This window comes from Crocodylus siamensis, chromosome 3 (assembly GCF_052110815.1).
Source record: "Crocodylus siamensis isolate JL-2025a chromosome 3, ASM5211081v1, whole genome shotgun sequence".
Taxonomy (NCBI): Eukaryota; Metazoa; Chordata; order Crocodylia; family Crocodylidae; genus Crocodylus; species Crocodylus siamensis.
The window spans coordinates 206,791,460-206,863,548 of NC_143397.1; positions in this window are offsets into that span (position 1 = coordinate 206,791,460).

The window sequence follows — 72,089 nt, forward strand, 5'->3', positions numbered from 1 at the left end:
GCACCTGTCTTGTGTAGAGAAGGGGACCCACGCTCGCTGCCTCATGCAGCCACAGTGTCCCATCAGCTACCGCTCTACTCTCCAGCCCCTGTGGACTGCCTGTACACCGCAGGGGTGCCTGCTACATGCAGGGTTGGGGACCCATGCTGCCACATGCAGCCACCAAGGTCCCTTCAGCTCTACTCAGGCCTTTACCCCATGCACCACCTGTGCATCAAAGGGGGTGCCTGCCTCATGCAGGGATGGGGATTTATGCTGCCTGATGCAGCTTTGGTGTCCCATCAGTTCTGCTCAGCTCTCCACCCTGTGCACCACCCGTGCATGGAAGGGGCACCTGCCTTCCGCAGGGATAGTATCTGTGCTGCCTCATGCAGCTGATGCGGTCCTGTCTGCTCCCGGACCCTCAGCAGCCCTGTGCGCCAATCTGTGCACTGAGGGCTCCTGCTGCATGCACAGTTGGGGACCCACACTGCCTCATGCAGTCACCAAAGTCCCACCAACCCTCCAGACTCTCCATGCCCCAACTCATGCACTGTCACCACACTCTTCCCACAGGAGCTGGGATGCAGCTGCCCACCATTTCTCCCTCATCGGAGGTATCTTCCAAGTGCTTCTGGGGCAATAGCTCTGCCCGCACTGGTCACCTCTACCAGCTCCTCAACAGCCCTCGTCTTCATCATCCCACATCAAAGCTGCCCATGTGGTTTGCACATGAGCTTTTATTCCCTCTGGAGGGTTCACCCCCAGATTGGAAACTGACCAATGAGAAAGCCCAAGGGGTTACTTCCCTCTCAGGTCCTCTCTTTCACCTTGCCCCTGGGTCAGGGCAGGGCTGCCTTTCTTCTGCCTTCTCCTGATTGATGGGGAAGGAAAAACTGTCTCCACCAATGGAACCTGAGCCCTTTGAGCTCAAGCTAACAATCTAGGTTGCCAGTGAGCCCACTGGCCAGTCTGCCACTCAAACTTTCCCCCCCCCCTTTGTTTTTGGATCAAGTAAGTCATCTTTGCTTTTCTAATAGACATAATCAAAACTTAAATGCTCATATAGGTTCTGAGATAGAAAGGCAATAAATGTGTGATTTTTTTAAAACAGTTGAGTCTACTGTCCATAATGCCCTTTTGGCAAGAACATAAGAATACAGCTAGCTCTATGTAATATAGCAAAAAAAAAAAGGAAAAAATGCTAGCATTTCAGTTTATGGCTGGAACATATTTGCTTTTTATATTATTTCATATAATTTCATTTTTTCCCAGAGATGATGGCTTAACAGAACAGGAGTTTGGTTTGTCACAAACCATTGCATTGAACAAAGAGTGATAAAATGGGAGGTCACCTAGAGAATTACAAAAGAATCAGTACTAAATATCATGAACATGATCCTCCTCTTGACTACAATGGTATTGATAGAGTACCTTTGATAAATACAAATAAGTGAGAAAATGTCTCCATGTCCAAGTTGAATTGCTTTGTATGAGAAGTTAGAAGTTCTTAAACATGCACATTTTGAAAGCATAGGGACAAATTCTCTGGCTGTAAAATGTCTCCTTGAACTAGAGGCAATTTAGATCAGTAGAGAACTTGATTTCTTAACAACAAAATCATCTTGGCTTCTTAATTCTGAAATATGTGGGCACGGTGGCCAGGTATACATGAAAAATTTTCTGGGGAGCTGACTAATTATCTCTGCAGTAAAATCTCACTGTGTACTGTTACTCTAGTAACTATTAAGTTACAATAGACTAATAAATACTGCCACAGAGTAGTTACTCTAGTAACTATTAAGTTACAATAGACTAATAAATACTGCCACAGAGTAGTCTGGCTAAACACAAGTACTGCCCTGAAGCACCATTGTTTCATGCACTGGCACACAGCCCCCATGCTGAAACAACCTTGTGCCCCAGGTAACACCCTTTCCCCCCAGCACACATGGAGCCCTATCAGAGCAGCCCTGGGCTGGCTGCTCCAATGGGACTCCATGTGCTGCAGGAGGGGCTGGCTGAGGCACGAGGGTGCTTCAGTGAAGGGTTTGCTTGCCAACTAGCCACACACTAAAGCACTCTCATGTCCCAGCCAGCCCCCCACAGCACATGGAGCCCAGATGGAGCAGCCCTGGGCTGGCAGACTGACTCCCTGGGTTTCCCTGCCTGCCAGAACTTCTCCCACCAGGCTCTACATGCTGCACATGAATAAAATCCAGAGCAATATGCTCCAGAATTTATTCTTGTGCAATAGCTGTATGTGTAGATGCACCCAGTATCTACAAAGGCAATCCTGTAAAAATTAGACCCTCCCTCTCAGCTCGTCTCCTCAGGAACAGCTATCATAAACCAAGAAATTCCGTAACGGTCTTCAGATCTGCACAACAGCTATTGGAAAACTCAGTCCTGACTCCAGTCCTTAGATGTGGAAAAGTGGGAAATATATAAATGTGTGTATCCCAACTGTCAGATAAGCTGGATTCCATAGGTTAAAATGAATATCTTGAAATGCACCAGTAATGCATTCAGTCTATAGGTCTGCATCACACAAGAAGCATCAATAATTCATTTTACATTTAACCACTTTTGTTGGAATACTTTATAGTTATTGCATCTACTATACTAGCCCAGACACAGTACTTAACAGAAATACATTTCCTAAGAATGCTTAATTGTACATTTTTGGAGACATAATAGGACGTTTCTGGAGTGCTCAATAAATAATATCTTTAAATAACAACATATTTGAATAGTGACTTATTCATACAGATATCTGTGGAATTATATAGATAAATAAACAAGCTGTTAATATTTAATTAATCTTTATTTGGCTAATCTTTTTTTCCCTTATTTGCTCTTTATTTGTGAGCAAATATAAAGTACAGTGGGAAGAGCTCATCAGATAATATCTATAAAATAGACCATTTAAGGCATTTCATTATATTTTAAAATAAATTATATATATTTATAAAAACTTTTCTTCTAGCTCTAATATTTCAGAATTCATACAAAATCAGTTAAAAATTCTTTTTCCAAAACTGACTTTATTTATAACCACACAAATTTCTATGCACTTGCGCACCCATCTAGTCAATATATATGCACATAAATTCAGAGGTCCTTTTATAGTTTGGCCTTGACTTTTCCTTTCTGCACTGTATATGAGTTAATATGGTATTCTAGCATTGTGCCCTGTACATGTCACAAGATGTCAATCATTTAAAACTCTTATTGAACTGATAAGAGTCAATTTTGACTCAATATCAATTCAATTCAATATCTTTATTAGTGATTTGGATGAGGGAGTAGAAAACACTCTGTCCAAGTTTGCAGATGACACCAAACTATGGGGGGAGGTGAACAAATTAGAGGTTAGGGAGAGAATCCAGACAGATTTGGACAGGCTGGGGAAGTGGGTAGAACAGAATAGGAGTTTAACAAAGATAAGTGCCATGTGTTGCACCTAGGGAGGAAGAATCATCAACACACCTATAGCATGGGAGCTACCATTCTAAGTAGCACAACTGCAGAAAGGGATCTCAGAGTCATAGTCTACTCCAAAATGAACGAGTCACCAATGTGATGTGGTAATAAGTAAAGCTAACCGCACCCTTTCTTCCATAAGTAGGTGCATCACAAACAGATCTAGGGAGGTGATCCTTCCCCTCTATGTGGTATTGGTCAGGCTGCAGCTGAAATACTGTGTCCAGTTTTGGGTGCTGCACTCCAGGAGGGATGTAGATAACCTGTAAAGAGTTCAGAGGAGGGCCACCTATCTGGTTAAAGGTCTACAGGAAAAACCCTACAAGGACCAATTGAAAGACTTGAATCTCTTCAGTTTTCACAAGAGAAGGCTGAGAAGGCTGATCCTGTGGCCATCTACAGACTCACTGGGGGGAACAGCAGGAAATAGGAGATATGATGTTTACAAGGGCACCCTTAGGGGTAACTAGAAACAATGGCCACAAACTGAAGGAAAGCAAAGTTAGATTGGACATCAGAAAAAAATTCTTTACAGTGTTACCAAAATATGGACTATGCTTCCAAGGTAGGTGATGCTGTCCCCTTCTTTGGAGGTATTTACAATGAGATTGGACAAACGCCTGACTGGGTTCATCTGACCCTCAGCACTCTTTCCTGTCCAGGGCAAGGAGTCGGGCTTGATGATCTATTAGTTCCCTTCCAACCCTAAAATCTATGAATCTATGAAGAAGTGTTCAGGCAAGAACAGAGCAGAACCTTGTGTTTGAATGGAAGCTCAGTACCATGCAGGAAGATATTTGTCAGGGCTTTGCAGACCATTAGATCCTCCCCAGCCATGTGGTACTGCTGTATCTGCCTGTGCTAACTATAATGGCTGCTCATCTTGAAGATAGGCAGAGTCGTGTGTCCCTGGGCAGTCTGCGGCAGTGTGGCTCAGAAAGGAGAGCAGTGTGGCTGGGATAGAGCTGCAGGAAATGACTACTGCATCTTACTTCCGCAGTGATTGGCAATGTTGATGTTTCAATGTACAGTCACAAATGGGAGGATGCTGAGGATGGTTAAAATAATTCTTAGTTGTAATTCTTAAGTGTGTGTATTTTTGTACTTTGTACTTCCTTGCTGTAACCCTCCTAATGTTATGTAGGTTTAGCTATGGTTATATTTCACTATGGTAATGGTGTATTCCTTCTTTGCAATCCTTTATTAGTATGCAAGTTAAGAGATTTGGACATACTCATGTATGTTTTACTGTTTATGGGCCTATGTCTTACTGTTTGGGGACACTTTTGGCTGGTGTAGGTGGTAGAGCCTCTAGATGACAGCCCTAGGTGAGTCTCCCTTCCCAACAGACTGAGCTTGGTGGTAGCTCCCCTGGGTTGGTTTGGGTTTCCCTTATTGTTTAATGGTTAAGTGTTTCTCTAAGGTTGTATGTTTTCCCCCTTTTTTTCTTGTAATATACTCTGTTTCTGCTTGCCAACTAGCCACACACTAAAGCACTCTCATGTCCCAGCCAGCCCCCCACAGCACATGGAGCCCAGTTGGACCATTTCAGTTGAACATTAGTTGTTAGTGCAGAAATTTGCTCATTTTAGAACACCCAGTAATTTTTTTCCTGCAGGTTTTGTGGTGGGGGTTCAAGCACGATTTAGAAAATTAGTGTTAAAGTCCTAAATGGGAATGTTGCCCTTGTTATTGCTGTCCAGAACCTTGTTAGAAGGGTTATGTTTAAATTATGTAAAATGTGTGTCAATAAAAATGAATGTCAGTGAAAAAAGTTTGATTGTCAGTAAAAACTTTGCAGATTGTCAGTAAAAAAATGCATTGGGTCACCAACCCTATTGCTTATCTGTGCACATTGAGTTCTATGTCTTACAATATCCAGCTGATTCCCATGAGGATCCCAGTGAACACTGGAATCCAGTTCACAATATCTTACTGATGTCCCTGGGGCTTCATACAAGTGTAGCAGACCATATATATGGATCATCCTGTAGTATCAGGTCCATAATTTGTAGTGACAAATAACTCTGTTAAATATTTTTAAAAACTTTGTAATGGTAATTGTTTACTAATTAAAATTTTACAGCACCATTCGAAAGTATATGCTATTTCTTCAAATTTAACTTTATAATTCATAACATTCACTCTCATACTTTTTAATATAATTGTTAAATTTTAATAAATATGCATTAAACAATCAAGTTAAATTCCTGCATTCACAGAGGATTAGAAAAAATCAGTTAATGGGTCACTTAATCTTTCGTATTTAGGATATAATTCCACAGTCAGTATTGCCTAAATTAATTTTTTATTACATCTGCATAGTTGTCATCCCTCTACTGTATTCCTGTAAAAATGAATTGTTCCTCAGAACTCCTTGCCATCTTTACATTTAAAATTTCTTGTGGCTCACATCTCAAAATTTTTGTTAAAATTCAGTTTTGCTTGAATGACAACAAAAGTCAGTGAAAGCTTTACTTGAGTATGGGTTGACTGAATATAAAAACTAAATGTAGACATCAGGAGATAACTCAGTAATTACACTATTCAAAATTTTAGGGGATACGGTATCCAGATAAGATCTTTTCCAGTTGAAATGGTTCCCTATGTAAATGTCAAAGAATAAGGGAACCAGGAGGGAGGATTCCCCACTCACCCCCTTTCCCTCAGCTCCCAAGAGCTAGTTCTCCTTGTCAGTGCCAGGATGAGTGGCAGAGATGCCTGGTGTGGGGCAGTAAGCAAGACAGCCAGAACTCTGTGTTGCAAAGGTACCCTGGGGTATAGCCAGGAAATGAGGTGAAAAGATCCTCCACTTTACCATTTCTGCATGGGTCAGGGGACAAAGATGAGATCGTCTTTCCTTAATAAACTTCAAGGTGCTAGAGAATGATACCAACCCTCCTGGCCCTATACCTATTCTATCTGGCCTTTCTTCTTCACAATACAAGGATCTCTGGACCTACAGAGAGATCTGAGAGTACTCAGCAGATGTGAGTATCTTCCCTTTCTGCTCTGGAATGATAGAACTGTAGCTGGAGAATCCTCCATAGGCACAGAGCTTGTGGAACCAGATTCCTTTCTGTGATTATATTGTAGTCCAATTTTAAATCCATCATTTAAATGTCTTGCAACTCTGCGACTTCTAGCTGTAAAAAAAAACTTCCAGGGAAGAACAGTGATATTTGCTCTCTGAATATCTGAGTTCATGGTGTCTATTCCCACTTCTTTGCTTACTTCTGCAATAAAACCTTTAAAAATGAGACTTGAGGTCATCACAGCTCCTTAGTTATAAATACATGGGTCCCATGTGCACAGATCCAAATTTTAACTTGAGCAGGAGAAACAGAATAGTCAAAGCCAGGTGCCCAAATGCTTTTCTCTGGGCAGGTCTATACATACAATTAATGCTATTTGGCTTTACTGCACAGTAGACTGACTGTAGATCTCGTGCAGATACAGCCTCTGGGAAGTAGCACTTCACATATAAAACCTGTGCCCACTGAGGGAAGCAAAAGCTGGTGGGAATCAAGGTGGCAACATGTAGTACAGGAATATACTGCCTCAATTTCCAGTCTGAAGGAGCATCTCCACAAACATACTGTGGGGTCATTGAATCTAGGGATGAGGTTAGAGACTGATAGCAGATACAACATGAGCCTTTTCTCAGCCCAACAGATTTCCAATAAGAAACAGATATGTAAACTGTTGTTGTTGTTGATCCAGGCAGGGAGAGGGTCAATAGAACCATTTTTCCTGATGAAGTATGACAGGCTAGCTGGCAGTGATTTAGCCCAGGGATTTTGAAAGGGTAAAAGATGATTGGAGGGCTTGGAATTCCCTTTCCTCACCAATCAGGCTCCAGAGACTCACCCTCTGTGTCCCCTGATTGGCCCCTTGGGTCACCTGGAGGGGGATAAAAGGGGCAGTGCAGCTGACTCAGGGGAGACCAGTGAGGGACCACAAGGAAGGAGATTCAAAGAGCTGGCAAGAGCTGGGCCAGCAGGGTGGGAGCAGCTGCCCCAGAAGAGCCTGAAGGAGTGGGACCTGCAGGCAGCAGTTGGACCCTCAGCAGCACAGCATGCGATGAGCAGGAGAGGCTCCCCACTGGGCTCCAGGATCTCCTCCGAGAGGCTGCAGCCAGAAGAAGAGGCTCTCCTGCTCCAGCAAGGATCTGAGCAGCGACCTGAGAGGTTTCCAGCTCTGCTTCCAGCTCCTCCAATAAGAGGCCAGGAAGCTCAACATGAGGTCAGGTCTCTGGGAAGGTCAAGACCCCTAGCAGCTTGGAGCAGGACCAGCACTGGTGGCTGCGTGGTAGAGTTTCTACTTAACAAATGGGAAAGCTAAGTTTAAGTCCCAGCTGGGGTGACTGAAGTGACAGGGACAAATTCTTGTTGCAGTGAAAAGAGGTCATTGTGTTTTCCCTCTTCCCCACCCCCAGGTACCTAGGCCCTATATTCCCTGTTATTTAATGTTTTGTTTTTCATGCCTTTTATATTTCACCAACCAGTATTGTTTGTTCTGCTGTTTGTTTTGCTAACCCTGTCTTTTGACAACTGGATGAATACGTCTATGATTGTAAGTGTCTAACCTTTATTGAATCCTGCTCCCTTGGGGCATTGTAGTGTCCCCTATACCCCCTGATTTATACTGGTTATGTTCCCACTGCTGTTCTCTCATTACAAGGTATATGGTTAAGTCCCCATTAGTGATCTGGCTCTGCTCTATAGGGAGGAGCGTCTCTACATCTCGTGCAGCACTTGTGTACCTGCTCTGATCCCTTCAGTTGAAGAGGGGGTACGTCTTGGAGTACCACTCACATTACAGAAGCATTGCCAAGGAGAAGGGAAGAAGAGTGATATGAGGATGGCAGCTCCATCCACTGCTTCCCTGAAATGAAGATGAAGCAGCTTGATTTCCTCCTAGTTTTTGCAGGAGATCTAGCATGCAAACCTTTCCCACGGAGCACTCCCCTTATTGTGATAGGGAGAAAGAGAATGACAAGGCTAGATTAGCAGGATAGTTTATGTGAGTTTTTCCCACTTGTGTTGGCCAGAAGCGTCAGGGATGAATGGGTTCACATTCCATTTTCAGACCTGGGTACCTAAAATAAAAGTGGCAGAGCACCTGCAAGTCCTACTGAAGTTCTGAACAATGTCTTGTAATGAAGGTTAAATAAACCTGCCAATGATTTGTTACTGTATGTGCATTTTCATCCATAATGGCATTATGCTAACCACCTACCAGTCTCCAGAAATCCTTCCGATATTAAGTGAACTGTGGCACACATCTCTCCAATGTCCTTCCCTGCTTGGATTTATGTTGTCTGATCATCGTCCTTTATTAAATGTTTCCTATGACTTTTCCAGCTACTTTTTTCTACCTTACAGGTCTATAAATCTGAGTTAGTACCTATGCAAATTCAGACCATTTGCATTTGTAAAACTGCTGGTTTAAATAATTCTGTCATTTCTTTACCACTTTTGTAACTTCACATTCAACTACTACGACTACCCATCTTGAAACAATGCCATTTTTTCCTTTTTATATTTACTAAATACATACCTAAAAACACCTTTACAACATGGACTGTGGGCAGAGCACAAGATTAAATCCCATGATATGAACCTATTGCCAGCCATGACAAAGTCACTAAAACAGATTCCCCATTTGTAGAATTGAGATAATAAGCCACCTCTTAAAACAGTCTTATCTTTCTCTACGTATACAGAGACTTAGGCATCTAAAATGGGACTTAAGTGCCTAAACTGAATTGCTCTAGCAGACTGATCTTTCTTCAGTTTTTAAAGGGTGGGTTTAGGTGCCAGCCATCCAGACAGCACTGAGGGGTATGAATCCGAGGGGGAGGAAGACGCATTCCAATAGTGCTGAGAAAAATGTACAAGTCCCTGAGAAGGATAATGTATCAAACACACTCCTGTGTTAAGTGTTTCCTAGGGTTAGTTTAGGCAACTTCCCACTCAGTAGGCTGGGTTTTACTGGCCACATTTAGAGATGCCTAGTTCTTCCCCTGCATGATATAGGGAGCCTAGGCATCTCCCTCAGACTTGTCAATTCTGCTAAAAAAAGAATAAGCACGTATGTCCTTGTGTATGTCAGTAGTTGAGCCAAATATGTGTATTTCTACTTCTTCTAAGCTCTTTGAGGAACCACGGGTGACAGCAATAGAGATCTCCATCTTTCTGCAAGGTAATGGAGCTGGAATATCATCCTTGTGGATTTATTTAATATTTCACTGAATTTACTGAAGAACGCCTCCAGTACAAGTGTACTCAGCAATGCTACCCACTGCCTAATTAATCCTACAATGACAATATTTTTACCTAAATTTCACCTTGTTCCTTGCAGGCCCTTATTGTTTGCCATATCACTCTTAACCACGTTAAACAATTCCTCCCCTTCGTTGGTAATCCTGACGCTCAACTATTTATGGATGACTACCATAATTCTATCTTTACTGTCTGTGTTACAAGATACCTTTGTCATTTCTTCTTTGGACTATATATTAAGATCTTTTAATGGCTTTTCTAGGTTATACCCTTGAATCCTTTTATCATCTTTGTTCCAGCTGTGTACCTAGCACTATACATCATCACACGCATCAAAAATCCTGACAACTCTCTACTCTTCTTGATGGTTTTTATCTTTCTGGTGCTACGTCATCTTTTGTTGTCTTTGTCTTAATGGTCCTATTCATTTTGGTATTATTAAGCACTATTTTTTCTTCATATACCTCAGATATCAAACTTAAATTCAGATTGTTTATAAAGGTACTCTATCTAAGACCCAATACAGTATTTATAGTAACTGTGTTGTCATATCAGTGAATATTCAACTACAGTATATTTTTTCCAGAAAGAGCGTTGGAAAGACAGGGGCACTTTCAATACTAGTGATGTCCATCCAAGATGTCCATATGTACAGAGTTAAATAATAAGGACTAAATAGTATATTACATTTCTATTATAGTGCTTTTAAAAATATTTTCAGATCACTGAGCAAATATCCTCATGAAGTACATTAGGTAAATATTATCACTCATTTTATCGAAAGAGAATATATAGTTGCTCAAATATGTCCAGCAAATTAGTGTCAAAGACAAACACCCTAATAAAAAAAGTCTAATTTACTATAGTAATGATCCAAATCATTATACATGTCAAATGGCTCTGCACTGTTTTGTACTACTGTTGTAGTACATTGCTTTGTTGGTTTGGGGGGCTTTTTTTAAAGACAGTACCTTAGCCACTAGTTGTTACAGTAACATCAATAAAATAAAATAAAATAAAATAATGAATAAAGATCTGGAATTCCTGAACCGATTAGAAGCTGGAATCTTAGACTGGGTCATTACTCCAATTTGCGTTAATTTTGATGTAATAATGAAACCCAGACAGTCCAAAATGTTAACATGACTTTGTCACTATACAAAATCAAACAAGCTGCAGGTCCACTGAACTTCAGGGGATGGATCCCCCTGAGGATATAAAAGGAGTGGGGGAAGCTGCACAAGGTGATTCAGTAAGGGATGTTGGAGAGGAAAGAGCTTGAAGAAGGCCTCCACCAGCATACCTTCTTCACCCCAGCAGTGCACAGATTGGTGCACAGGGCTCAGGGAGCCACGTCAAGGCAACTCAAGCCTACATCCCCAGCAGGGGGCCAGACACAGCTGTGTGCATACTGGCACATGCTTAGCTGGCCCTGGGAGCAGCTCAAGGCTGCTTGGGCCCCACCCAGTGTGCAGACAGGCACACGGAGAGCTAGCCCTGGGAGCAGCTCAAGGCTACTCAGGTTAGCCAGAGCCCCACAGTGTGGCCTGGCCAAGAAACTAAAAGAGACCAGGAGACTAGACAAGGACCCAGGAAAGGGAAGGCCCAGGTTTAAGACTGTGTAAACCCAGTGTGACTGCCAGAACCAGAGGGATTAATAACCAATAGATATGTGCTTCTTGGAGGCATTTGGTATTTTGCTTAACAGGTAATGTTAGCTAATATAAAGCTTGTAAGTTTGTAACCCGCAGATGTAACTTATCTGTCATAAGTTTAACCAAAATGATAAAAACGAACTGTTTGTATTAATTGTGGAACTGACTGTAGCTGCAAGATTAGTTGACCTAACGGTTTTTGCTCAGGGTTCAGCCTTGACGATAAAAACTGGATCCAACCACCTGGTACACCCAACACATTCCAGGAAAGCACGTCCCAAGAAAGCATATTCAGAGAAACGTAAAAGGGGTTGGGCTTAGGCGGAGTAATGTCAATTTCAAACCTAAAGGTGCTGCATTGTAATTTGCTTAATGGATAAACCCAAGTCTAGGTAGTAACCTTTTATGATAATGGTTAACATCTTTCAATCCCATCGGTTTTGAATTGTGAGTGGCTCTAAAGCCAACAGCTTAGCATAAGACTAGGTATAAAAAAGAGCATGCATCTGGTGACCAGCAGGAAGGAGGGAACAGAATTGCTGTTCCAGCTCGGACTCTGGACTCCCGGTGTGGGTGAGGGTCGGATCCTGATGAAGGGACCTTCCCCAGTAATCCCTCTGACAGTGTCGATCGGGAATGCCTGACTTCACTGGAATCACTTGGCGTGTACCTGGCATCAAGGGAATATTGATAAGTTGCCAACCCATGTCTGTCTGTTGTTTTGAACAACCCAGTTGCTAATACCCTCGTGGTACCCAGTTCGCCTGCGACAGAATTGATCCATCTAGAATAGAATTGATACTCACAGTGTCTAGCTGGTCTGTGACAACCCACCCAGCAGCGACTTGATTCACCCCAGGAGGTGGAAGGACCCTCAGTGTGCAAAGTGGAGCACAGGGCCAGGAGGGGAGGTCTTGGTGTGATACAGACAGTGCCAAGGCTCCTTGGAGAGGACTGTGAGTTGCTGGTGGAATCAGGTCCTGTAAGAGAGGCATTCCTGATATAAAGCCTGCTCCCCCCACTCCCCATCCCCCTAAAGGGAAGCCCTGAGTGAAAGTTTCCTTCCTGACTAAACCCATAAGAGGAGACATATTACTTGCTAACTGGAATCCAGAAGTAGAAGCACCTTATACTGTGTAAAGCTGTGCCTTACATTTTGTAAGACTGTTATCCTGATTGTGTATATGTTTCATAGTTTCATAGTTTCTAGGGTCAGAAGGGACCTGAGCAGATCCTCGAGTCCGACCCCCTGCCATGGCAGGAAAGAGTACTGGGGTCAAACGACCCCAGCAAGGTGCACATCTAGCCTCCTCTTAAAGACCTCCAGGGTAGGAGCCAGCACCACTTCTCTTGGAAGTTGGTTCCAGATCCTAGCTGCCCTGACCGTGAAGTAGCGCCTCCTGATATCTAACCTAAAACTACCCTCTGCCAGCTTGTAACCGTTATTCCTGGTCACTCCTGGTAGTGCACAGGAGAACAGGGACTTCCCCAGTGCCTGCTGGTCCCCTCTGACTAGTTTGTAACAGGCAACTATATCCCCCATCAGCCTTCTCTTATGGAGACTGAACAGGTTCAGGTTCCGTAGCCTCTCCTCTTAGGGCCTGCCCTGCTGTCCCCTGATCATGCAAGTGGCCCTCCTCTGGACCCTCTCCATATTGTCCACACCCCCCTTGAAGCGTGGCACCCAGAACTGGACGCAGTACACCAGCTGTGGCTTGACCAGTGCCGCATAGAGGGGGAGTGCCACCTCCTTAGACCTGCTTGAAAATGCATCTGTGAATGCATGAAAAGGTGCGGTTGGCCTTCCTGACTGCATCCCCACACTGCCGGCCCATGTTTGTCTTGGCATCAATTATGACTCCAAGATCCTTTTCTGCCTCTGTACTGACAAGAAGGGAGTTCTCCAGCCTGCAGGTATGGTGCCAGTTGTTCCTCCCCGGGTGCATCACCTTGCACTTGTCAGTGTTGAATACCATCCTATTCTCATCTGCCCACCCCAGTAACCTGTCTAGGTCTAATTGCAGCCTATTCCTCCCTTCTAGCGTGGGAGGTGAGTGCGGCAGATCTGCAGGGGCCATGGGAATCCTGTGTACCCTCCACTTACTTGTTGTACAATATGTGATGGGATTGTTTTAGTTTTGTATAATTGGTTCCTCATCAGTGTGCTGCCTGCTCACACCTCCCCGCCCCCCTTCTTGTTTTATACGGTTGTACTCTGCCAATGTTTCTTCTGGGTTTCCTGTAAACTACCTGTTGACCCTAAGTTGCCTGGTTCACCCATCTGGCTATCTCCCCCCCTCCTCACATGGGCATCCTGAGGACTCACTAGTTGCACCAGGCCCCGGTAGGGAGCAGGGTTGAGAAGGCCATCTCTGAGATGCATTGTCCATTAAGACAAGCATTCCCAGAAGATGGTTCCTGGCTTACCATATTTTAAATATTTATCTGTATACCCTTAGTGCTGTTGAATGATATCACTGGAAATACTTACCAGAAATTTTCCCTTTTTTGTTGGGTAATACCTACCGTAAATATTTACCTGTACATATTGGATAAGGATAGTATGTATACTGTAATTTAATAAACTGTAAATAGTTAAAAGCATTGGTGTAGAGCTGACTCTATAGAGGAAGGAGGGACCCAAGCTCAAATCACAGATGTCCCTCTCACAGCACTGTTGCCTGCCTTACATATCCCTTCCAATTGAGGATGGGCACACCCTTGGGTGTTCATAGGTTACACTTGGTTACCATAGCAGTGAGAAACATATGCCAAATTCTACAAATGCACTGGAAACAAAAGAAAAATAATCAAAACAAGACTGAAACAAATTGAATAATTATGAAAGAGCTGATCCAAACTAAAGTGATTTTCAGGGGGAGGATATTAGTTAAAGTGTCTTAGCCCATGAAACAAACCAGAGGCCATGGAATGGGGTGGGCCATGGCCTGACCAATGTTTAGCACAGCGATTCAAACACAGCCCCACTCCCTGCCTGCCTCCTTCCCTCCCTCACATGCACAGCGGTACCTGCGCTCCGCCACCCACAGCCCTGCCAGGAGGGAAGAGTGACAGCCCCCTGCAGCCAATGCACCGGGCCCTGCGCCAGTGCATTAGTCCACTGGCTGCAGGGGGCTGTCACTCTTCCCTCCTGGTGGGGCTGCAGGCAGTGCAGCCCAGCTGCCGCTGCACATGGGAGGAAGGGAGGGAGGCAGGCAGGAAGCAGGGCTTTGTTTGAATCATCATGGTAAATGTTGGTTGGGCCATGGCTCAGGTGGCCCACCCCATTCCGCAGCCTCTGAAGCAAACCCTCTTAGTTGGGGAGAATTATGTAAAAGTGCTAATGTTCAAGTTTGAGTTATAATTTGTGGTTAATTTCTTTGCCTTTGTAAATAAATAGGCAAAAAAGGGGAGAAATAAGAAAGAATGCTAAAGATTGGGAGCTTTTTGTTTACATTCTTAGAAGTCAAGATGGCCGATTAGTCATGTTCAGATGCTCTTGACTGGCAGGTTAGTCATAATTACTGTAACCCCAAACTCTGCAAGTCCCAGGGAGGGATAAGATTTCACACACACTCCTGTTTTCAGGTGAACTCTGATTATCTTTCCAGTGCAGAAAGCCATCTGCTTGGTCTGTTTAAGTTTCTCTCATTTACTAGTATTTATCAGACAAGACAGAGCTGGATGAACCATATTATCTCATCAAATACCTGCCATTAATTTTGAAACTCATGTTGAAAAACGTAACCCTTATTTATTAGATTCACTTTATATAATTATGCCTTTTATGACATGCAATAAATAATCACAAAATTACGTGCATGCTACATAGTTGGGTAAGTTAATCTCCATTGATTCAGTGGAAACTTGCCTTTATTTTTGTCTAGCTACTGCAGAATTTTTAAGTCTTATTATTAGTGCAGTAAAATCTCATTAATTTACACTAAGGACTTGGAGAGGTACTGAAAATGACTAAATTTGAGTCACTAAGTTGTTAGTAAAGATTATAAATTGTCCTGTGGGAGAAATAACACCTACCCATTTTGGTGCAATCTCACAACTACTTCTTCTTTCTGTCTTTGTGTTTTTTCCTTTCCTTGCTATCATTTATCCACTTTTTTCCCTGGCTTTGGAGATGGTTGATATGTAGAATGTAGCCCCTGCAACTTTGGCCGATGTCTACCACATAGATGCCTTGCCTCTTTAGAGGTAAAGAGAATGACACAGACAGGATTTCATATTAGAAAGACACTATTTTAAAATGGACTCCTATTGGCAGAATACAGTCTTAAAATGGAACACACATTGCCCAGAGAGAAAGGTTCTTTGAGTAAATCTGATATCTTTTATTAGACCAACTCAAAGAATTGGAAAAAAATCTTCTTTGAAAGCTTTCAGGCACAAACCAACTGCAGATGATTCCTCAGCCTGACAAAGGGTGTTTGTGCCCAAAAGTTTGCAAAGAACAGTTTTTTCCAACTATTTGAGTTGGTCTAATAAAAGATATCAGATTTATCCACAGAACCTTGTCTGCCTATGTCCTCAGACCAGCACAGCTACAACCTATACCCACAAGACAATAACAGTCATCTTACTTGGACTTGTGTCATGTTCCCTTCAAGCGTACTTGGCAAAATATTTTATGCTATTCTCTACTGAGCAGGCTCTTAGTAACATCTTGTATCTGACTTCCAGCACAGTCACTTAAATACTCACTGATGACAGCAACTCCTTATTTTGCAGACTTGCTTCATTCCCTGGGATCCAGTTCAGTTCTGCAGTTTAGGTTTCTGGCAAAGTCAGAGTGATTGTAATTCCCCTGATCAGTGTTTTCAAACCTTTTTACAGGCCTCTTTTATCTTCACAAATATTTCCTGATGTACCCTTTTTCTCCCAGGAGGCCAATAACAATTTCCAATAAACCTTTCTTTTAAAAAATTAATGATTTTGTCCAAATTACCCAGCTGTTATAGAGCTATTAAGCAAATATTTTTAATTTTGGTAAATCAGCTATTCTTTTAGCTGACCCTTCTCCCAATCATTTCATTTCACTACAGTGCACTACAGTTTACTCTGGGAACTGGTTTAGTTGAAAGTTGGTTCCTACACTCCCCCTGCTTGAGTCTTCATTTCTGTTAGGATCCTTTCTAAATATGACAACAGTACTCAGAAAAAGTATGTTCTACTGTTTTCTGATAGCATGAAACTTTAAAAGAAATAATCCACCTGAAATCTGTTGTAATCTGTTTTGCTTGAGAACTAATCTAGTGCCCTACAAGGTGTCTAATTTAGCGTGCAAAAAGGTCTGTTTGGATTATTTGGAAGAAATCAATTGAGGGCAAGACAGGTAGGAAGAACTAAAAAAAAAAAAAAATTCTAGAAGGATCAACTCATCTGAATCAAGCCCAGACTTTGAACCTCATGGAATCTGTACACCGTGGCCATGTCCAGGTGAGCAGAGCCATGTGCTTGCAGTGGCACAAATAGTAGTGGCACAAATTTGTGCTACTACATTCTGCCACAGCACATGTCCCTGCATATGTCCTTTGTCAAGGGCCATGCCCAGCTAATTCCTGTGTGCTATTGGTGAGGGGTGGCGGGAGGAGTGTGCTGCGGAGCCTCAGTGCTGAAGCATGCAGACACAGGGGAGCACCAGCCCAGGGCTGCCTGCTCCCCCAGCTCGAGGCACACTGGTGAGCAGCTGGCTTTGGGACACAGTGTGCCTCAAAGCAGAAGCTCCACAGTATGCAGCCCTGGGCTTCCTGCTTCCACATCTCCCTGTTGGTCCCAGCACATGGTATTTTCACCTGCTTTGTGCTTCTTTTTTTTCCAGGGTATTTTTGCTGCTGGGAAATCCTGGTAGCAAATTTTGCCTCTGCACTGTAAATTAGCAGCACTACACATGATTTAACATGCAAGATATGAGGTTTGTGGCACCACAAACTACACATGCCTGCATGTTTGGATATGCCCCATGAGTTTACTTGACATCCATAGAAGAACCATTTATTTACCTAATGTTATTTCATAATGGAAGAATTTAACAGCCTATCATTAGGAATTAAATAAATCACAGTCCCCAGGTTTTTTTGGTTTTTTATAAAAGTACACCCACAGATGGTATATTTTCCTGCTTCCTTTAAGATTCATAAGCCTTTTAAAGCACTTGCCAATTAAACTCAAAAAAATGGCATAGAGTATAAAAGATGCAATTCCTAGTTATCCTGCCAGTCTTTCTCATATATCGCTTGTAATGCTAATTTTTCATTCAAAGAAACCTAAATTAAAATGAAACACTTTAGAAATCAAAGCCTAAGTATCTTTAGTGTTCACCGGCTGCTAAGCATACATATATAAAAAACCCTAAGCAGTTAATATCCAAGATATTAGCTACAATCAGACCTAGACAGGTTACAAGGGTGGGCGGACGAGAATAGGATGGGTTTCAACACAGACAAGTGCAAGGTGATGCACCTGGGGAGGAACAACTGGCACCATACCTACAGGTTAGGGAACTCCCCTCTTGTCAGCACGGAGGCGGAAAGGGATCTGGGGGTCATCATTGACTCCAAGATGAACATGGGCCGGCAGTGTGGAGAGGCAGTAGGGAAGGCCACCCGCACCTTGGCATGCATCCACAGATGCATCTCGAGCAGGTCCAAGAAGGTGATCCTCCCCCTCTATGCGGCACTGGTCAGGCCGCAGCTGGAGTATTGCATCCAGTTCTGGGCGCCGCACTTCAAGAGGGATGTCGACAGCATGGAGAGGGTCAAGAGGAGGGCCACTCGTATGATATGGGGACAGCAGGGCAGGCCCTATGAGGAGAGGCTGCGGGAGCTGAACCTGTTCAGCCTCCAAAAGAGAAGGCTGAGGGGGGATCTTGTGGCCTGTTATAAACTAGTCAGGGGGGGTCAGCAGGCATTGGGGGAGTCACTGTTCCCCTGAGCACCGCCAGGAGCAACCAGGAATAATGGTCACAAGCTGGCAGAGGGTAGGTTTAGGTTAGAAATCAGGAGGCGCTACTTCACAGTCAGGCCGGCTAGGGTCTGGAACCAGCTTCCAAGAGAAGTGGTGCTGGCTCCTACCCTGGGGGTGTTTAAGAGGAGGTTAGACGAACATCTTGCTGGGGTCGTTTGACCCCAGTACTCTTTCCTGCCATGGCAGGGGGTCAGACTAGATGATCTGCTCAGGTCCCTTCCTACCCTACAAACTATGAAACTATGAAGATACCACACCAGATATAGTCATTAGGGCTGTGCAAAATTTCGCCAGCCGTTTTGTTCTGATACTTTTTCAACTCATTTCGAGCCCAAAACAGTGAAATCAAAATGAAATCAAGGGCTTCAAAACAGCCTTAAAACAAAATGAGTCTAGTCAAAACATTTCAAAACTTTCGAAACATTTTGAGTTTCAAAGCAGCCAGCAGCCAGATGGTGGGAGACATGGGAGAACCAGGGCTATGCTCCCAGTGGCTCCAGGCTGGCCTGAGTTCCCAACCCCAGCCCAATGATCAGAGCAATGGTTGGGTGATGGTCAGTCAAAATGTTGAAACAGCATTGAAACAGCCTCACTGGTTCATTGAAGCAAAATGGAACAGCTGTTTCAACTCAAAATGAAATTAAAAACAAAACAATGTTCTGTCCAAGCCTCAAAACTCAAGTTGAAATGGAACAGTGCCATTTCACACAGCCTAATAATTATTTTGTGACCGAAAGCCTCTATTTATTTTATGTATATAACATTAACATTCCATAAATTATACGCAAATATGAATATTTTGTAAATGATATGTTAGGTATGACATTAAAAGCCTTCCCACTATTTTGTTTGGAAACTAATGGTCCTTAATTAAAAACCAGCAGATATAAAAGTCTTCCCAATGGTACAGATGTAGTGTATCATTCAAAGTTTCAGCACAGTCATTCACCCTTTATATATGTATTTAGTTATAATTTTTACCTATAATTTTTCTTTAAGCAATTTCACAGCAAAACAAGATACTGTTTGCTGTTCAAAGGGGCCAGACTTGACGTGGTCCATACAGATGTAGTAACTTCATAAAATTCTTGTATTAGAGATAGAAAAGACCAAAAAGCTGCTTTGGGTCCTTGGTTCTACTGTGTGCTATTGCAAAGAATGGGGCATCCGCTGTTTCCCTTGAGAGACTTTTCCATGCAGTCTAATAAATATCATTCACTTCCAAACCTGAGGAAGAACATTTCTCCCAACTATAAAGTTGCTTCAATAAAAGATATTACTCCATCTCACTAATCTTGCATGTCACACTCCCTGAACCATCACAGCTCCAATACCACGACAAGGTTATTATTATACCACCACTAGGCTGTCTTGACTGAAATGTTAAGGATTTTTTTCTCTTTCTTGTTTCCTTTCATTTATGCTATTCCTGATGTTCTCTATCACCTCTGATACTCTGAGACATGGGAGATGTGAGTTTGAATCCACTTAGAGGCAGAAAATAAGTCTGCATCAATTGTACTACATAAGAGAAAACAGTAGTGGCTGCACCATGACAATGGTATTTTAAAAGAAAAGAGTATTTCCTGTCTGACTTCTGAAAGATTGCCAATGCCTGTCTTCAAGACAGGGTTCAAAGGATCCCAAGTGGATGTTAGCACCTCCATGCAGCCCTTAATTAAAGCTCATAAACCCTAGCCAGGGGAAAGATATAACTCATATTCTTGTCCCCAGTATTCTCTATTGGATAATTGTAAGCAGCTTTCCACGGAGCATGCTGATTCATTTGGGATCCCATTCTGAGGTGTCTAACTCTATTAATTTTACAGGTTTCCCTCACCAACCATGGGGGTTAGGTTCTGGAAAGTTCCCATGGGTGGCAAAAACATGGTTGGGGAAACAAAAGGCTTATGAAAAAATGGGATTAGGGACTTGAATATGAATACTAAAGGAACACATAATGTATTAAATAAATGCATTTACCCCGAGGTCTGGACGATGTGGTCATAAATTCACTTTGCCTTCACTTGACTGCTCAATTCACTTGGCTACTCAAATGCACTTTCTTGTGTGTCTGGTCTTCAATCCAGATGCTGAGCACTTTTTCCATTTTTCCTAAGCTATGATCCCACAGCATAAAGGTCACTTTAGCACTTCCCAGTGTACCACTCACACCACCAGCCCTAATAGTAGCCTCACTTTTCTTAATGGTTCTTACAGTGGATTCATTCACACCAAAATGCCTTCCTACATTACCCATACTCTCTCCATATGCTAGATGATCCAGCAAGTCCAATTTTGTTTCCAAGGACATCACTTCCCTTGCCCTCTTCACAAATTGCTCCCCTTCACCACTCACTTGCTTAGAGGCCATGATTAAGGGCAAAATGCAAAAATCACAAAGAAATCGTGAGAAAAATGCAGAGCACCTATGACTGGATGTTAACAGCATAAAACACAATGTGAGACTGAGTGTGTGTGAGGAGATGGGAATGCCACGGGTGGCTAGCAAGAGCAGGGGCAATTTGAAATGGCAGGTGGTGGGCTATTGCACAGCCGTGGAAAACCGTGGTTACTCAAAACTGTATATCATGGTAACCAAAATGGTATATAAAATATTAAGCATGGATACTCAAAACCATAGTTGGCTAAACCATGGTTGGTGAGAGAAACCTGTATAAGCCGGAGGGGGGGAGGAGGGAAGGGGTCGATCCCAGGGTTGTGGGTTCCACTCCAGGGACCAAGTACTTAAAAGTCAGGTATTGCAGTTTGAAGAGTTGTGATGCCCACATTCCTTTCCAAATATTGTGCTTCTGAATAAGGGATAAGATGCCACATACCTACCCTCATAGGTACCTGAATCAGCTTTCAGCTAGCCCTAGGGGCACCTAATGTTTATAGTCATCTAAGTTTTTGCCACTAAAGTTCCTTGGGTATTAAAGGTCTGTTTCTGCAAATGCACAGAACTCCCCCAGACTTGACAGCAACTACATGCATAGGTAAACTCCATCTAAACCCCATTTGGATCTACAAATCAGGCATTCTATTATCTGTCCTGCCTGTAGAGGCCCTCATCTGGTAGGCATGCCCAGTTTGGGCAGGTCTATAAGACAGCAATCCCCTTGTATCCAGTAGCCCAGTGGTTAGAGAATTCATCCAGGATGGGAGCAAATCTAGATTTAATTCCCTCCTCTGCTTGAGGAAATTAGAATCTCTCTCTCTCTCTTTCTCACCCTGCATGCGAATATTGTAAACAAGGCTAGAAGATATTTTAGAGTGGAGCTTTAAATTTACTCTGCACTGAGGCAGAGAGAAAGCAAGATTCTCTGTGACTTAGTACGTAGGGCGCTAACCTACAAAGGGAGAGACTCATCCAGTCTCCATTCTAATGATTTTTTCTATAAAACACTCATATCCATCGTGATCCCTAAAGTCAAGTAAAAGCCATGTCTTGCAAATCTCATATGTGAACCAATTTTACTCAGCAAAAATATAGGGGAGATTGATGGTTGAACTTGGTAGTTGTTCCTCAACTTCAGAACTCCCTCCCTCTTGAAGCTAGCTAGAGCCCATAGCTGGACATCTTCTTGAAACAGTGTAAAACCTCTTTATTTGGGGAAGTTTTTAATAGGTGGATGTGCAGGTTGGGCTTAGAATGCCTCCTCTTACCCCTCTATAGCCACTCAATTAACCATCGATATCTCAATCATAGAATCATAGAAGTAGGGCCAGAAGGGACCGTGTAGATCTTCAAGTCCAACCCCCTGCTGGGGGAGGAGAAAAACTGGGCTCAAATGACTCCAGTCAGGTAGGCATCAAGCCTCTTCTTAAAGACCCCCAGGGTAGGAGCCAGCACCACTTCTCTTGGAAGTTGGTTCCAGATCCTAGCCGCCCTAACTGTGAAGTAGTTCTTATGGATGTCTAATCTAAACCTACTCTCCAACAACTTATGGCCGTTATTCCTTGTTATGCCAGGGGGCGCTAGGGGAAACAAGGTCTCTCCCAAACCTTTCTGGTCCCCCCTAGTGAGTTTATAGACAGTCACCAGGTCCCCCCTCAGCCTTCTCTTGTGAAGGCTGAACAGGTTCAGGTTCCGCAGTCTCTCATTGTAGGGTCTGCCCTGTAGTCTCCGGATCATGTGGGTGGCCCTCCTTGGGACCCTCTCAATGTTGTCTACATCCCTCCTGAAATGGGGCTCACAGAACTAGACACAGTACTCCAGCTGTGGCCTGACCAGTGTCGCGTAGAGGGGGAGGATCACCTCCTTGGTCCTACTTGAGATTCACCTGTGGATGCACGACAAGGTCCAGTTAGCCCTGCTGACCGTGACCTCGCATTGTTGGCCCATGTTCATCTTGGAGTCATTATTGACTCCAAGATCCCTTTCTGCCTCTGTGCTCTCAAGAACGGAGTTTCCCATCTTATAAGTGTGCTGCTGGTTTCTACTGCCCAAGTGCAGCACCCTATACTTGTCAGTATTGAAACGCATCCTGTTTTTGTTAGCCCACCCCTGTAACCCATCCAGGTCTTGCTACAGTCTTTCCCTCCCTACTAGCGTGCTCACCTCACCCCAAATTTTGGTATCATCAGCGAATTTAAACAGGTTGCTTTTCACCCCCATCGTCCAAATCACTGATAAAGAAATCGAATAGCATGGGCCCAAGGACTGAGCCCTGGGGGACTTCACTGCCCAGTTCCCCCCCAGGTCAAATATGACCCATCCACCACCACCATCTGAGTATGATCCTTCAGTCAATCTGCAATCCATGTGACTGTGTAGGCATCAATGCCACAGTCGCCTAGTTTTTTAATGAGGATGGGGTGGGAGACGGTGTCAAAAGCCTTGCTGAAGTCCAGAAAGGCTATGTCCGTGGCGACACCTGCATCCAGTGCTTTTGTGACCTGATCATGAAAGGCAATCAGGTTGGTCTGACATGACCTGCCCCTAATGAAACTGTGCTGGTTGCCCTTGAGCATCATCCCTGAAGCCGGCCCATCACAGATGTGCTCCTTGATGATCTTCGCAAAGAATTTCCCTAGGATTGAGGTAAGACTGACAGGCCTTTAGTTGCCCTGGTCCTCCCTCCTCCTTTTTTTAAAGATGGGGACCACGCTGGCTATCTTCCAATCATCCAGCACCAGGCCCAAGTACCATGAGCGCTCATAAAGCCATGCCAAGGGCCCTGAAATAACCCCTGCTAGCTCCCTCAACACCCTGGGGTGGAGAGCATCTGGACCTGCTGATTTGAACACATTCAGCCCCTCCAGAAGCTCTCTAACCCAGTCCTCCCCAACCTGAGGTCTGGAGGCATTCCCCACGGTGGGGAAGTCTCAGTCCCTGCTCAAGAAAATGGAGGTGAAGAATTGGTTAAAGAGGTCTGCTTTCTCCCCTGGTGCAACCACCAGATTGCCCAGAGAATCTTGCAGGGGCCCCACATTTCCCGGTGCTTTCTTCATCTTCCCTATATATTTGAAAAAGGACTTTTTACTATCCTTGATCTTGGATGATAGTCCCAGCTCTACATCCACCTTAGCTTTCCTGACAGCCCCCCTACAGGCCCCAGCAGAGGAGGCATACTTCTCCCTGGAGATAGCCCCACTGGTTGTACACCGCCTTTTTGGCAATCAGGCATTCCCAGACACGCTTGAAGAGCCAGGGGGGCTTTCGGGCACTCTTGACCCCCTTGCTTCTTGTTGGGATGGTCACCCCTTAGGCCCTGAGTATCGACCCCTTAAGGAACGACCACTCATCTTGGGCACTGAGTTCCCCTGCTCTCAAGAACCTCAGTGCCTCTCCCACTAATCTCCTCAACTCATTGAAGTTGGCCCTCTTGAAGTCTAGGCCTACCGCCTTGCTGCAGGCCCTTGACACCCTGCGCTAGATGGTGAATTCCAGCAAGCGATGATAGCTATCACCCAGGTGGTCAAGAACCTGGAGGCCCCTTACCGGGTCATCGCCCGTGGCCAGGACCAGGTCCAACAGGGCATTGCCTCTGGTGGGACTGTGCACCTCCTGAATTAAGTGGAGGTCCTGTATCTCAGCCAGGAACCTCTTGGAACGGTCTGACCTGGCTGACTGTTCCTCCCAGCAGATGTCTGGGTAATTTAAATCACCCATGACAACTATATCCCTTGCCTTAAGTGCCTCAGCAATCTGGCCTGAAAATTCCCGGTCCAGCTCTTCCCCTTGGTTGGGGGGTCTGTAGACCCCCACCGTTAGATCCCTCTCCCCATGGCCACCTTGTATCTTGACCCAGAGCACTTCAGCTTGCCCCTTTGACCCCATTCTCCTGGCAGAGGTTGTGTATTGCTCATTGACGTAGAGCTCCACACCCCCACCTTTCCTTCCTTCTCTATCCCGCCTGTAAAGCCTATAGCCCCTAATGCTAACTTCCCAGTCGTGGGATGAATCCCACCATGTTTCTGTAAGCCTTATTATGTCTGAGTCTGAACTGGCTTCTGAGGGTGAGTTCCTCCTGTTTGATCCCCATACTATGATCATTGGTATATGGGCATTTAAGGCCTTGCCTAGCTGCATGTGCCACCCCCCAATTTGGGAGACTGTCTGGACCCCTGTTTCTTATCTGGGCACTCCTTGCATTTGTCAGCTGTCTTGCTCGGGTGGTGTCTCCTCATCTTCCTGTGGCCCCTTCCCCTGGTGAGGCTAGTTTAAAGCTCGCTGTATGAGATCAGCCAACCTGGAAGAGAAGACACACTTACCTTTAGGAGAGAGGTGAAGCCCATCCTACCCCAGCAAGTCCCCTGCCTGAAAGCACGGGTCATTATCTAGGAACCCAAGTTCTGCCTGGTGGCACCAACTGCGTAAGCACCGGTTGACCTCGCCAGTGCAGGCCTCGTGTCACCATCCCTGCCTACTCACCAGAAGAAGAGAGGAAAATACTATCTGTGCCCCTGTCTCCTTAAGCTTGTCCCCCAGAGCCTTGAAATCCTTCATAATGCAATAAGGGTGGCCCCTGGCCGTGTCATTCTTTCCCACATGGATGACAACCATGGAGTACTGGTCTGCAGGTCAAATGTAATCCGGGATCCTCTCTGTGATGTCCCTAACCTGAGCCCTAGGCATGAAGCAGATCTCTCACGTCATGGGGTCAGGCCAGCAGATGGGACCTTCCAGTCCCCGTAGGATGGAGTCTCTGATGACAAGGACCCGGCATTTCTTCCTACCGGTGTTCGCTCTCTTTGTCATGTTCGGAGTGGCATCATCCCCGCCAGAGGCAATTTCTCTGTCTTTCTCCATCACAGCTGCCAGGGCATCAAACCTGTTCCCTAGGTGAACCTGGGGAGCTTCCACCACTCTAGGCCGAGCAGCTCTGGGTTTGGACACCTTCTGCCACTCATGCATTGCCTGCATCTCCGGTGAGGGCTGTACAGTGGGCGACTGGGCCTGCAGAGAACAGAAATAGGCATCAATTTCATCCTCTGCATCCCTGATCCCCCTCAGCCTCCTCACCTCAGCCTGGAGCTCCCTCACCTGCTCATCCAGGTCCCTAAGTCATGCACAGGAGGGACAGGCAAGGGGACCACCAGGCCCCACCGCCCCCATACCCTACCAAGCCCCCCCCCACAGACAGGGTGGGCAAGGGGCCACTGACCCCGTCATGAGCTCCATTTGGGTGAAGGCCTCAGAAGAGCCCATGGCAGGTGGGGCTCTGGCAGCCGCGCTCCACATCTGCACCATGTCTGCAGAGCTGTGCCTATTGCTTATGCTCCCTGGAGGTGCTGCTCTTAGCAGCTACCTCGCGCCTGCCTTATGCAAACACCGGTGCAAATGCCAGCGCGCCCTTACAGAGCACGCCTGTTTGCGTGCCCTGTTCACATACGCTACCCACGCGTGGCTCGGGAGGGTGACTCCCTGTCAGGCAAGCTAAGAGTGCTCCAGAGGGCTTCCCCTCTGGATCCACCTCAGCTGCACTGTACCCTCTTCCCCACTTAACTTAGGGGGAATCAGCTGTTGCTGCCCCCGCTGCTGTCTCCTCTGCAGCTGTTGCCTTCGCTGCTGAGGTAAGCGGGTACACGTGTGGCACACATACGCCCTGATCCCTCTGCTCCTGCTCCCCAACTGCCAGGGGAATTTCAAACTGCGGGCTTTTAAAGCCCATGGTTTGAAATTCCTGCAGTTGACCCTCAGCCAATCAGGCCTTCCAATATTCCTGCCTGCCATATCTTGGATGTTATTATTCTATATTAAAATTTCTTGATGTCACTAGTCAGGAGGGTTGTTCTCTCAAAAAAAAGTGGGTTTTTGGGGGGGGGGCTTTTGTTCATTCTTATTAGGTCTCTATTAGAGGTTCCCGGGCACTATGGGCAAGTTATCTTGCTCGCTTCTCCATATGCTCACACGCACTCAATGGTATAGGTAATCACAGTCTGGTTCAAATCAAAACTTGTCTTTATTTTTTACTTTTATCACTCTGTACAACCTTCCTTTTCTTTCAGACAGAAACTGTCTCTCTTTTTTTTCTTTTTTCTTTTTACAATATCAACTTGGTAATTCTACTTATCTAATACTCTCATGCTATAGCTATTATCTTATCTGAATGGAACTTAGTATCACTAAACAAAGTCTCTTTTTTTCTTGTCCATCTGTATTTCCATTCCCGTTATGGGCTTTTATCTTCAAACCCCGCTATATATGCCTCTATTTACCTCGTTGGCATATGAGTTAATCTTTTATCCTTCGTAAGACCGATGCCTTGGGTCCTCTTGAGGTGATAATACTGTGTCCCATTCACTCTCTTCTTTTTTGTTGTTGTTTTCTTTCCAGGTTGGTCATGTAGGATGCATCCCACAGTGTTACTCTCTTCAGCTCTCAGAGCCCCGTTCTTTCCCCGGCGCTGTGAGAAGTCTTCAGGTAAATTTCTGCTCCTCCAGGAGATCCTCTTTCTTCCCCTTTTTCTCCTCTTTTTTCCACTTTTTCCCCCACTGGAGCTCCCGTCTCACCACCTTGCTCCATAGAAGTCATGGAACTCATAGAAGTAGGGCCAGAAGGGACCTTGTAGATCTTCAAGTCCAACCCCCTCCCTGGGCAGGAGAAAAACTGGGCTCAAATGACTCCAGTCAGGTAGGCATCAAGCCTCTTCTTAAAGACCCCCAGGGTAGGAGCCAGCACCACTTCCCTTGGAAGTTGGTTCCAGATCCTAGCCACCCTAATTGTGAAGTAGTTCTTATGGATGTCTAATCTAAACCTACTCTCCAACAACTTGTGGCTGTTATTCCTTGTTATGCTGGGGGTGCTAGGAGAAACAAGGTCTCTCCCAAAACCTTCTGGTCTCCCCTAGTGAGTTTATAGACAGTCACCAGGTTCCCCCTCAGCCCTCTCTTGTGAAGGCTGAACAGGTTCAGGACCCAGTCTCTCATTCTAGGGTCTGCCCTGTAGTCCCCAGATCATGCGGGTGGAGCTTCTATCCTAATATGGTAGTGGCTCCAGAAGAGGCATTCCCCGGGTCTGCTAGCTGCAGCCACACTTGCTTATTCACAGTGGAATAAAGTTCTGGGGTACTGGTTGGAGAGTTGTTTTATTACTTATTAGTTTATTTTAAAATTGGATCTGTTTTTATAATTTATCCTGTATTTTTGTAAGCCACCTGAGCCTTTTTGGGAGGGTAGCAAATCAGTCATATAAATAAATAAAAATTCACTGGATCAGGGCCAGATCACCTTTCTCCCCAACCACTGAGCTATACAGTCTCTCTGTCCTCTCTCACTAGCCCAATTAATATTTTATTATAACATGCAGTGTGGAACAGCTTCAACAGTTGGGATTGATCAAGACCCCTATCACCAAAAGAGATACTTCTGGGTCTTCTTTTAGATAAAACTGTAAGAGGGTTTAAGGGATATGAAACCTGATCAGAAATAGATACCTCCCTACAACCCTGAACAATAAGATTTCTTAATCCCAGTGAGAAGTGGATTGGACTCCGTGGGTATCTCCAAATGAGCATGCATGTGTGGTTTGCAGGGCCTCAAAGCTGTTTGAGGTGCTGCAAACTACACACAACACACATGCAACCATTTGCCACACTGCTAATTTAGCAGCCCAGTGCCAAAATTTGTCAGGAGATCCCAGTGTCAAAAAAACCAGCACTAAAAAAAGTGGTGTGGTCTATGCAGCAGTACGTGTGCTGTCAAAAATGGAGCCTGGCCAGCCACATTCACAGTCTGGATCTGGCTAGGCTCCATGCAAGCCAGATCATCGATGCTGCTGCCCCAGGAAGTGCCCAGGACCCCAGGCAAGTCTACTGGTGCCCCAGTCTCCCCAATCCCACCTGGGTCAATATGCTAAGCACAGAGCAAAAATCAGTGGCACAAATATGTGCTACTGCTATCTGGGCTGTGGCAAACATATGCCCCTGTATGTGCATGCTCATCTGAACATGTCCAGTGGGTGCATCTACATGTGCAATTTACTGAGTAGACTAATTAGCTCCACAGTAAAGTGTCACTATCTAAATGTGTAGTAAATGAATTAACTACCCCATAATATAGTATTGTCCCTATCTTACAACAGAGTAATTAAGTGCATGTAGATAGTACCTGGGTGGGGGCCAGACTCCTGGCTGCTATGTAGCCACACAGCTGTGCAAGTTCTCTACCCTCGTGTCCCAACCAGTCCCTCCATTGCCCAATGCCACCACCTGGAGCCCAGGGCTGACCTCCCCCTTTCTCTCTGCCAGCCTAGGCCTGCTCCACCCTGGCTCAAATTGCTGCTGTTCTGGGCACATGTGTAGGTCATGCACCTGGAGCTCTGGAGTTCATTGCCTTGCCTTAATTTCACATGTAGATGAACCCAGTATTTCCTAATAGCTAGCTAAGATGACTCCCCAAATCACGTGCTGGCTTTTATAGATTGCCATTCTTAGTGCTAAGGTCACAATCACATGGTAGTAGCAAGTCCTGGCACCAAGGATTTCAAACATGTCTCGCCCATGCCTGCCCACACACACTCCAAACCAGAAATTCACTAGTGAGGTTGCTCCTAGGTTTTCCCTCAGTGGCTATTTCTAGGGACTTCACAGACTACCTCAAAGGGCTCAAAAGCAAGCACAGCCTCACTGATGTACTTTTGAGTTTGGGCCATACTTACAGCTGTAGACATAACCAGGGTGAGAACAAGGTGGGCTTCAGCATGCTACTTCAAAGCTAACCCACATATGTCTACATTACCATGGCTTCAACATAGACATACCAAATTCCAATACTTTCCAAAGTCTTTGTCCTAGCTGAGAATAAGTTGGCATCTTTGGAAAAATACTTCATTGTCCTTAGTTTTTTGTGGTAGATGCCTCAAGAGGAGCTGTTGAAAACAGCCAAGAGTATTTACTCTCTGGATTAAATCTATTTTGAACTAATTATTGCTATAGAGCACTGAAAGAGGAAATATTTGTGTTATGTTGGTGACCACCTTTGTTCAGCTACATAGAGCATAAGTATACAAACACCACAGAAATAATAAATATCCTAGATCCACATCACTGATTTTTTTCTTGACTGAGAAATGGAGATGCAAGGCCTCAAAATATACTGTACACCCACATGTGCATGCACATGGAGGCAAACATGCACAGTCATATTTCCTCCATAGATCACAGTGGTAGAGTTCACTGATGTTTCACTATATAAAAAATCAAACCTACTAAAAATAATTTTGCTAATCTGGCTAAACAGTTCCACGTGGTGTATAATTTCTACTAAAAGTAATTAAATTTAAAAAAAAAAATTAATTCCCCAAACCTAAACAAATCATTATCCCTTACAGAAGTACAGGAAATAAATAGTCCGATGCATGTGTGGAAGGAAAAGAATTCTAATCCCAGCTATGCTTGGTCTAATAATTATGCTTCCCATTTTATTCCTCTTTTGTTCTGAGTATTTCTTTCTACTCTAGGGATACCAGTTGCCATTTTTTCATCAAATCCACATTAGCAATTGTATTCAGAAATGCACATAGGGACTATTTGCAAAAATCCCATTATATGTTAATACAGCTTGGGTAGAGATTGTCAAAGCACCAACTGAAAGTTAATTCCCAAAGGGTAAAACAATGGCCCCACAATTCTGAAACGTGCTTCTTCATTGTAAGGGGAGCAGAAAGCTACTGGATCTCTCCTGGAAATTCCCTTACAGTAGAGGAACTTTTCCTATGGCACACATTAGTGTAACAGCACCCTCTTGCTATTCAGTGCAGTTTTATATGTTGAGGGTAGAGGTTATAAATTTTATCCTCCAGTTGCCTTGACAATTTTTAAAAATACACTAAACAAGCAGACTTGTCAAACTCACCTAATACAAAGGTGAGTGCTGGTGGGGCAGGGATGTGTTGGAGTAAGGAAGATATTTGGCTGGGGACTGCTGAACAGTCCCTTGGGAGCAGTTGTAATACAATTATAAGGCAGTCTAGGGTTGTCTTAACCTAATCCTAGGGACCTGAGTGGTGCAAGGTTGATAGCAAAGTTTCTCCAGTGCCATCCATGGGGATCCATACCTATCAAAAGCACCGCTGAGGCCTAATCTGCACTACAAAGCTCTAGCCTCAAAACTCCTGTTCTGCAAGCAAAATGCCGAGTCTATTCACAAACAAGGTCTCTCTATAGTGGCAGAACCCTCTACTCTTGAGCAGCATTACTAATGTCACATTTGCCAAGTGCAGTAAGGAGCTGCTGCTGCCCAGCAACCAGCTGAAGATAACAGACACTCTTTTCAGCCAGTTGCTGCAGGCCCTTGTCTGCTGGTGTATTACACAAAAGTACATGTTGTGTCCTGGCATCACAGCAGCTTAGTGGAGCCACACAGTCCCTTGAGAACCACATGAGTGTGCATATGCTCTGGTGCTTTGACACGGGTGGCTTCTCTTTGCCACCACAGGTTCTGCTGGTACGCATCGTTAGAGACAGATATGGCTTTAGAATTTAGGGAATGTTAGTTAGAGACACCTCATAAGGTTTACTGTAGCCTAGCTTTGCTGTTGCAGCCTTTGTAAGTCTCCTATATAAAACATGATACCTACCTTTTAAAGTGTGAAAAAAAAGTTTTATGATTATTTGGGCCAGACTGGAAAAAAATTATTTAGCGAAATGGGCTTCATGATTTGTGAAAGACATGAGAAGATAGGAAGGACTTTGTTTACGTAAAGCAAAACGGAGAACAGACATTCATTTGTCTATTATTTTTATTATATGGACCAGTGTCGGCACATCATGCCAGAGGGTATTCCATTCTCCAAATTTACCCTGCAATTAACCTACAGAATTGCACAGCAGGTGGTAATCTCATTTTCTTCTATTCTTACTACTACACTTGCTATCCCTAAAGAGATATATTTACTAAGCCTGTTCTTGTAATATCTAAAATTAAAGTAAATCTGAGCTCAGCAGCTGAAAATATAAGACTTAGGCTTGTTGAATACGCTGGAATTGGGATTAAAAAAATTAATCGTATACAAATGAACTCATTTAAAAATATTAAAAACTATCATCTTGTTTGATTGCACTATGATACAGAAACCCTACCTTTCCAGATGCTGAGTATTAACATAGATCATTCACTATTAAAATGGATGATATGGAGGTCCACAGAGCAGACTATCAAAGAAATTAACATGCACTGGGTGTTGCAAGGTAATTCATACATTGACATGTACATTTTAAACACCTTATTGATCCAACAGATTCTGTTTCTATAGCAAAAGCAGTGAAGACAAGCTAAAATAAATCAGGACAAACTTTAAAAGAAAATTTTAAAGGATAGTTGGTTCATTAAAAGATAACAGCTTAGTGAATTCATGACAAGTACAGGGGTATGAATGTTCTTTTAACCTATATTAGTTTGTACAATAATCTGGTAATTTTATTAGATTTGGGTTTATGCTATTTAATGGAGAAAGAAATGTGTATGAATAGTGAATACTTAAAAATAACATCAGCATCATGTACGAGTCTTTGTAAGAACTGACCATCTCCCACCATCTCCCAGCTGTTACCCTCCTGAATTCCTTTGGGGGTTCCAGAGGAACATGTACAACAAAACAAGAACACAAAAAGTAAGATTTAAATAACATAGTAATATTGGCATGGATTAAAAATAGAATTACATAAAATGCAAAGAAGCCTTCAGATGGATACAAATGGACCTCTATGCAGAGAGTATACCTAGAGAGCCAAAGCCAGACCCAGTACTAGAGTGATGCACTAAAAGCAAGTAGTTCCAGGAGCTAGTGGATGCCCAGCACAGTGTTCTTTACAAGGATTTGACAGACCATATACATGGAAAAGGAAATTTGCCAACAGTCTGCAACTTTAATTTTACAAGTATAAAGCCAAAGTAGGCAGTAAGAGGATCAAATGTCATGGTTTATGTAGCAATATAAGACTGAATCCCTGACCTTCTGTCTTCAGCATGCAGCCTAGAAATGCCAAGGTTTTAATAATGTTAGTGTTTCTGTGTTTGCTGCTATTGAGATGAATGAGTAATCACAAATATGTATTAGTATATTTTTTTCAGGACAAGATATTTGGAAAGATATCCATTGATCATCTCTATAACATTGTGTTGATGAGAACAACAATAAATATGAAAAGGAAGGAAAGTTCTCAAGAGGTCAGTAACCACTTTTTCAAGGGCAAAAAACACAGAAACATTTATATGCAAGTATATTGAGTTATACTGGATATGTAACAGTCTGGGAAAAAAAATAACTTGCAATTAGCATGGCTTTGAGGGAATGCAAAAATCAGCCTAACTGGACCCAGAATAACTTGACTAATGCTGTAGCAAATTGAATGCTGAAAGCTATAGAGAAGACAACTGCCAAAACCAAATTTGTTACAATATTATTTGATGGGACTTTTAATATAAGTTATTATAGTTATACTCTCTTGCTAATGTCAGACACGATGATGGAGAAGACAAGCAGCATCTGAGTCAAAGATATCAGCAACCTATAAAGCTGTACCCATGCTAAGTGAATAAATAGTGAATTGTGCTCAAGAATCTGTAAGTGCATAACCTAGTGATGATGCCTCTGCTATTGCTGGAGATGGATTTGTGCCTGGAGAAAGAAAATCAATGGATAGAATCCTAAAATCCATTTTGTACACTGCCATGCTAATGGTCTAAACATCATTCTCCCACAGTTGGATGCCTCGGAAAGAGAGATTTGAATTTTTCTATAAATTTTCCATGGATGTTCAGCTTTGAAGATCAGTAAAGCAAATTCAAGCATCCATCCCAATTTGTAGAAGGAAAACTGTCATAAATAGTAACTATATGCTATTGTTTCCAAACAAAATTGCTGATACTATTTGAGACGACAGGTTTTCATCAACAGCTCTGTTAGAAACGTTAATTTCCAGTTCATAGTCAAGAAATAGTGTGTGAACAGAATATATCAGAAAACTGATTTTTGAGACATTTCCTGAAAATACTACCTGGATATTTTGCTGTTCTGCTTATAATTAGAATGAAAATAGTGTGAGCCTCAGGCAATCTGAGGCAAGAGAAAGGAAGTAGAATTACTGTTCCTATTATATAGATATTAACTGGGACACAGTGGGGTTAACTGACTTGCTCAAAACCACACAGAAAATCTGAGATAGAAGCTGGGAATCAAGCTCCTTAGTCTCAGACTTGTACTGTGGTGAGAAGACCATCCTTCCTGATGTCTAAATGCTTTAAATACTATTTTATTCACACGCCATGCACCAAAATACAATATAAACCTTAGTTCTAAAAGCTAGAATGAAGGGGGGGGGAAGAATTTTTCAGAGCCAAATCTTCAGCTCACTCACCGTCCATTTCCTGCTTAGCCAAAAGCTGAAACCCTAACTGCTGCTGCAGACTGGTCTCCATGTCTGGATATATGATTTTGAAAAGAGCTAAAATAATTGCAAGGCTGTAAAATAGGAGAGAAACCAGAAATAATTAAAAGGTAGTAAAATTGCCAGAAGAAAGGTTAGCTTGATTATTGGAACATTAAGATCATAAAAAGGGGAGACAATCATTAATGCCTGTGGAGTGAACAACAGTGAGCCATTAAACAATTGACTCCTTCAGTTGCCTACATAGAAATGCTATTACTGCTGTGAGCGGAAATCAAAATGGAGTGCTTCTGTTCTGGCCAAAATTCAGCTACCCCACTTAAAACATGCATCACAAGATAGGTGGAGCTTATTTTGGGGGAAAAACTTCATGTAGTTTCATAGTTTCTAGGGTCGGAAGGGACCTGAACAGATCATCAAGTCTGACCCCTGACCCCTGGGCAGGAACGAATGCTGGGATCATAATACCCCAGCCAGATATCTATCCAACCTCCTCTTTAAAAAAGCTGAGTGTAGTATGTGCACAAATACAATATTACACTGTTCTAGGATGAATCCTCCTCTAAAATTTTTCACAAAAAAAACTGAAAGGCTTCTGTTTCATTCCTTTAGGAAATAGAAAAAAATAAAATCTAAGAAATACCCACAGCATCTGAAAAGTGTTTTTGCTGGTCTCTAATGGACTTCTCCAGAAAGTAGATAATTTTTACATAGCTTAACTTGAGTTTGAACTGCTTATTAAGAATTGTTTCTATTAACTGAGAATTGTGACATTATGAAAAATTGCCTAATTGTGATGACTGAGGAATTCACAATGAATAATTAATCTGAGGAATGTATCATCCTTTTGAGCCAATGTAATAGCCACAAGCAGACTGCTGTTTTCCCCATGATAGATCTAGTGCCTTTAGGCCTGATCAAAAGCCAGTTGAAGTTAGTAGGTGAATTCCAATGGACTTGATGGGCTCTACATAAGGTCTATGGCATTCAGCCCCCAGTAAGGGCCAGTACCTAATACCCCAACAATAGCATGAGGCATTATTCTGTCTCACTCAAGCATAATGGCTTCCCTGGTATGTCAGGAAGCAATTTTTTTTAAAAACCTTGTTTGATAGACTGTTTTGTGCTTAGTATGACCAATCATCTGGGAAACATCTTCATGAGTATTTACTGCCTGAGTTGTGGAAAGTTTAATTTATTTCTTCCTTCATATTTGCTCTCCGTAAACATCCTTGCTAGTAAGCCTGAGTTGTTTGATGCTGAAATGTTAATGAAAATCATATACAAAAGAGCACAAACATATATGAAACAAATTAATTACAAATTTAAAGCAGAACACAGAATCATAGAGAAGTAGGGCTGGAAGGGATCTCCAGAGGTCATCTAGACCATTCCCCTCCCTGAGGCAGGATCATCCCTATCTAAACCATCTTATCCAGAATCTAAACTCTTTGCAAAACTATCATCAACTCTTGACACAACACAAGACCTAACACCATGGCTAAAGCAGGGAAACCACAGCAGCCAATATCCTACTTCAATAAAAATCTGTAAATATACACTCAAGAGATCCCAGACTTTAGAAAACAGTGCTATATTCACTCCCCTTTATGGACTAATATCTTTTATTGTATTTTGCTTTTCACATTCTCTCAGAATGAATTAATTTCAAGCATATGCTGACTGAAAACCACATTCAAATTGGCTTACTGGCACACATGCTGAATAAAATTTGGCAGAAAGCAATTTTCTCATCCTATGAAACTTGCTGAGATTTCAAAATGTTCTCCTTTCTCATCAGGATGACCCTGGAACCTGTGGAAGTGGTGGTATTTTTTTTATTTTTTAAGCATGATCAAGATCTGAGAATCACCTAGTGGTAGACTCAAATCTGAATCATGGAACTCTAACCCGGTAAGGCAACAAAAGGACAACAGAAATGGTTAGGGGCCTGGGGCACAGGACTTATGACAAAGGCCTGAGGGAATTGGGCTTATTTAGTCTGGGGAGAGGACACTGAGAGGGGATTTAATAGCAGCCTTCAACTCTTCTTCTCCCTTTGACAATCCTTCTCAGCCGAGGCTGATAGTCTTATTTGTGTGTCCAAAGATAGCTGATGAGGCCTATTTGGGATCGACAGACTCTAATGCAGCTTGGACATGTTTCTGTGTGAGGTGGATAGTGCTGGATTTTCATTAACAGGGAGTTTTATTTGGTCCACAACATTGTTTCTGCTGCTCCCACTTTTCCATCTCCTGTTGTTGTGGTGAAGTTTCAAAGTATTGAGATCCCTGCAGCAGACTCTTCCTTCATTTGGGACAGAAGATATAGTCTCCCATGAGTTGACATCAATGGTGCATTTTTTAAAGTTGGCCTTGAGGATGTCCCTGAAGTGCTTTTTTTGCCCCTCTCTTGAGCATGGCTTGGCTGAGGTAGGAGAATAAAACTTGCTATTGGAGTCTGGAGTCAAACATCCCAGTGACATGGCCTGCCCAACTAAGCTGATGCCAGATAATCATTTCCTCAATACTCATGGTGTTTGCTTGCAGGAGGATGCTAATGTTTGTGCATCTGTGTTCCCACTGGATTCAGATGATCTTTCACAGGCAGTGTTGATGGTACCTCTTCAACAACTTTAGATATCTCCTGTATGTTGTCCATGACTCCGCTTAATATAGCAAAGTGGGGATCATGATAGCTTGATAAACCATGAGCTTGGTTTCAGATTTGATGTCATGATCTTTGAACCCCCATTTCTTAAGACGTCCAAAGGCTGCACTTGCACATTTGAGGCGATGTTGGATTCTTCACCTATATCAGTCTTCTGCAAGAGATGGCTTCTGAGGTACAGGAAATACTCAGTGTTCTCCAGAGTCTCAACTACCTGAAGGCTGGTTACAAAGGCTGGCTAGACTGTTTTCAGTGGTGGCAGATGACAGAAAAAGGAGCAATGGCCTCAAGTTGCAGCAAAGGAAGTTTAGTTTAGATATTTGGGAAACCTCTCTTGCTATGAGGGTAGTAAAACACTGGAACTGGTTACCCAGAGAGGTTGTGAAATCTCTATCCTTGGAGGTTTTTAAGACCTGGGTAGACAAAGTCTTCGCTGGGATGCTACCGTTGGAGATAGTCCTGATTTGAGCAGGCTTTGGACTAGATGACCTCCTGACATCCCTTCCAACCTTAATTTCCTATGATTCAGTGATTCTAAGTGTCCTGACCAGACTATTAACCTTTTTAAAGGGATTTTTAGTTTGGACCAGCAAGTATAGTGTATCCTTGACCCAAAAACCATTTCCTAACAAGAGTTTAATTCGGACTGACGTGTTCCAATTACTAATTTTTTGTTGCAGTCAGTTGGTATAATCTGACAAAAAGTTTTCATTTAAAAACATTACTAACTAACTTTCTCACTGGGCTCTGTACAACATTACTTTCCATATCCCAATAAACTGTGCACATTCTAAATCAAAGGTTCTTGTGTATGTCAGACCTATCTTTCCTACCTGCTTTCCCAAAGCAGGATACAGCCTAGGGCTGATACAAACACAATTTTGGTTAGCTTAAGGAAAAGAGATCAATTAGTAATTCAGAAACTTCAGATTTCATGAAATCTTAAATACCAATCTTTAAGAAAAGAAAACCAAAAGATCAAACTAGCTTTTCTATATAGTTCCACAGCTCCTAACCATCATAGGTTTGAGATCACCTACATTTTTAAATTGGAGAAGTGATAGGGATGTAAACCAAATCCAAATAAAAGTTGAAGCATATAAAGTATGGTAGTCTGTAACTTAACCTACCTAAGGTAAAAAGTAAAGGTTACCTTATATCCCTATCTAGAAATCCTTAGCTTTGTCTTCCTGCTCCCATCCTCATCTAGCTATTGGGAGGAGGGACCTGCAACACTTGAGGAAGAGCTCATGTATGATTCATGCATAGAATCCAGTTGAGGGTATTTTGGCACAATGAAGAGGAGGAAGAACTCCCTGGGCCATCCCCTCCCCCAGCCCGGAGCAGAGGACCCAATGAAAATCAATACCATCATTCTGTTCTGCTCCCTCTGCCTTCACTGAGGAATCTCTTTTTTAGAAGGGACTTCAGACAGTGATCTAGTAGGTCACTGGCCTCCAACTTGTTTAGGTTGGAGACCACTTTTGGAATTTAAAAGGAACCAAGATTAGTGCTCAGCAGATTAGTTAGTGAGGCATTAAAGCTCAAGAGGGGTCCAGGAAGGGTAGTCATTCCTCAAGAGAGTGATCCTATGGGTGCAAAAGGAGACAACCCTAAAGCACATAAAAGGGGGCAAAGGGGCCAAAAAGCCCTCTTGGCTGAACAGGAAAGCCTAAGGGCAAAGAAAGTGGTATACCAGCTGTGGAAACAGCGGGTAATTACCAAAGAGGAGTATACCTCCCTGGCTTACACTTGCAGGGAATCAGTTAGGAAGGCCAAAGCAGGATTAGAATTTAGGCTGGCAACAAAAATTAAGGACAACAAAAAGTCCTTCAGGTATATAGGGAGCAAAAGGAAGGTGCGGGATAACACAGGACCCCTACAGGACAAACTAGGGCACTTGGTGACATAGAGGGGGGGACAAAGCTGAGCTCTTCAGTGAGTTCTTTGCATCTGTATTTCTAGACACAGACCAATACAAATCTCCCAATTGGATCATAGATAGACACAGGAGGGACACCAGCCCACCAACTGTTAGTGCAGACTTAGTGAAAGGGCACTTGGAGGGGCTGGACGTGTTCAAATCACTGGGCCCAGATGAACTTCATTCACTGGTGCTGAAGGAATTGGCCAGTGTCATAGCAGAGCTGCTGGCACAGCTGTTTGAGCACTCATGGTGCTTTAGTCAGGTCCCAGAGGACTGGAAAAGGGCCAATGTGGTCCTTATTTTCAAGAAGGGGAGGAGGGAGGAACCGGGAAACTATATGCCAGTTAGTCTCACCTCTATCCTTGGGAAAACTCTGGAAAAAATCATTAAGGATCACATTTGTGGGAGCCCAGCAGTGGAAATAATGCTGAAAGGAAATCAGCATGGATTCATTGCAGGTAGATCCTTCCTTACTAACCTTGTTTCTTTTTATGACCAGGTCACATAATGCTTAGATACAGGAGTCGAGATAGATGTTATCTATCTAGACTTTAATAATCAGACAAGGTTCTTTGGGTGAATCTGATATCTTTTATTAGACCAACTTAAATAGTTGGAAAACAATTTTTAAGCAAGCTATCAGGTTCAAAAACCCTTCATCAGGCTAAGGAAGTTTCAGTGCAAGGTGGCAAAGGCCTACAGTACGGCAGCAGCCCTAGATCAGGAGGGCAAACTTCAACAAGCTAAGGAGGATAGTTGGAGAAGTGCTGAGGTCCCAGAGGGGAGGGGAGCTAGGTGTCCAAGGAGAGTGGTCGCTCCTTAAGGAAACGATCCTCCAAGCCCAAGGGAAAGTAATCCCAACGAGGATCAAAGGGAGCAGGAGGGCACACAAGCCTCCATGGCTCACCAAAAGCATCCAGGAATGTCTCCTTGCTAAAAGGGAGGCGTACACCCAATGGAAAGAAGGGGTCATCACCAGGGATGACTATACTGCAGTCGCAGGGCAGTCACTCAGGGATGTAGCGGGGCAGTCAGGAAGGCCAAGGCAGAGATGGAATTAGGACTAGCTTCCCAGATTCAGGACAATAAGAAGTCCTTCTTTAAATACATAGGGGGTAAAAAGAAGGTCCTGGGTAATGTGGGGCCCTTGCAGGACGCATTGGGAAATTTGGTCATCACACCAGATGACAAAGCTAACATGTTTAACAATTTCTTTGCCTCTGTCTTCCTAAGTAGGGACCAGAACAGCCACCTCCCTGATGGGCCCCCCTCAGGCCCCAGGGGAGGCACACCTGGGCCAAGGGTTAGTGAGGAACTAGTTAGGGAGCTTCTGCAGGGACTGGACGTATTCAAGTCAGCTGGTCGGGACAATCTCCACCCTAGAGTTCTAAAGGAATTGGCTGAGGTCACTGCAGGACCCCTGGCACAGCTTTACAAGCACTCATGGTGCTCTGGTGTGGTGCCAGAGGACTGGAAGAGGGCCAGTGTAGTTCCCATCTTCAAAAAAGGGAAGGAGGACCCGGGAAACTATAGGCCACTTAGTCTTACCTCAATCCTAGGCAAGCTGTTTGAGAAAATTATTCTGGCACACATCCATGAGGGGCCAGCAGGGGACTGCATGCTTAGGGGCAACCAACACGGGTTCATCAGTGGCAGGTCCTGTCAGACCAACCTGGTGGCCTTTTACGATCAGATAATCAGATCATTAGCGGCAGGGGTAGCAGTGGACATAGTCTTCCTGGACTTCCGGAAGGCTTTCGACACTGTCTCTCACCCTGTTCTCATTAAGAAACTGGGGTACTGTGATATCGACACCCACACAGTCAAATGGGTCGCCAACTGGCTGGAGGGCTGCACCCAGAGGGTGGTAGTGGATGGGTCCTTCTCAACCTGGAGGACGTGGGCAGTGGGGTTCCACAGGGCTCGGTCCTCGGGCCCGCACTGTTCAACATCTTCATCAGTGACTTGGACGAGGGGGTAAAAAGCACCCTGTTCAAATTTGCTGATGACACTAAGATGTGGGGAGATGTGGGCACACTAGAAGGAAGCAACAGGCTACAATCAGACCTAGATAGGTTACAAGGGTGGGCGGATGAGAATAGAATGGGATTCAACACAGACAAGTGCAAAGTGATGCACCTGGGGAGGAACAACCGGCACCATACCTACAGGTATGTCAGCACAGAGGCGGAAAAGGATCTAGGAGTCATCATTGACTCCAAGATGAACATGGGCTGGTAGTGTGGGGAGGCAGTCAGGAAGGCCAACTGTACCTTGTCGTGCATCTACAGATGCATCTCAAGCGGGTTCAAAGAGGTGATCCTCCCCCTCTATGCGGCACCGGTCAGGCCGCAGCTGGAGTATTGCATCCAGTTCTGGGCACCACACTTCAAGAGGGATGTGGATAGCATGGAGAGGGTCCAGAGGAGGGCCACTCGCATGATCAGGGGGCAGCAAGGCAGGCTCTATGAGGAGAAGCTACGGGACCTGAACCTGTTCAGCCTCCACAAGAGAAGGCTGAGGGGGGATCTAGTGACCTGTTATAAACTAGTCAGGGGGGATCAGCAGGCACTGGGGGAGTCCCTGTTCCCCCAAGCACTGCCAGGAGTGACCAGGAATAATGGTCACAAACTGGTAGAGGGTAGGTTTAGGTTAGATATCAGGAAGTACTACTTCATGGTCAGGGTGGCTAGGATCTGGAACCAACTTCCAAGAGAAGTGGTGCTGGCTCCTACCCTGGGGGGTTTTAAGAGGAGGTTAGATGAACACCGTGCTGGGGTAGTTTGACCCCAGTAACTCTTTCCTGCCATGGCAGGGGGTCAGACTAGATGATCTACTCAGGTCCCTTCTGACCCTAGAAACTACGAAACTATGAAACTAGGGATGTGGAGAATCTTGAGAGGGTTCAGAGAAGGCCACTCGTATGGTCAGAGGCCTGCAGGCAAGGTCCTACAAGCAGAGACTGAGGGATGTAGATGTCTTCAGCCTGTGCAAGAGAAGGCTGAGAGGCGATCTTGTGGCTGCCTATAGATTCATCAGGGGAGGGCAGCAGAGAATAGGAGATGCTCTATTTACTAGGGCACCCCCTGGAGTAACTAGGAACAATGGCCACAAATTGATGGAGAGCAGATTTAGGTTGGACATTAGGAAGAACTTCTTCACAATAAGGGTTGCCAGGATCTGGAATGGACTTCCAAGGGAGGTGGTGCTCTCTCCTATGTTATCTGTCAGCTCTGTGTTCCTCAGGGAGCCCTGGCACCTAACCTGCTGGACTTACATAGGGATATTTCTATCCCCCCCGCTCCACCCCATTGAAGCCCTGACCACAAATGCTGTCATACTTTTCCCAGTGGAAGTCCTCCCCACAAAGTTTATGAACACTTCAATTAATCTCCTTAAGTATGTTAAAATACTACAGTAAGATCTGAAAGTCATGCTAAGCTGAGGCTTATTCACAACAGGTGAAACAAAAAACACTAATGCTGACTTCACAGTGCAAGCATAGCTAGACCATCTGAGGAGCAACAATGTGGTATCCCTTCCAGTTTATCTTCTGTATTCATAATAATTTCAAGATGGCTCCTAGGTGTCTGGTTAGTCCTTAAAACTTTATGGTTTTCCTGGTTGTTAATCAGTTTCTTGAGATGTTCCAAACCAGATAACCTCCTGTCACTGAAAAAGGTAATTCAATTAAATTGAAACTATTTATATAACAGGATTTTCCCTATCAGTTACAGCTTGGGACCCTCTTGATTTACACAATTAAAAGAATGCTTTGAAGAGGCTGGACTAAGGGTATAAGAAATCTGTAAAGCAGCAAACAGTGGGCTTCAAGAGGGAGAAATCTCTCTGACATCATCCGCTGTTGTCTCAAAAAGCTGGGATAAACAGATCATCTCTTTTGGTTGCAACTTTGCCTGTCAACAAACCACCCAAGTGCCTTGGAACGGTGAGATCCCAGCTCTCTCTCCCTCTTTCTTTTTCTCTCTAGGCATAGTTTTCTGAACGTGAATTTTATTACTTAAGCTTGAGCTAGGTTTCCCCAAATACTCAATTGAACCAGGGTAACATTGAGAAGGGGCTAGCATTCCTTCAGTTTCATCCAAATCAGGCAATAAATTACGAAGTTATAAGCAGTTTTGTGATTCCCTATTATAGCCTATGGCTGAAACACCACTGAAATTCTGAAACAGCTACGAAACAGTTTTGGCTGAAATGAAACAGGACAGTGATTTGAAACACCAAAAGAAATCACTGTCCCTCTGAAATGCTGAATTTAAAACTGAAACAAAACGCAGGTGTTTCGCACAGCCCTGGTAGGTAGTATCTCATCTAACTGCCGTTGACTCCCTAGCCTGAATGACCAGGTGCCTGTTAAAAGCTGGTGGCCTTCAATACAAAGCTGGAGCAAGGCTCAGACTTATACTTCTGGACCTACAGCAAAACATCATAGCACTCTACCACCATGGATTGTTAGTCATTACCGTCAATTATACAGAATTACAAATAATTCTATAAATATGATTTGTTAAAAGTAACAATCATAACAGAAGCCACAAATGATTCTTTAAGAGGATTTAGCAACCCACTTGTAAATAAGTTATTAGTCTTCCCAAATCTTTTTTGTATGAAAAGCCATTGTGCAGGTTTTGGCTTCCTAGACCATAATCTGCACTTCCATGCAGGGGACCCTCTGAGACACAATGGACTTCATCTCTCCACAAAAGGTAAGACTCGCTTTTCTTACAGGTTGGCTGATCTCCTACATCAGGCTTTAAACTAAGTGTGATGGGGGATGGAGAGGCAGGAGATGGAGAGAGTCTAGAACCTACAAACTGTTAAACATGCAGCAGTTCACCTCAGGTAAGTACCAAAGGGCCCTTTGGGCATCAGAATGGGCTACAGGTGGCAGGGACAGAGTAGAGAGGAAATGGGGCGGGGTTGCTCTCTATGGAAACATCTACTCTAATCAAAATGGGATCAGAAGAGGACAAAGTTGAGGCATTGTGGGTTAGGATACATGGAGGTCGAGGGGAAAGGGGCTTGGTGGTGTGGGTCTGCTACAGACCACCATGCCAAGAGGAAAAGCTAGACTTGGAATTCCTGAGGTAGCTCTCAGAAGCCATACAGTCTAGGGATGTGGTTGTCATGGGGGACCTTTCATCTGCTGAGAGGACCAGTCAGCCAAATCCAACCGTTCATGTAGGCTCTTAATGCAGGAGGTATACGGTCCCACTAGGAGGAATGCCTTACTGGACTTGGGGTTGGCGACGAGGGAAGACCTGGTAGGGGAGCTGTAGATTCATGGTCACCTTAGGGACAGTGAACACCAATCGATCAAATTCATCATACAGTGCAGGGTGGGTAAGATAACTAGTAGGGTGGTAGTGCTGGACTTTAGGAAGGCTAACTTCAGTGTGCTTAGGAGTCTAGTCAATAACGCACTGCAGGAGAAGAGTATTGGTGAGATGGGAGTCCAGAAATACTCTTGTTTACATGCTCCAGTGAGTGGTTGTTCCTAAAGGAAGTGATCCTTTAGGAAAAGAAGGAGACTATCCCAGTATGAGGGAAAAGGGGGAAAGGAGCTAAAAAACATCCTTAGCTAAACGGGGAAATCCAGGGGAGCCTAAGGACAAAAAAGAAGGCATATAGGCGGTGGAAGCAGGGGGGAGCTGCCAAGGAGGAGTATACCTACTTGGTCTGCACTTGCAGGGAGGCACTTAGAAAGGCCAAAGCAACTACAGAGCTGAGGCTGGCAACACAAATTAAAGACAACAAAAAGTGTTTTTTCAGGTATGTAGGGAATAAAAGGAAGATGCAGGGCAGCACAGGACCCCTACAGAGGGACACCAGCCTACAACTGTTGATGCTGACTTGGGGCAAAGTCACTTGGATGGACTGGATGTGTTCAAGTCAGCAGGCTCAGATGAGCTGCATCTGAGGGTACTGAAGGAATTGGCCGGTGTCATAGCAGAACCACTAGCACAGCTGTTTGAGCACTCATGGTGCTTGAGTCAGGTCCCAGAGGACTGGAAAAGGGCCATTGTGGTCCCTATTTTCAAGAAGGGGAGGAAGGAGGATCCATGTAATTGTAGGCCAGTCAGTTTCACCTCCATCCGTGGATAGGTCTTTGAAATTATGGAGGTTCATATTTGTGGGAGTCCAGTGGGAAAAATAATACAGCAGGGGAACCAGCATGGATTTGTAACAGGTAGATCATGCCTGACCAATCTGGTTTTGTTTTATGACAGAGTCACAAAATGCTTAGATGCAGGAGTAGAGGTGGATGTCATTTTCTTAGCTATAGCAAGGCCTTTGATGCAGTATCTCATCCTATTCTCATAAATAAATTAATAGGTTGTCTGTAACATAGATGTTTACACAGTCTGGTGGGTTGCAAATTGACTTAGTGGTCAGGTCACACCCAGAGAGTGGTAGTAGATGGGTCAGTATTGACCTGGAAGGATGTGGGTAGTGGGTTTGCAGGGTTTGGTCCTCGGACCTGTACTCTTCAATATCTTCATCAGTGACTTGGATGTGGGCGTGAAGTGTACTCTGTCCAAGTTTGTGGATGATACTAAATTGTGGGTTGAAGTGCACATTCCGGAGGGTAGGGAACAATTGCAGGCAGACCTTGACCGGTTAGAAAAGTGGACAATACACAATAGGACACAGTACAACAAGGACAAGTACAGAGTGCTGCACCTAGGATGCAAAAATATCCAGCACACCTACTGGCTGGGAAGTGACCCTCTCACCACCTCAGAAGTGGAAAGGGATCCCGGAGTCATAGTGGACTCTGAGATAAACATGACTGATGAGTCATCAGTATGATGAAATCATCAGCAAAGCTAACCGCATTTTATCATGTATCAGCAGATGCATGACAAATAGAACCAAGGAGGTGATACTTTCCTTCTATGTAGCATTAATCAGACTGTAGTTGGAGTACTGCATCCAGTTTTGGGCTCTGTACTTCAAGGAGGATGTTGATAGACTCAAGAGGGTCCAGAGGAGGACCACTCATATGGTTGGGGCTTATAGGACAAGCCCTATTGAAGAGACTGAGGGACCTGAACCTCTTCAGCCTCCTCAAGAGAAGGGTGAGAGGTGATCTTGTGGCCACTTACAAATTCATTAGGGGGAGCAGCAAGGGATCAGAGATGCTCTGTTCACCAGGGTGGCTCTTGGAGTAACAAGGAACAATGGTCACAAACTAACAGAGAGCAGATTTAGGCTAGATATCAGGAAAATTTTCTTCAATGTAAGGGTAGCCAAAATTTGGAATGGGCTTCCAAGGGAGGTAGTGCTCTCTCCTACCTTGGGGGTCTTTAAAAGAAGGCTGGTTAGACATCTGGATGGGGTCATCTAGCCCCAACACTCTTTCCTGCCCAGGGCAGGGGGTCAGACTCGACGATCTGCTGAGGTCCCTTCCAACCCTAGCATCTATGAATTGCAAAAGTTACATTACAAAAATTTGAGACTTTTTAGTTTCATAGAATCATAGAAAGTTAGGGTTGGGAGGGACTTCAGGAGGTCATCTTGTCCAACCCCCTGCTCAGAGCAGGACCACCCCCAACTAGATCATCCCAGCCCAAGATTTGTCTAGCCGGACTTTGAAAACCTCCAAGGATGGAGCTTTCACCACCTCTTTGGGTAACCTGTTCCAGTGTTTTACTACCTTCCTAGTGAGAAAATTCTTCCTAATATCTAACTCAAACTTCCTTTGCTGCAACTTGAGACCATTGCTCCTTGTTCTGTTTCAAGAACACTAATGCAAATGCCTTCTTTTCTATTTGAATATCACCTTCGAGTTGATACCATAGCTCCTAATTTTCAACATAAATGTCAGAAGTAATAAGAGTAGGGACCATTCTTCTGTTCTGTGTTTGGGTTCTAAGTGCTACTGCAGTGCAAAGAATTAAGCAGAAAAATCATAAGCATACTCTGCAAAATTCACCTAGTAGAGCTTCCTTCTCATATTTCTATGTTAGGAAATGGGGTTGGACATTTATGAACAAATAGTGATGATCAGGGATCTGGGTTTTCATTTGCCATGGAAAAAATGTGGGTTCACTCCTTCAAAAGGAGAAAAATGCTAATTTTCCCCTTTAAAAAGAGAAAACCACAGAAACAGTGGGTTTCCCTTTTTAAGCTGACAGCATTCCAGCCTGGAAGGCACTGCTTAGGGCTGCAGAAAGCAAGGGGAGAGTGTCTGGAGACAGGGGGTGCTACATGCATGTGCATGAGCACATGCACATGGCCAGCATATGCATGGGTATTGGGAGCAGCTCTGACAGCTGGGTACAGAAAAGTCTATGGGTCAGCGGTTGGAGAGCCAGGGCTTGGCAACTGTCCAGGGGGTTGGGGGGTGTAGGATGGGGGTGATGGGAGCCTGCCAGCACTGAAGGTGTCCAGTGCCAGGGGTACAGTGGAGCACAGGGTCTGAGGCAGAACTTGGTGCCACTGGCAAGACCAGCTCCATGTTGTTGCCAGTGGGATCCACATTTTGAGGTGGTGGGCAATTGTGTGGCCAGGCCGGCAGTGTCGGGGGCCAGTGCCTGTGCTTTCAGGGGTAGGGTGGCCAGGAGATGTTGCCCAGGGTGCAGGGCATGGCCAGGCTGCCCAACACAGAATGGGAGCCCCAGCCCAGGTCAGGAGATGCCACAGGCATCCCATCCTTCTTCATCCAGCTTGCACCAGAGCCAGACTCACTCTGCCACCATGCTCTGGCCCAGGAGAAGTGGAGAGCACCTAGAACCCCTCATCCACCTCCTGCTGCCTGCATCATGGCCTGGGCCAGGGCCACGCTCTGCTTCATGCTGCTGGTGTGGAGCATGGCGCTGGTCTTCCCTGCCACACTGCAGCCCCAGCCCCTACCTGGAGGTATAGGGCAATGTGTGATACCCCAGCCTCTACCTGTGCTACTACAAGGTGCACTGGAGGTCATCCCTGCCATGTCCCTCCCTGCAGACCACCATCCTGTGAATCCGCACGAGTTGGGGGGTTGCTAGGGGCCCCCTATGGCAGGTCTGGTTGGAGAAGGTGGGTGTGCATCAGGAGTAAGAGGCACCAGAAGGGCTGGGAGGGGGTGGGGGGGACAGATCATAGGTCAGGAGTGAGGGGCATTGGCAGCAACAGGGAGCTGTGGGTTGGCAGTGGGCACCAACCTTTGGGGGGTTGGGAGATAAGGGTCAGGAACAGGGGCATCAGAAGGGCTGGGGGGGCCATGGCTTGGGAGTGAGGGTCAATGGCAGGGGCAGGCCACTAGCATATGAAGGGTGCTCAGCACTACAACGCAGTTGGCAGAATAGCTGCAGCTGGACCTGTGTCCTGGTAAGAGAAGGGGGCAGGTGGAATTCTGATTATCCACTATAAAAAACCAAAAAATCAAATGCCAAAATATATAGGTATTTAGAATGTATTTTATTATAATGATTGAGGCACTGGTAGGCTTCCAAATTGCTTTAAAAAATTGTAAATATATCAATAAAATATTGGGTTCAACTGATACATATATATACACATAAGTAGCCTGGGTATGTACTCCCTTCTCCAACTAAAGGGGATTGTTAGCTGGCAGGGGTGCTGCGAGCAATACTGCAGACTTCTCAGTTTCCCTCTGTCCCAAAGAAGCCAGGCCAGACCAGGCCAGGTCAATCTGGAACTTAGCTATGTACAAATTTATTATTATTTACATAAATGGATTAAAATAGACATACATACACACACACATATATACACACATGTATATGCAGGTACACACACACTTTATTCTCCATAATGGGTCACCACCACTGGAGTTCCAGGTAAGTGACAGATAAACACACGTAATTAACAGCAAAGGGTCCCAGCAGATTCACCAGGCAGGGTCATTGACTCTATTAAACTACCAATACAAAAATATAGAAGTACACAAAATAAGGAACAATATCCAGTGCAGGATGTCAAGGGCCAGCAGCAAGGCAGTAGCCCTAGACTTTAAGAGGGCCAACTTCAATGAGTTGAGAAGATTAGTGGGAGAGGCGCCAGGGTCCTTGAGGGTAGGGGAACTCAGTGCCCAAGATGAGTGGTCATTCCTTATGGAGACGATACTCAGAATTCAAGGGTTAATAATCCTAATAAGAAGCAAGGAGGGCAAGAGTGCCCAAAAGCCCCCCTGGCTCACCAAGGGCATTCGTGAATGCCTGATTGCCAAAAAGGAGGTGTACACCCAGTGGAAGGGAGGGGCTATCACCAAAGAGGAGTATGCCTCCACCACTTGGGTCTGTAGGAGGGCTGTTAAAAAAACTAAGGCAGATACCGAGCTAGGGCTAGTGTCAAGGACCAAAGATAATAAAAAGTCCTTTTTTAAATATATAGGGAGAATGAAAAAGGCACCGGGTAATGTGGGGCCCCTGCAGGATATGCTTGGCAATCTGGTGGTTGCACCAGAGGAGAAAGCAGACCTCTTTAACAAATTCTTCATCTACATTTTCTTGTGCAGGGACTGGGACTCCCTGATCAACATTCCAGATGGACTCAGGAGAAATGCCACCAGGCCTAAAGTTGGGGAGGACCAGGTTAGAGAGCTTCTGGAGGGGCTGGGCATGTTCAAATCAGCAGGTCCAGATGCTCTCCACCGAGGGTGTTGTGGGAATTGGCAGGGTTTATTGTGGGGCCCTTGGCATGGCTTTACAAGCACTCGTGGTGCTCTGGCCAGGTGCCAGATGACTGGAAGAAAGCCGTGGTCCCCATCTTTAAAAAAGGGAAAAGGGAGGACCCAGGCAACTATAGACCCATTAGTCTTACTTCAATCCTGGGGAAACCTCTTTGAGAAGATTATTAAGGAGCATATCTGTGATGGGCAAGCAGCAGGGATGATGCTCAAGGGCAACCAGCATGGTTTCATTAGGGGCAGGTCCTGTCAGACCAACCTGATTGCCTTCTACGATCACACAACAAAAGCATTGGACACAGGTGTCAAGGTGGATGTAGTCTTTCTGTACTTCAGCAAGACCTACGGCACTGTCTCCCACACCATTCTCATTAAAAAACTAGGTGACTGTGGCATTGATGCCTACACAGTCAGATGGATTGCAGATTGGCTGAAGGATCATACTCAGAGGTTGGTGGTGGATGGGTCATATTCGACCTGGGGGGAAGTGGGCAGTGGAGTCCCCCAGGGCTCGGTTCTTGGGCCCATGCTGTTTAATTTCTTTATCAGCTATTTGGACAATGGGGTGAAAAGCAACCTGTTTAAATTTGCTGATGATGCTGAAATTTGGGGTGAGGTGGGCATGCTAGTAGGGAAGGACAGATTACAGCAGGACCTGGACAGGTTACAGGGGTGGGCTGTTGAAAACAGGATGGGTTTCAATACTGACAAGTGCAGGGTGCTGCACTTGGGCAGTAGGAACCAGCAGCACACTTATAAGATGGGAAACTCCCTTTTTGAAAGCACAGAGGCAGAAAGAGATCTTGGAGTTATTATTGACTCCAAGATGAACATGGGCCGACAATGTGAGGTCACGGTTGGCAAGGCTAACTGGACCTTGTCGTGCATCCACAGGTGTATCTCAAGTAGGGCCACAGAGGTGATCCTCCCCCTCTATGCAACACTGGTCAGGCCACAGCTGGAGTACTGCGTCCAGTTCTGGGCACTGCACTTCAGGAGGGATGTGGACAGCATGGAGAGGTTCCAGAGGAGGGCCACCCACATGATCTGGGGACAGCAGGGCAGACCGTATGAAGAGAGGCTATGGGACCTTAACCTGTTCAGCCTTCACAAGAGAAGGCTGAGGGGGAACCTGGTGGCCATCTATAAACTCACTAGGGGGGACCAGAAAGGTTTGGGAGAGACCTTGTTCCTCCTACAGCCCCTTGGGGTCACAAAGAATAATGGCCTTAGAGAATAGGTTTAGACTAGACATCTGAAGGCACTGCTTCACAGTCATGGAGGCTAGGATCTGGAACCAACTTCCAAGGGAAGTGGCTCCTACCCTGGGGGTCTTTAAGAGGAAGTTTGATGTCTACCTGGCTGGGGTCATTTGAGCCTGGTTTTTCTCTCCTGCCCAGGGCACAGGGTCAGACCTGATGATCTACAAGGTCCCTTTCGACCCTACTTCTATGAATCTATTGCAACACATAAGTCACTCACCTTCAAAATATAAGGCACATCGCCATGAGGTTATAAGCCCCTTCCCCAAAACCCCTCAAGTGGCCCATTGAGGCACTGACTGGACCCCAGTAACCAGTGGGAGGGGAAATCCTCAGTGCTCTCCAGGTTCTACCATGACCTTAAGGGACAGACACAGATGGAGAAACTTCAGACCCAGGGAGCCTTCCTTTGCTTAGGCTTCCCCTGCAGCCTCACCACCCAGGGCAGCTTTCCTCTCACCTATAGAAATCCCCTTTCCCAGGTAACTCACAGCTCCAGGGTCCCGGGTAGGTGGTCTGAGTCACCTGGCTGGTGAGCTAGTGCTCCTCCTGTGAGACCCAGCTGCCTCTGCTCCTTCTGGCCTACCAACCAGCGTGGGGCCCTGTGCACCCTCATATGCACCCAAAGCTCTGCCTTCTGCTAAAGGGTTGGAGGCCTTGGCCACCTCATGCAGCGCCAGGGCCCAGTCCACTCCCAGGCCTTCCATGCAGTGTTACCTGCAAAGAGCTGCTGGCCCAGTACTAATAGCTGTAGACCCAAGCCACCTCATGCAGCTCCCAGGGTCTGGATGCCATGCACCGTGCTGTGCAACAAAAGCCTGGCCACTGAAGCTATCCACCACTTCCCACCACTGATGTCAGGTGCTTTTCCAGGTGCTTCACCCTGCTGAGCAGCTCTCCTCAATTCTTCTAAGCCATGCTCTTCTCTTTATCCCTCAGTGTGTCTGCTGCGTGCTGAGTACACTGTCCTTTTATTCTTTCCAGAGGTTGCACCCCCAAAGTCCGCCAGACTTGCAAGGTGCAGTTCTCAGTCAGGTCCAGGGCTCTTCACCCCCTCACACTCTGGGCAGGGGCAAGGCAGCCTCTCCTCCATCACCTCCTGATTGGAAGGAAAATCCCACCAATGGTTCAAAGCCCTTTTGGACTGGCAAGCTGGGTTACTATCAGCATGCCTGCCAGACACACACACACATATATATAGTAGTGTTTCACGTCAATCACATAAAATGCATACACACACACACACACACACACACACACACACACGTGTAAATGTATGTATATATAGGTATCAGTTGAACCTAATAGTTTATTGATATATTTACAATTTTAAAGCAATTTGGAAGCCTACCAGTGCCTCATATCTCTATCTTTATAGATATAGATATATAGATTTTATATATAGATAGAGAGAGAGTCTATATATCTATAGATATAAATTTTATATATATCTAGAGAGACAGAGAGAGAGAGAGGTGGTGTTTCATTTTTATCACAGAAAAATGCAGATTTGGGGTTTTTTAATCAAATAAATTGAGGTTTGTTTTTTTTAAATCAGAGCAGTTGGGATTTTTAAACAGAAAAATCAAGCTCCCTGGTGATCATGCCTGGCAATTCCATGGAAAATCTTTCAGGTTTCTACCTGACAAGTTCCTTTGGCATTTGGGAGAAAGAACTGTTTTTTTTCTATCTCCCAACAACATAATTTCTGAGATATTGTGTCACTGGTTCCTTGCTGTGGCGTTGACCCAGCACTAGCTGCTGCAGAAATTACTACTGGGAAATCTGCTATCTGTTGAAGAAAGCTGACTGCTGAGAGCAGTTCCTGTCACTTTTCCCAGTGTGCTTCTCCCAGGCTTGCTGAATAGTCATCATGGGCGCATCCAGACAAGCGCTGTTGTGCAGTATGTGGTGCCAGAAACACATCTGTGGTGCCACATACCACATATTCAGATGTTCTCCACACTGCAAGGGAGCACTGCCCATGTGTGCACTGCTCCACATTCCCCACGCCCCTCCCCCCCCCACCCACACATAGGTTTTTTTGACCCCTGGATATCCAGGACAGAAAAACCCATCGAAAAAGAAAGCAGAGCAGTGCACGCACGCTATGCGTGCATCACTCAAAAGTGGAGCTGGGCTGCCCAGAGCTGCACTGTGGCTGCCAGCCAGGCTCTGCTCAGCAGAATTGCCACTGCTGCACCCCTAGACCCCAAATAAGGCTGTTGGGACCAGCACTGGACTGGCCCCAGCCTCTCTTACCCCACCCAGGGTACCTTGCTGCATGCCAAAGTGGCACAAGGTACACTGCCACTACTTGTCACCAGGGAACCAAACATCCACACCGCTTGTGGATGTGTCCCATGAAGCATAAGTGTTATAGGTGGCTGCAAAATGAGAAATATTTTAGTAAAAAAATCAGCTGATTGAAAACCAGGCTGAACTGTTCATGAAAACATTAAAATACATTGCTTACCTGCACATTTCATTGAAGAGTTAAAATTTGAAAAATGTATTAGCTGTAATGGATATAGAATTATTTTTCTGAATTTATTGCATCACAGTAATAGATCAAATCCTCGCTAACAGAAAAGTGTGTAGTAGCTATCCCTCATCATCATTTGATATTTATACCAAAGATTAAACAATGTAAGAATGTTTGGGTAAAACAGAGTATTCACTATTTATGAACCTTTGGTTTAATATCATAAGATACTGATTAGGTTCTCAGCAATTCTTCACAGTTGCTTGCCAGTAATTTGGTTGTTTTATTCCTCTCTAGTCCATGGTCTAACTGCCTTAAATCTATTTTTCATTGGTATTCCTTCACTCAGTGAAAGTTGGAAACAAATGCCAAGTCTCTCTTCTTCTACAAAGGGGCAGTTATCAGAGTTTACTCCCATCCACAATTAATTTTCTTTTTGTTAGAATCCATATAAGATTCCATATTTGTAATCTCAAAATACTTAAGCATGTTCCATTTTACAGAATCCTTCAGCTCTTCCTGAAAGTCTTTTGCCGTCTTTATTGTTGCTGGATTGATATATCCTTCTTTTATCATGCCCTCGTTTCATTATCCAGTAACACTTAGCTCTTTTTGACATGAAAGTGTGGTTTTCTAGCAAGCAAATAGTTTGCTGTTCCAAGGTCTTCCATCAATTCCCAAATCACCTTATTCTGGTACCCACTGCAAGATTTAGGCTGCCATTACCACTACAAACTTTTATGAGGCAAAAAAAATCCATCTTCCTATACAAAGACAAATTAACGGGTGCCAATTTAATTAATAAAAACTGCAAGGAAGTTCTCATTCCTATACAATAATTCTGTAATATTTGACCAGCACACTTCTTCAACACTACTTTATTATTAAAGCAATTGTACATATCTGAATTCATCATAACCCTTATTACTGATAATTGCTCAATTTAATTCACCAACACTCAGGTCATTAGCCCTCAGTGACTGCCTGGACATTTTTCAAATGCAACAAGCTAAGTAAGGCCAAGCTCCTCTCTGTATTGTTTTTCCTCAACAGCACAAGACTTACAGCAGGTGTCTAAATCCAGCATAACAAATCTTTCTTATATTATTTTCTGGAATACGTGAGCCCTCTTTTAAAATGGGATTATCTTCAAAAATGAAACATGCAGCTCTGTTTTTAAAATGATGTAGATATAGATTGAATTGATTTTCTTGCCATACTATTTTGTAAACCTGCAGAAATAAATTCTCCTTCTCTGCCTAACACTATGCTGCTTACTTGAGTGGTAGGCTTCCCTGCAAAAATATGCTGTAATATGAACAATAATCTAATATTTTAAAAAGGACAGATAGTTTTCAATATTCTGACATAGCTTATGTTTGAGAGGGTGTTCTTTCATTTCTGGATGTTAGCCTACTGACTTGCAAAACTTTAATCTGCAATCAACTGTCTTGTCAGCAATAGGTTTGCTACAAGGGGACAAAACAGTAACAAATTATAAGGATACATCCTGAATAAAATGGATCTTGTAGTGGTGTAAATCTCCCAACTTCCCCTAAAGGGGTTCAGAATGCTGTTGTAGAGATCATCAGCAGAATCTAATTCAAATGAGTTTGCTTGAAAAGGATCAGAATTACTTTTATGCTTCATCAAACAACAACAAAAATGAATTGAATTAGTAGTGCTGTTCTCTCCTCTAAGAGAGAAAATTACACTGGGTATTTTTTCTCCCCATAGCATTAAACACCATAGCAAAGATTAAGAGAATATAGAGCTATGTACCACTAAGCTCTGAGACCACAGGGAACCCTGCTACTATTTGATTCTAATAGAACAGGAGATCCTGTGCAGAGCACATCTGAAGGTTAATACGTGCTCACCTTTATTACAAGTGACATCCTAGTGCAGGGGTATGATGTAAAAATCGTGGTTCGTTTCTCGGGAGGCGGAAAAAAAACCTTCAGCCACAGACACACTCTATTAGCAACACAAAAGGTATATATTTGCAAATAGGGTCAGAGAGAGAGACAAAAGATCAAACACTCTGCTGCCCCCGAGGGAAACTGCCCAGCTGGCTTTATCCCCTCTCTCCTGACCACGTGTGCAGAAGGAGGAACTTTTACAACTCATTTCCGATTCATACAAACATGTATGTGAATACGTCAAATCATGTGTCGCATGTGTATTATAATTAACTACTTAAGTATGCGGGGCGGATAGGCTTAATATGTATTAGGTTATTGCGCATGGGCAGACAATATTTGAGGTTACAAGAGTCTGAATTTTCCTTGCTTCAAGGTTAGAACTGCAATCTACTCTTATCTGCATGAGAAAAGCTGAGGAGTATATGCTTTACTGTAACAAAGAGATAGTAACTTTGCAAAACAAAGAGGGAGTGATACCTTAATACAAAGAGCTCTTGGAATTTTTCCTTCAGTTTCCAACCCCCCCCCTTCCCTCTCTCATTAAGGAGACAAGGAGGGCTGGCAGCCGTGCTTATTCAGAGGACAACACTATTGATGGGAGCTAACAGCTATTGATAATGCATTTTTAATAATATTTCTAACAATATCCCCCCTCAAGATGCTTTCTGATCTTTACTTCATTTGGGCATATCAAGATAATTACGAGGAATTTTTCTGAGGACCATGACTTTTGCTACAGTCTGTGCTTTCAAAGGAACTGCTGCGACCTGCATTCCTTCTACTGTAGTGGTTATCAATCTAGTGAGACAAGGAATAAGGCAAGGGATAAAAATCAAACCAGTCAGAGCACACAAAAGCACAAATCCTACTTTTTTCCACCAGGGTCCTCCAAATAATTGAAACCACCAGTCTTTACTCCATGTGGGTTCCCACGTTTGTATTGGTACATGGGCTATTTTCTTAATCTCTTTGGCAATCTCTAAGACTGCTTTTCCGTTGTCGTCTATTTGGAGGCAACAATTAGAAAGGTTGAACTTTCCACAGACTCCGCCATCCTCTGCGAGTAAATAGTCTAGAGCCATTCGATTTTGGTATATGGCTTCCCTCATCTGGGAACTTTGTCGAGCCAGCAACTCGAGAGCAGTGGCAGTCTGGTTAGTAATTACTTCCAAGACGGCCTGCAACCGGATAATTCTATTTAGCATATAAATTGGTGTCCGGTAACCCCAACTTCCATCATTAGCCCATGTAGCTGGTCCATAATACTCGATAATCCTCTGAGGAGGCCACTCATCCTCCTTCCACTTTTGGGAGCCACCCTGTGTCAAACTTACATCAATACTTCTTTTGGCTCTTTTCCAATCATCATACAAAGAGACTCCCAGCTTATTTCCGACCTCAGATGGTAACAAAAAGAAAGATGGTACAATTACTCCAACATAGCAGGTTCCTGTCCACCCTCGTGGTAGTACTCTTTAGGCTTTCCTTCCACAAATCCAATAATGTCCTTTCAGGGCCCTGTTTTCCCCTCCCAAGGCTAGGGGGTCACGGCTGTGGAAAAGAAGGGGATAGTATTTGTTGCCCGTCTGCCCTAAAGGGTCAGTGTAATAGTTACTCCGTTTAAACTGACATTTCCATACGCCATCTTTATCCCTATACTCGCACTTGGTTATTTCATTTGTGTCATTTAAGGCACTCCAATATGTATTAAACTTTGCCACCGTGCCATTCGGGTGTACCCATTTCCAACTATAGACATAGGTAAATCGTTCACCTCGGGTCTTTTCATATGCCTGACATCTGGTAGGGTTAGAATCGAAAGGCACTATTCTTGTCTTTTTGGTCTGTTGCATCTGCGGGGAGATTGGGATGCTAACAGCAGAATTCCATTGATCAGCATACTTGGTGCATATTTGGGCCCATTTCAATGTCCATGTACACTGACTATGTCCCAAACTTCTCCCTGTACCATTACTGCTAATACAGTACTCTCCTAATGCCACTTGGGAAAGATCCCAGCTGTGGTTTTCATCCCATTCTTGACCAGTACTCTTAACATCCGCCTTGTCACTGACCAACCATTTTGGGGCCAAAGGAAAAGCCCTCCAAGGCCACTGTTCTCTGGCCTCTTGGAGCCCCCCACAGGCCCAGCAGTTGGTAAGATTAAAAGTACCTGCAATTCTTTCCATCATATCAACATACAAATTTGTCCCTGGGGGAGCAATTTGGGAAAGCGAGGGTGTGAGCCAGCAGTTAAGGCTGCTCAATTCTGCTCCTTTCATTATGCAGATAACAACAAGGCACATTAAGATTCCCACCATATTTTCCCTTTTACTTTCGTGTCTAATTTTCTGAGCTTTGATTAAGCCATCTCAGGCGCACTTGGAGATCACCAGTAGGTTCACAGCTCCACTTGCTGGCTTCTTGTTCCGAAGACGACTCAGCTTCCGGAGTGAGTTCGTCTTGGGAGTTGTTGTCCTCTGACGCTTGTGGATGTCGTTTCACACGGGTATGGTGTATCCAACGGTCATGGCCAGTAATCTTTACAGCGGTGTGGGTTGTTAGAAGTACCTGGAAAGGGCCACTCCACCTCTCAGTCAAAGGCTCCTTTTTCCACCGCTGCACCAAGACCCAGTCTCCCGGGGAGAAGTCATGTACCGGTACGTCTAAAGGCAGGCGCTGAAAGGAGGCTGCATACCTGTGAAGAGAAAACAAGACAGACTGCAAGGCAATAACATACGTATGAAGCTCACTATTACCTAATTCAAAAGTTACATTCTCTCGCATCCCAGGAGGTAAGACTCGAGGCGGCTTGCCAAACATAATTTCATATGGGGTCAATTTGAGGCCCCGTCGGGGAGTGTTTCAAATGCAAGTAAGAGCTAGCGGCAATGCTTGAGGCCACTTAAGACATGTTTCAATACAGATTTTGGTGAGCAAAGTCTTTAAAGTTCTATTCATGCGTTCCACTTGTCCTGAACTCTGTGGTCTCCATGGTGTGTGTAGTTTCCAAGTAACCTTGAGAGCTTGTGCGACTTCTTGAACCACTTTTCCCACAAAGTGTTGTCCTTGATTCGACTCGATGGACTCAGGCAGGGAATACCGGGGAATGATCTCCTGTAATAAATACTTCACTACTGTAGCTGCAGTGGCAGTCCTGGTGGGCCAAGCCTCGACCCAACCAGAGAGCTGGTCTACCATGACAAGTAAAAACCCGTGATGTCCGGACCGTGGGAGTTCGGCAAAATCAATCTGCCATGCCTGTCCAGGGTACGCTGCCCAGGGTCTACCTCCCATTGGCACAGGGGGTTTCCTTCGAGGGTTTACTTTCTGGCATGTGATGCACTTGGTAGCAATGCGCTGAGCTTCGACATATAGCCCTGGGGCTACTGCTTGGCGGATCACTAGATCACCCATGGCCAAACCTCCCATATGGGTTCTTGCATGGAGCTGTTGCAGCACCTCCCGAAGTAATGGCCTGGGTACCATGACTTTCCCTCCTGGTACTATCCACCACCCCTGGGAGTTCTTTTCTGCACAAGCTTTCTGTGCAAATTTATCTTCTTCAGGGGAATACTGTGGGACTAAATCCTGAACGTATGGCCATATGGCATGGGACATGGCCTGCTTGGATACCTCTTCCGCTTCTCCCCCAATAAATGCAGCTTCATTTGCTGCTGCATCAGCCTTTGCATTTCCAAGCTTATGCTTTTTCTCAGCAGCCTTCCCATGGGCCCGCACATGAATGACTGCTACCTCTTTAGGCTGGTGGAGTGCCTCTAGTAGTTTGATAATCTGGGGGCCATTAGCAATCTTATTCCCAGAGGCAGTAATGAAACCCCTTTCTTTCCACAATAGTCCGTGCGCATGGACTGTAGAAAAAGCATAGCGAGAGTCAGTGTATATATTAACCCGTTGCTCTGTCCCCAGCTGTAATGCTCGGGTGAGTGCAGTGAGTTCCGCGGCCTGCGCCGACCATGAGCTCGGCAATGACTCCCTCCATACTACCTTATCCAAGGTTACCACTGCACATCCTGTTCGTCTTTTCCCATCGATGACAGAGCTGGAGCCGTCCACAAAGTATTCAACATCTGGGTCTTCAATTGGGTCCTCAGCAAGATCAGGTCGCACCTGCGTGGTCTGATTCAGGACCTCAAGGCAGTCATGCGTCGGTTGCCCTGGCTCCGGCAGCAAGGTTGCAGGGTTTAAGGCTGTAGTATGTCTGAAAGTAAGTCCTGGATTAGAGAGCAAAAATATCTCATACCGTGATTGTCTGGAGGGGTTAAGAAATTTCCCTCCCTCAGTCCCTAGGATCTGGGGAACTCCATGAGGAGTGAGTATTTCCATATCCGCACCCATGACTATCTTCTGGGCCTCTTCAACAACCACTGCTGTGGCTGCCACAGCCGGAAGACAGGCTGGCCACCCGAGTGCAACTGGATCTAGAACCTTTGAATAATATCACACGGGTCTCCAGGTCGGGCCCGATGGCTGTGTCAGCACCCCTGATGCAACCCCTCGATTCTCATGAACATACAGTCGATATGGCTTTTTACTGTTTGGGATGGCTAAGGCAGGGGGCTGGGTTAATGCTGCCTTCAGCAGATCAAAAGCATGCTGCATTTCTTTATTCCATTTCCATTTAGTGAGACTCTCCTTAGTCAGGGATTCGTACAGTGGTCTAGCCTTCCCACCGTAATCTGGTATCCATAGTCGACAGAACCCAGTTAGCCCTAGGAATGCCCGCAGCTCCTTGGGTGACTTAGGTGGGGTTAGACCTTGAATCGCCTGTATGCGATCTGCACTCAGGGCTCTGACTCCTTTTGAGAGCTTATATCCCAAAAATGTGACTTCAGGCTGACATATTTGGGCTTTCTCTCTAGAGACTTTATATCCTTTTTTCCCCAGAGTGTTTAGGAGTGACCTGGTGGCTTCCTCGCAGAGCTGCAAGTTTGGGCTTGCAACTAGCAGGTCATCCACATACTGGAGGAGAGTCACTGCGGTGTGTGATCCCTTCCATTCCCCCAAGTCCTTCTGAAGGGCAAGTCCGAAAATATGGGGGGCTGCTATAAATCCTTGTGGAAGAACTGTCCACATGAGTTGGGCTTTATGGAAAGTATCTGGATCCTCCCATTCAAAAGCAAACAATTTTTGACTCTCTCGGTGAAGGGGAATAGAGAAGAAAGCATCTTTCAAATCTAGCACTGAAAATATTTTAGCTTCCCCCGGTACTTGTGTCAAAATCGTGTGAGGGTTCGGGACTACAGGATGATCTGAAAGGACCTTCTTATTTACAGCTTGTAGGTCTTGGACCAGCCTGTATGAGACCCCATCTGCCTTCGGCACTCCAAGGATGGGGGTGTTATAGGGTGAGGACCCTTCCACTAGCCATCCGTACCTCTTGTATTTCTCTATTAACGGCTTGAGTCCAGCTCTGGCCGCTCGGCTGAGTGGGTACTGCTTTACCCGAACGGGCCCCTCCCCATCCTTGAGTACGATCCTTACCGGGGAGACGAACTTAGCTCGCTCAGGGGTTCCATCAGCCCATACTGAGGGGTCTACTCCAATCATGTGATCTTCTGGACTTACTGCAGGGCGTCGGTCCTCCAGGAGAGCCATCTGATAGTTCGAGCTCTGCTTGACAGGTAGCTGGACCACCATCTGATCGTCTCTGAAAAAGATCTCAGCTTGCAATTTTGTGAGTAAGTCCCGCCCAAGGAGTGCAACCGGGCAACTTGGAGAATACACAAAGGAGTGCTCAAGCAAATGATCCCCCACTTTGGTGAGGAGTGTTTTACAAACAGGGAGTCGGGTTTGCATTCCCTCAATCCCTTCCACAAGTACATGCTGTTCACTAGTTCCTGCACAGGGGGTTTTTTCTGGAATCATTGAAAATGTAGCCCCAGTATCCACCAAGGCTTCAAAGTTTTTGCCACCAACCCTAATGGTTACCATGGGATCTTCTCGGGCTCCAACCCGAAGGGTAGTGGTCTTAGATCCCTGTCCCCTTCATTCTGAATCCTCACCCTTGTCTTCTGCCCGCATGAGGTGACCTCTCGGTTCCCCCTCTCTCTTCTCCTTCAACTTCGGGCATTCCCTCTTCCAGTGTCCTTTCTCCTTGCAATAAGCACAAACATCTGCTCCCACTCTTTCTCCCTTCCTCTTCTGTATCCCAGCCTTTCCAGGGTTCCCTCCAGTTATAGCAGCTGCTAGTGCTGCCATCTGTCGCTGAGCCTTTTTATCCTCCTTGCGCTCCTGCACTTGCTCACGATTCCCATACACCTTATATGCAATTTCCACCAGCTCTGAAATCGGTTTCCCAGCACCTCCCTCAGTTTTCTGTAACTTCTTATGGATATCAACAGCAGATTGACCAATAAACATAAGATTTACCATACGCTGGTTATCTGGGGCTTCTGGATCCAGATCCGAAAACCTGCGAAACGCCTCATACAGCCTCCCAAGGAAAGCTGAGGGATCCTCCTCTCTTCCTTGTCTCACCTCATACAATTTAGACAGATTGGTAACCCGAGGCACTGCCTTTCCCATTGCTTCCACTATAATTCCCAGATACCGTGCACTTAGCTCTCTGCCCTCTGCAGTATGATTATCCCATCTTGGCTCCTCTACAGGGCAGGTATCACGCAGAGTACAACTAGCAGCACCTTCTGACTCAACTCTAGCCACCGCAATACGTTCCGCTGTCCCCAACACTAATCTCCTCTCCTCCGGGGTTAGGAGGGTCTGGAGCATCATCTGGACATCAGCCCAAGTGGGTCGATGAGTCTGCCCAATAGATCGGAACAGGTCCCTCATCTTTTCAGGGTCTTCACGAAAAGAGGGGCTCTGATTCTTCCAGTTAAATAAATCTGAAGTGCTAAATGGGGTGTAGACAAAAGTTGCAGTGCCTCCTTCCCCAATAACCTCTCGCATCGGACAGTTCAACACCGGCTGTGACTCTACAGGCTTGCGCAAATAATAACCCTTATTTCCTGATTCAGATGAGGCACTTGGCTGAGGCTCACGCTCTAACTCATTAGGTATGCATTGGTACGTCGGTGGTGGTCTCTCTAAGGGAGGGGGCAGTGGTGCAGAAGGACTGGACCCCGAGGAGGCATCTGACTCATCTTCGCTACCCAACAGGGCAACCAGAGCGCGGGTCCGGTACTCAGCCAATTCAGAATCCCCCCCGTCATTAGACTCAGGAAGTACAGGCGCCCCCCCCCCCCGAGTCTTTTTCTTAACAAGCATCACATGAGACTTTACTAAGTAATTCTTAATCCAAGGTGGCTGATTTTGAACCACCCACAACCAACAATCAATATAAGGAAACTGATTCCAATACCCATTCTGCATAACAATTTCATGGATAGCTATCACTTCTTTTAGCACAAAGGATCCTTTCGGGGTCCAGTGGACCCCAAATGTTGGCCACTCGAGTTGACAAAACTTAGTTAAATCACCTTTTTTCATTTTTATTCCATAATCGGCCGGCTTTGCAAATTTATTAAAATGACGTAATAAGACTTTTAGAGGGGTATCAATATTGTTTTCTACACGAGAGCTACTCGTACCCATTTGCCCACAAAAATGCACCCAAGGCACACCAAATACCAAAAAGATCTCAACAACAGATGATTCACAATGAGAGCTGAGCCTAGAATTTCTCAGCAAACTTACACATCCTTTGTTTAGATCCGTACACCAGATTGGGCAAAGGGAATTCGTATACTCACTCAGATACCCCAGAGATCTCGATCCAAATTCCAAAGTGTGTCTGCCTCTCCAGAAACTCAGAATTTACAGGGGTTACTTCCTTTAACTTCCCGGATATTCGGACTTAAACCTCAAGTTCCAGGGGCGAGTCCAAAGTCGGCTCGGTGCGCACAACCCCTGGTACTGGAGGCGCTCCGTCACTGAATTCCGGGGTAGTCCTCGAGAAGCCCCACGTTGGGCGCCAATTATTGATGTAAAAATCGCGGTTCGTTTCTCGGGAGGCGGAAAAAAAACCTTCAGCCACAGACACACTCTATTAGCAACACAAAAGGTATATATTTGCAAATAGGGTCAGAGAGAGAGACAAAAGATCAAACACTCTGCTGCCCCCGAGGGAAACTGCCCAGCTGGCTTTATCCCCTCTCTCCTGACCACGTGTGCAGAAGGAGGAACTTTTACAACTCATTTCCGATTCATACAAACATGTATGTGAATACGTCAAATCATGTGTCGCATGTGTATTATAATTAACTACTTAAGTATGCGGGGCGGATAGGCTTAATATGTATTAGGTTATTGCGCATGGGCAGACAATATTTGAGGTTACAAGAGTCTGAATTTTCCTTGCTTCAAGGTTAGAACTGCAATCTACTCTTATCTGCATGAGAAAAGCTGAGGAGTATATGCTTTACTGTAACAAAGAGATAGTAACTTTGCAAAACAAAGAGGGAGTGATACCTTAATACAAAGAGCTCTTGGAATTTTTCCTTCAGTTTCCAACCCCCCCCTTCCCTCTCTCATTAAGGAGACAAGGAGGGCTGGCAGCCGTGCTTATTCAGAGGACAACACTATTGATGGGAGCTAACAGCTATTGATAATGCATTTTTAATAATATTTCTAACAGGTAGACAACATTTTTTGGCCAGAGTGCTGAAAAAAACTACGTGTACCTTGGAAGGTGCTGGAGTACCAACATGCCGGAAGCCTCCCGGCTGCAGCTGGCCCATGGAGCCCGGTCTGCTTGCAGCAGGGCTTGCAGCCTCCCAGCTGCCTGCTGCAAGCAACCTGAGCTCTGTGGCTGGCAGCAGCTGCTTAGAGCCCAGGGTGGTGGTGGCGTGCGGAGCAAAATGGCCTGGCATGCCATGCTCAGGGGTTGCTGACCCCTGTCCTAGTGTAATGCAAGGTTGAAGAGATGAATCCCTTACACTTTAAAAAACAAATAGATGCTCCTAACTAATCAGGAATTCCCCCCAGGATTATATTGCTTAGGTCGATTTCCATTCTGTTTTCTAAAGAGACCATACATATGCACACTGAGACAGTTCCTGACCCAGAATTTCATGCGCAAGTAGGCAAGACAGGCAGAAGGACGGAAAAAAGAAACAGATGATCTGCTCAGGTCCCTTCTGACCCTAGAAACTATGAAACTATGAATAAAATACTGGTGTCCTGTGATAGGATTGTTTTGAAACAAGTTAAAATTACTGGACATGTTTAATTTGGGATATGTTTAAGCTACTGGACAATTTGAAGACCGGAGGGGGGAAATTAACCTTTCTTACAAGAGTAGGATCTCTAATAAAATCCAAACTGGTACAATAGGACATTCCTTTAAATTCTCCCTTAAAATCATCTCTGCAATGATGCCTACAAAATGCAACCTGCAAGTCCAGCTAGACAGGTAACAAGCTGTATCTATTATCCTTCCTCTTCTTTTCTACTTTCCCATGTTCCTTTTAAGCCCTATTAAAATGTGTTAAGAACCCTAACATACAGGTAAGTCAAATAACAGTGCCAATTTGCTTGTCTGTCTCCTCTACTCTCTCTATTTGTGTCTTTGGATTATAAACACTTTCACGGCAGGAATTGCTTCTTCTTGAAGTTTGTACAGTGGTGCCAACACAATGGAGTCATAGGCATTGGGTGTTAGTATGATATAAATATTTCTTAGTATTAATAATAGCCACTGTAGCATACTTCGGGTGTTTCTGAAAGCTCCACTCTTTGCCACTGACTTCAATGAGAGCAAACTCAAACCCAAATTCATAAGCAATGTTTCCTCTAAGCTGTGTGGTGTGCGCAGCCATACAAATGCACTCATGCCACGCTGCCAGGCACGCCTGCGTGGCCTTGCATGCAATGCAGCTTAGAGGGAACATTGCTCATGAGCAAATCATTATTGATCTTCTACCATATTTCTTCTAACAAAGAATCCTTTAAAAATAAATGTTGATTATCAACTGTCAGTTCAGCAACAAGGATCAAATCAAATGCAGCAACCAAATGCAAGAAAAATAGTTTGTGGCTGGAAAAGAGAATAGCTATAACACAGTAACTCTAGCCCAAGTGTACTCTGGCATATACTCCCCTTCTCCAATTGAAGGGAATTGTTAGCTGGCACATGTGCTGTGGGGGAACTGAAGACCATTCAGTTTCCCTCTGTCCCTATAGAACCAGGCCAGGACAGTCAGAGGACTTAACTACACACAAAGTTATTACATACAAGGAAAAGAAACATGGATATAAACATATGTACTATATATCTGTGGTTATATATATATGTAGCCTGGGTATACACGGGTTTGTACTTCCCTCTCCAATTGAGGGAATTATTGGCAGGGCAGTGTGCCGCGGAAGGACACAACAACCCAGTGACTGCCTCTGTCCCCTATAGAGTCAGATCCGGTCAATCAATTGCTTAACTATATACAGATTTATTATCACAACAAAACCATTAAAGGGTAGGGACATATATATATAATCAATGTACAAGTTTACAAAACAATAAACCCTATAATATACACACACACATATACAGATATACCACGCCCAGTTTGGGGTGGGGGAGGCGGGGCTTCCCTATGGGGACCCTCTCTCCAGGGTAACTTACTACTACTCTGCAGCCTCAGAGGGTTGCCTCTTGTTCTCCAGGTCAAGCTCTGTCCCTGCCAGATTTTCCTGCAGCCTGACTCTGCTGCCGCCATCCTAGCTTAGGGCCACAGACACCGCTGTGTGTAGTGGAAGCTCCCCTTTATGCTAGGGGTTGGAAGCCTGGAAAGCCTTGTGCAGCACTGGGGCTTGGCCTGTTCCCAGACTCTCTGGGCTGCATCATCTGCACTGAGCTGCTGCCCTGTGTCAGCAGCTGTAGACCCAAGCCACCTCAAGTGGCTCCCAGGGTTTCTCACCCTGTGCAGCGCCTCCTGCACCGAGCTACCAGCCTTGTTCTGGGGGTTTTGGACCTGAGCCACCCCAGGGGCTCCAAAGATCCTGCTCCGTGCACCGGCCTGTGCACTGTGTCTCTGGCTGGACACCAGAGGTTGCAGACCTGAGCTGCCTCACGCAGCTCCCAGGGTCTGGATGCCATGCTGCGCACCAAGAACCTAACCGCTAGAGCTGTCCCCCACTCCCCGCTGATAGAAGTCTTCAGGGAATCTTCCTGGGCTACTGCTTTGCCCTGCTGAGCAGCTCTCCTCAGCTCTTCTAAACGCCACTCTTCTCAGTCCTCGACGCATCTTCCCTTGTGCTGGGCACACAGCTCCTTTTATACGCTCCAGGGCTCCGCCCCTGAAGTCTTCTGGATCTGACAGTTTGCAGTCTTCAATCAGTTCTGGGAGAGCGCTTCTCCCTCTCCCCTCAGAAAAGGGGTGTGATGTTATTTCTCTTGCTGCTTCCCTTTTGGTGGATGGGCTCCAACAATCAAAACAGCAGGATCTCAAGCCTGGGACTCAGCCCAAGCTCTTAAAGGTAAGCCTGCTACATATATATATACATACATACTTATATATATGTATGCATGTATGTATGTGTGTGTATACACACACACACACACACACACACATATATAGCTATCTGTGAAGCTAAAAACTATTGCAAATGTCTAATAATGAGGGTACTTTCAGCAAAGAATCAAATAAACCAATACTCTTGTGTCTGCTGATGCTGACTTGGCTCCTCTTCTACCCCAGAGAGTAGGGGGCAATGGAAGATTTCAAATTAACCAGCTTGGTTAGTAATGTATCCAAAACCTACCAGTTTCTCAGTTCCTGATGCTTGTAATGACCAACCTCAGCAGATAAAGGAACAGAAAATACTGCAGAAAAAGAGGAACCAAACAATTTGTCCATCATAGTATCATAGTACTTAGGGTCAGAAGAGACCTAAACAGATCATCAGGTCCGATCCCTTGCCCCGGGCAGGAACAGGTGCCGGGGTCATATCGCCACAGCCAAATATCTGTCCAGCCTCCTCTTGAATACCCCCAAGGTAGGAGAGAGCACCACCTCACTTGGGAGTCCATTCCAGAGCCTGGCAGCCCTGACTGTAAAGTAATGTCTCCTGATGTCCAGCCTGAACCTTCTCTCTAACAATTTGTGGCCGTTATTCCCAGTAACCCCTGGTGGTGCCCAGAGGAACAGAGCCTCTCCCAATTCCCACTTGTCCCCCCGGTGAGTTTGTAAATGGCCACCAGATCCCCTCTCAGCCTTCTCTTGTAGAGGCTGAATAGGTTCAGACCCTTTAGCCTCTCTTCATAAGGCCTGCCCCTTGACCATGCGAGTGGCCCTCCTCTGGACTCTCTCAATGCTAGCCACATCCCTCTTGAAGTGTGGTGCCCAGAACTGAACACAGTACTCCAACTGTGGCCTGACCAATGCCACATAGAAAAGAAGGATCACTTCCCTGGATCTGCTCATGATGCATCTGTAGATGCACAACAAGGTGCAGTCAGCCTTACTGATTGCTTCCTTGCATTAGAGGCTCATGTTCATCCTGGAGTCAACAATGACTCCAAAATGAAACAGTTTTGAGCCCCCAGAGGGAGCTCTGATGTCCCCAGTGGCCACGTGGCTCCTGCCCCAACTCCAGCTCCCTGGGTACCCTTTCTTTTCTCTTGCCTCCTGCACATTGATGTACTTAGTTAATTTGTAAAAAGGGAGGCTTCCCTACCTAGGATCCCAGAGGGAGCCCTTATCTGTCCTTTGGACAGCAGGTTCTTTCAAGACCCTGATGGTATTAGTTCTGTCCCTTTTACACCAAGTGGATCACCCTGTCCATGCCCCCAGGGCAACTATTGCCCTAAGGGATATTCGCAGCCTCCTTCTGCCCCTACAGCCACACCCACGCTTTACGCATGGTAACTTAGGCCTCTAAACCTTTTACCAGGGCTTCAGCCTTTGCAGTTTTGGCCCCTTTTCTCTGGCTGGTCCCCTCTCAACTGAGGTCTATTATGCTAGACCTCAGCTTCTGGGTTCCAGCCTGTCTTGCCCCTCTTAGGCTCTGAATCCTTGACCCTGGTTTTTGCCCCTCTTAGCCTCTAGCCCTGGTTTCTGCCCTTCTCAGGCCCTTGTCTGCCTCAGTTGTGAGCCAAACCCCTGATAGGCCTCATCATACCATGCACCACTCAGGCACCCCTGCAGATTAAGTCTTAGCTTAGTAACTGACTGGGTCCTCATCACCCCTCATAGCCAAATTCGATCCACCAATTTAATATTAACCCAAACACAATCCTGCTGACTGTAACTAAAACTACCCCCTGACTGGGTCATACTTCCCTGCAAGTTATAGAATCCTTACTTGCAGTTCTCAGGGCAGCTTAGGTATCAGCCAGCCACTCTCACACAGCCGTCCTGCTCAGGAGCTCCTCTCCCAGCTGCTTACATAACCAGATTGGCTGCCTAGCCCCACCCCATCCTGTCCGATGGCTCTCTAGCTACCCACTAGGACTTCTATTTTGGGCCTGATGAGCACTATGCCTTTTGCTGTTACAACTTAGCTAAGCTGCTTACAGGTCTTTACTCCTGGGTACTGTAGATGTCTTACTGCTCTGCATCTTACTGCTAGCAGCTGCCTACAAGTCTGTCTGCTTGCTGGCAGCTAACTCACTAGCAATTAGCCTGCTTCCTAGCTGCCAGCCCTCCCAGAGCCAGCTCAGCCTGCTGCAGCTTCCTAGTCAGGTAACAGGAGCCCTGGCTCCCTGCTACCACCACTGTTTCCCTTTCTCCTCCTCCAAGAACCTGCAGCCCTTGTTTGTACAGACAACTTCAAATGAGTTTTCATTCCCAAGACCCATTAACGTTAAAGATACCATTATTAGATACAGTGGTTCTTGCAACCTATTTCCAGGACACACATGGCCTTGGCCTACTCAAAAGCCTTAGAGAATCCAAAGCATTAGGTTTATTTACCAAGTGCCATACATCTACAAGTGAATAAGGGTGACAGAACTGCATGTTAGAGTTTGTTTATTCTCATTTCCTGCTTCAGTATAGGATGGCCATCATCAATCAAAGCCGTGCACTGAAGAAAAGCATCAAAGAAAGGACAAGCATAGCTACTGCCATAGGAACAAAGGAGACAACACAGATCAATGTGAGAAAATTATCAAACATCATTTCTAATTATCATTAATAATAGCAAATGAGGCTCAGTATCATTAACAAACTGTTTGGTGCAGACCAATCTAATGGGCTAGATTAGCAACCTCAATAAATTATTGCATTGATGAGCATGTGACTGCGGAAGTCAACTTGAGGGCAGGAGGAAGCAGGAATCAATTTCTTTTAAAAGGCAGTTGCTACTCAAATTAGTCTGTTCAAATTGTCCCTGAAGCCAGGGTAAAATGTGAGAGAGTGATGTGGTAAAAACACAGACTGAAAGCAAGTATTAGAGTTTCCAGTACTCTAGTTAGAGATAAACACATATTTGTTACTTGAAGGCCACTGGCTAAGGTCATGAAACTTTTTCTAATTAAAATATGCTTCTAAATATTTTTTCAATTTCATCATATTTCACATTGCATTATAGTAAAACTCACCTAGAAAACACCCATAATTGTTTTATTGTTGGTGTTTTTTAAAGCTCTACATATTTCATTCTTTCCAGGTTGGCAAGGGTTGGACTAAAACCATATTTTGTTGGTCTACCTGAGAAATGGATGTGATGACTCAAGTAATCCTCTCCTTTGTTTCTATCTGTGGTCTTGCTAAAAATTCATATATGCTAGAAATGACACTGATCTTGCTAAAGCACATTTTTTAATTAGTCAGCCACAATTTATCTCTAAGATTATGGCTATACAAGGATAATACAATACAATACAAGATATGCTGAGGAACACAAATCTATCAGTAAAGGCCTAGAGACATATTATAAACAAATGGAAAAACACAAACCCAAGCTTCTCCAGTTCTGTCTCTCTTGGTTTCTACAACACTTATTGTCTACACTCTAAATAAGTATTTGCATAAGACGGGAGCAATTACTAAATTGCATAAACTTTTACTTTTGGAACTAGGTCTTACTGACATACATAGTTCCGCTGATTTTGAAAGGACAATACATAGCACTAATGAATTCCGGTGAGATAAATTTTGATTGAATCATATTCTATTCCTGTACGTAGTTCTGTCAAAATCAAAAGCCTTTAAGAAATCAAATCATTCTGTTTGAAGTGACATTTTATTTATTTCTTTTAATTGTATTTTTAGTATATTTATTCCAGTTTTATTAAAAAATATTACTTTGTTCAAGCTGAAATTAAAAAAATGTTTCTTTGTGGAAATGTTCAGATTTTGTTTCTAATCAGAATAAACCAAAATAAAAAATCTCAAAATTCTTGACAAAACATAAATTTGGTCCTCTGAATACCTTTAATGGTGTTTGTAGACTGGAGCTTTTCATTGAACAAAACCCCAATATACTCATGGACACCCATACCCAGTATAAGTATACCCATACCTGAGGTCATGTCAGTACAAATGGTCTGGTATCACAGGACTTAAATTGCCCCAAAATGACATGCATGATCTAAAGTTAGTTCACCTTAGAGGGACTAATTTTAAATAGGCCTGGGTTAACCCAGTCTAAAATGCATGCATGCTTCCATACATTTATAGCATAGCTCTAGGGATGGGAAAGCTCGGCCACTTGCCGCAGCCCTGAGACTAGGCCTTTTTAAGCCTTCTGGCTACCCCATTGACAAGACCGCCTTCCACCATGGACCCGCCAGCTCCCCCTTGTGGATCCAGCAGCCACACCCCTGTCACCAACAGACTAACTTCTGGAGGCCTAGGTAAACACCTGCACGTACCAGAACCCAAGTCAGGTTTAGGCAGTTTAAAGTAAGCCATCTAATCTGAGTCATTTGTTTAAATACTTGATTCTGCACACTGTGGGTGCATCTACATGTGCAATTAATTCAACTGAATAAACTCGGCCATAATTTCGCTGGAGTTTATTGCCCTCGGGCACTGTGTTTACATGTGCACCCAGGACCACAGCATGTTGATCCAGGATGGAGAAGCTCCAGCTGTCAGGGGACCTGGGGAGCAGCCTGCCAGCCTGGGGCTGCTCTGACCTGGCTCAATGTGCTGTGGAGGAGCTGGCTGAGACATGAGGGTGCTTCAGTGTGGGGCTAGCTAGAAGACAGCCCCCACACTGAAGTTGCCTCAACCCCAGCCAGCCCCATCAGTGTCTATATGTGCATTGTGATTCACTAAACACCACCATAGAGTAGTATATGTGCTTACAAGTACTAACCTGCAATAGAGTTAATTATTTTACCACAGCCTAATAGGACTGCAAGTGAAGATGTTGAGACTTTACTGTAGAGCTAATTAGGCAATTCCACAGTAAAGGTCTCATGTAGGTGTGCTCTGTCACACCAGTTTTACTCTGTTACAACTCCATTGATTAAATTCACACTGGTGTAGCAGAGGGAAGGATCTGCCCCTTACAACTGATATGAGGATAAAATAACTCCACCTTCTCTATGAAGATTGACGACTGCAGTTGTACACTTGAAACAGAATGAGCTTTGAGAATTTGTGAGCAATTAACTGTGAGCCCCTAACCCATCCTGCTTCAGCGCTGCAGAGTTTTAATGGTTTATTCATTTTTAAAGAGCTGTTTAATAAAAATCAAAGTTAAAAAGAGGACTATAAGAAATAATGGCTATAGCAAAAGGAAATGAGCAAATGTACTTTTATTAATATAGTTTGGCTCAATTTACTGCACTAAAGATTACCAAGAACCATTTTTCACTGCAGTTTGTGTGATTTCTATATATAGCTTCTATGCAGCAAGGTTGACATCACACTGTGATCACCCCCCAGCACAGCAAATGTGGCCTGAGGATGCTCCTATATACTTGGAGTAGGCGAGGTTTAGTGTGGAAGTTGCTGAACTTGTTTTCTTTTATATCTATTGCTACTAAAAACAAAATAGAAAA